The sequence below is a fragment of the Gorilla gorilla genome, chromosome 16, assembly GCF_029281585.2.
Source record: "Gorilla gorilla gorilla isolate KB3781 chromosome 16, NHGRI_mGorGor1-v2.1_pri, whole genome shotgun sequence".
In the NCBI taxonomy this organism is placed as follows: Eukaryota; Metazoa; Chordata; class Mammalia; order Primates; family Hominidae; genus Gorilla; species Gorilla gorilla.
In genome coordinates, this window is record NC_073240.2 from 96,145,516 (window position 1) to 96,217,604 (window position 72,089).

Consider the following 72,089-nt stretch of genomic DNA (forward strand, 5'->3'; position numbering starts at 1 on the left):
TGCATTCATTCAATCCCCACAGCCTGAAAAATACTTCCTATTTATTTTATTCAGAAGCTTGTTGTAACATATCCCAGAGTTGCCTAGTCATTTTTTTCCACTAGTGAAAAGTCTAATTTCTTTTTCCATTTTTTATTCTTCTATGCAATTGAGTCAATTGCAATAAGGGTGTAACATTCTGCTATATTTGCCTCTCTCTTATCTGGTTTCATCACCAATGCTTGTTTTATCCCAGAGAATGGCCAATAAAAGAGTTAATTCCATTGGGGTGCCTACCTGATTCATGTTTGTTCTTGATTGTTCAACCACTACTTAAACAGTAAAATAATAATAATAATAATAATAAATTAATTTACAAATAGTTTGTAATGAATCTGAGGTACCTCAGTTGTCAATTTACCGTATATGTCAAGTACAGGGGGCACATTTTCCAAAGCTGTGCTTTACTACTTGACTTTTCTTTAAGTCAGATTCTGAATGAGAATTAAGGTTAATTAATAAAAATTATTCTCTATTTTAGCAGTTAGCTGAAACCAAATTGATAAACTGTAGTTCAGATATCATTCATTAAAGGCTTTATTTTGTTATATGTGTTCGTTTCATACATTGGTAAAAAACATGTTGAATTTTTAAATGTGTGTATAACCATGTATGTCAGCATATGTGTATGGCACATTCACATGCATTCCTACAGTGTAAGTCCATTCTCACACTGCTATAAAGAACCACCTAAGACTGGGTAATTTATGAAGAAAAGAGGTTTAATTGACTCACAGTTTCAGAGGCTTAACAGGAAGCATTAGTGGGAGACCCCAGGAAACTTACAATCATGACAGAGGATGAAAAGGAAGCAAGGCATTTCTCCTCATTGTGACAGGAGAGAGAGAGAGAAGACAGCAAATGGGGAAGTGTCACACACTTTTAAACTATCAGATCTCATAAGAACTCTATCACAAGAAAAGCAAGGGGGAAGTCTGGCCCCCATGTTTCAATCACCTCCCACCAGGACTCTCCCCCAATATTGGGAATTACAATTCCACATGAAATTTGGGTGGGGACACAGAGCCAAACCATACCATCTATTAAAAGTTAGATATCCTTATCTTTTACATTTGAGGAATAGAATATCCCCAAGCCAGAGTCAAAGCTACCAAAGATTGCTTTCATATCAAGACTGCTTTATGGTTTCTTCTTTTTCCTCCTAAGTTCACATCAAAGGGTATTCAATATTAACTTTATTATCACTCTTTTAAAAATTGCTTTTTAGTTCAGTAGGTTACAGATAGCTTTAAACTTTTTCCCCCAAATTCATTTCTGTGGAATATTAATAAATAGGTGCTTCTACTTATTAATAAGGGTAGGTGCTTCTAGCAAGTCTACCCTTGACCACATGCTAGACAACTTGCTAGAAGAACTCAAAGGACATAGAAAAAAATGTTATATTCGTGGTTATAATTTATTACAGCAAAGAATACAAGTTAAAATCAGCAAAGGGATAAGGCTGGGGTACAGTCCAGGAGAAACCAGAGGCAAGATTTCAGGTATCCCCTCTTCATAGATCCAAGAGGACCTGCTTAATGCCCTCAGCACGGGCAAGTGACCACATGTATGTGGTGCTAACCAAGGAAGCTTACTTGAGCTTTGCTATCCAAGGTTTTTATTGAGGGTCAATCATGTAGGCATGGAATGCCCTCAGGACTGACCTCAGCTACTCAGACTCCAGTCCCACCATAGAGTTCACCATAAGAAATGTTAGAATAAATAAAAATAGGTGTTTTCTGAAGGTCACATTGTTAGGATAAATTTATCTAGTCAAACTGATACAGCACGGTCCAAAGCCTGAGGCATAGGAAAACAGACATTCGATATAAAAACAGCATGGCCAACGACCTCAGGGGTGGAAAATACTCTTATCAGGCAGAATATTCCAAGGGCTCGGAGCTTATCTTCCATAAGCCACTGGCTACGAGCCATTCCTGAAAATAGGCCTTTTTCTGGGATGTCCAGTGTTCGAGCAACCCAGGCCTCCTGAGTTAACCCTTTCCTGTCTAACAGGTGTTACTCAAAATTAAGTTCCCTTGGACAAATACTCAGGACGCACTGAAATAAAAACATTAAACAGCTTTCTCCTTTGCTCTTAACACGCCAATAGCTGTATGACACTTCAAGTGTGTGAGTGTAAATGTTTATCTTCACTTAATGGATTTCAAAATCTTTCCCCCCGGAGATCTAATTTTGGGAAATGTTGCTCTAAATGAAATTTCATCCTTGAGCAAAGTATGTCTGTTCAATCAAAGAAAATGTTAGTTAAAAGGGCAAATGGAAAAACAACCTGAAGCATATGAGTTACTGGTAAAGGAGCCATAGTTCGGTATTTGACATGAAGAATTGTGATCGTCTCTTAGTATCTGGTGTCTTCATTGTGTTTTGATTAATAACTTTCTACCCAGTGTTTCACGAATCTTTATCTTCGGTGTTTTGATCAAAATCTATGTATTTTCTTAACCTTATCACTTTGGTCATGAAAAACCCAGATATTCTGGTTTCTATCATGTTTATTGGAATAACTCTCAGTTGTTAATAAGGAAAAAGTATTCAACTATCAAAAGTATAGCAAAATGTCCTTGAGACATCAGTTGATGTTAACTGACTTATAAATAAAAATGACCTCCTTGTTTCTGAAAAATGTTTCCCATATGATAACTCACAGATTATATTTGAAATTGCCCATATACCTGCTAGAATTGACTGAACTTACTACTGGGCAATTAAAATTCTTTTTATTGTAGTTGTTACTATTACTCTTATTCTGTGAATTTGCAGCAGAGTTACAAATGAGAAAAAAGGGTAATGTAAAAAGCAATTGGAAATTAGCAGGCAGTCATTTGAAAATTTGGTTTAAAAAAATCTTACGGTCTCATTAATGCAACGTGGTAAAAACACTCTCAAGCATTTTGTTTCAAATACAATTGTGAAATGCACACATGGATTTTGCAGAGACAAAAGGAAAGTGAAATCAAGCCAACTTTTTCACAGGAAGATGTCTTAGGGTCCAAGCATTATGAATCATTTATTTAGTTCTGAAATCTAATAAAACATCTTTATTAAAATAAAAGCATGTTTCACTACCAGAGATATTTTTGATCTGATAGCAAACAAGTTTTCTTTTATTTATTTAGCATATGCATCACATATGCTTTTGAAGTAAACATCAATGCATAACAAATAAATACTATACAACCAGACATATTTAATATGTACTGTGTTGTGCATGAGATGACAACATTTTAAACACACGGGAAGCCTATTATAGTATTTTAGTATGAAATATATCTTAAGCTCTGTCTTACAGTATGCGTATCTTGTCCCATAAATGGTATTGATGAAGGTAAGTGCAGAAATATTTTTTAATGGGGAATTCATAGAATCATTGAATTTTCACTTTTCATTTTGCAGAGTAGATTTGATGGTACTTCCTTGTTATAGGTAGCATGATATGTTTAATTAATGGATAAATCTTGATCCTCAGCAATCTCAGAGTCAGATATAAATGTCATCAGCAAAGACAAAAATCTATAGTGCAGACCAGTTATTAGGGTAAAACAAGATGTAATAGAAGTTTATGCATACAAATGAGCAAGGCATCCTATGAAGAAAAGCTGAAAGATGTATATTTCCCATAATAGACAAAATGGTTCAATAATGATCCTCAGAGTGATCAAGACTCTCTGGGACCTTTGGCAGCTTATTCGGTTCCTCAAATATTTGAAGAAGCTCAAAAATTAGATCTTCTTTATCTTCAGAGTCCAGCTTGCCATAAGATTTAACCTCAAATTAAGTGTACTGAAGACCGAAGGGACCCATGAGGTTTTCTGCAAATAGCAACCAATGAGGACCTTGGGATTTCATCAGACAATGGTATGTGTGGAGGGCTCAAGCCAACGCTGGCAAGCAGGCACTCTTTGGGCTGAAGTCAGTCTCTAACCAGCTTTATTTTTCTTTGGCCTGTATGATATCAATTTGAAAAATAAGAATATTTCCTATAAATATAATTTTAGCTTTACTTGAAGAGATCAGTACCTTTGGCAGCAGTGGGCATAACAACATTGGTTCCTATTTGTGGAAGACCTCATGGGTCAATGTATGGAACTATCCTAATTGCATATGCTATCTGTCGAGTAATATACGTAACTATGTGTGTATGTGAAGTACTTGTAGAGCATGCACACATACACAAACAATTTTGGGAAAATCGTAATTTCTGTTTTTTCATCATCCATATGGTATTATATAATTTTTTCAGCCCAAACTTTATTGACTGTAGTGGATAAAGTTTGTGTACTACATAAAGAACTTTTCACTGAAATCATAACCCATGGGTTGTTTGATGTGTGGCAAATTTCTACTATTCTTGCATTTATAAAAGTTCTAATTTCTGACAGTACAGGGCCTTACGGCTACATAATTGGCCTCAAACTTTGACCCTTTCAGGATTTACAAGCTCCCTTTAGATTCTATAAGCTTATTGGATGAAGAGAATGCACCTAGAATATTTCTTGACATATGCTTTCATGATTATTTTTTTCCCTGGGAATTTTTGGTAGCTTGGATACTCTCATTCACTTGACCTAAATGCTGTAGTAATAAGGAGGAAGATTCCAAAAACTTTAGAATTATTTGTTCTTACTCCACTGGGAGGCTTCGTGGAACATTTCAGATATCTTAGTGCCATATTTTAATTTAATTTTTTTTTTTTTTTTGAGACAGAGTCTCATTCTGTCACCCAGGCTAGAGTGCAGCGGCCCAATCTTGGCTCACTGCAAGCCTCCCGGGTTCAAGCAATTCTCCTGCCTCAGATCCCTGAGTAGCTGGGACTACATGCATACACCACTATACTCGGCTAATTTTTTGTGTTTGTAGTAGAGATGGGGTTTCACCACGTTAGCCAGGCTGGTCTCAAACTCCTGACCTCAACTGATCTGCCTGCGTTGGCCTTCCAAAGTGCTGAGATTACAGATGTGAGTCACTATGCCCAGCCCTTAGTGCCATATTTTCTAATTCCTCTAAAATTCCTCAAAGATAAACTTTAATAAGGATTGGCACATTACACACTGGTTGGCACCATCCCAGCACTCCTATTTCTTGGTAAGTTTTTTCTACCCTTTTCTGTGAACTCCCGGAAGACCAGTTGGAGTTTGTCTCCTGTCTGAGTTAGGCTTTAAGCTTTTGCCGGCTTCAAGTTGTACAAACACACAAAAAGGAGATTATTTTCATGCATCCTAAGTTTTTTAGATGCCTTTTTGCTTGCAGAAGCTGGGGGGTTTTATAATGCCCCCAACTCCAGCATTAGGCAGAGAAACTTAGTGGCATGTTGAGTAAAATGCTATGCTGTGTTAACGGTTTTGAAAGAAATCAGGAAAGTTAATCATGTGTGGACACAGGGTTAAGAAGCAATGTAACAGACTATTAAGCTTAATATAGATATGTGATATAAGCATATGCAGACAGCCATTAGCATAAATTCATGTTACAGAAGAGCAGCACAGCATGCCACTTGGTGGATTTATAATGTATGTGAGGGGCAAGATGAGGATCAATAGGAGAAGGAAGTGGGTCAGAGAATCCATATACAGGTCCTGGATCAGGATGATAAAACCACTGCAAATTATTACTACATTATTTTTGAATGGTGTTATTGCCTGAGACTCTATTACATAGACATGTCAAGTGAAGGGACTGAAGACAGGGAAGTCTGCCATAGTTTCCAGCAGGTTCGGCATGAGAAATGTCCACCTCTGTTAGCTGGAGCTGGCTTTCTTTAATGCTGACAATCATTATGTTAATGATGAATCATGTTCAGAGACAGGAATATATAATATTTAGTTATGTTTTGGGGGAAACGTGCATACCTCAATAATTCTAGAGACAATTATATCTCAATAATTCTAATTCATGACAGTCATGACATAAAAATTTGAAATGGCCATCAAGCAAACATTCCAAATGCCGTATTTGTAAGTAAATTATTCTGGGGCTCTGCCTTTCAACTAAAAGAAGCAAATACATATACATTTTTCTCTGTCAGTTTCAATAAAAGCCCACTTATAAGATTTTCTGAGTTATTTGTAGGGACTTCTTTTTTTGGTGGGTGTTTTGATTTTCTAGTTTACATGGCCAAATGAATAATTTTGGCAAGAAAAGAAGGTGGTTTTTATAAATCTGGAAAATAAAAATACTTTCAGAAACAAAAGAAAGCAGTTATCATCCATGATCATGGTAGAAAATTTTACTTCAATTGGGTCTCAATCTATTTTAACCAATGCCCTTTTCTGTTTTCCCTAAGTTTTTAAAATTGAAAGTCTTTTGAGAAAATTTTTAGTTCAAACTTTCTAAGACCCAGACAATAAGAACACAATGCTTGCAAAATTTTAAAAACCATAAATTTGCTCTTTGTTTTTTCCAAGGAGGAAACAAAACTAGCGGTAGGTTCAGTGAGTGTGTCCTCTCTTCCTCTCTTATTTCCCTTTCCTTCCTTCCTTTCTTTCTTCCTTCCTTCTTTCTGTTTCTTTCGCTCTCTCTCTCTTTACTTTCTGAAACCAAACATCTCCAGAGCCTACTGGAGATGATCACTATTCTTTTTTTTTTTTTTTCTTTCAGAGAAGCGCCAAGGACATTAATATGTCCCAACTCTTTTCTCTCTTCTGACCAACTGCTGTTAATATTTCACATTCTACAATCTGAACTCTGTCCCTTTAGCCTAAAGTTAGTATCTCTGTAAAATATCTATTTCCTTGAAAAGACCGTCACTCAAAGTTCTGATCAGGCTGGGTGTGGTGGCTTATGCCTGTAATCCCAGCACTCCGTGAGGCTGATGCAAGAGAATTGCATGAGCCCAGGAATTAGAGACCAGTCTGGGTAACATAGGGAGACCACATCTCTATCAAAATATTTAAAAATTAGCCAGATGTGGTAGTATGTGCCTGTAGTCCCAGTTACTTGGGTGGCTGAAGTGGGAGGATTGCTTGAACCTAGCAGGTCGAGGCTGCAGTGAGCTGTGACTATATCACTGTACTTGAGGCTGGATGACAGAGTGAAACTTTATTTCAAAAAAAATTGTTTTTAATTTAAAAAAAATAGAAGTTCTCTTCAATATTTCATTTCTTAGGTTGAGGTGGGGCTATGAAAGGAAGTGTAACAGGACTGGAAGGCCAGTGCGGCCACAGCAAGCATATGAGAGAAAGAGAAAGTCAATGAGAATCCATAGAGCAAGAAGAGAAAAGTATTACAAAGATTGAACACCTTGATTGCTTCCCCATTTATGCCTAGTGTTCCAATATGCCTATCCTTACTTATCTTCTTCTTCAAGAAGAAATAGTAGCAGTACTGCTAATATTCATGATATTGACCACAGCTAGCATTTAATAAGAGACAGCTATAGGCCAAGCACTTTGCTGTGGGCTATCCATGTGTTATATGACTTAGTCATCACCACAATTCATTATCCCCAATTTATTGATGACAAAATAACCACAAAGTTTAAGAAATATTCCTTGCTGGTGTGGTGGCTCACACCTGTAATCCCAGCACTTTGGGAGGCTGAGGCGGGCAGATCATAAGGTCAGGAGTTCGAGATCAGCTTGGCCAATATGGTGAAACCCCGTCTCTAGTAAAAATACAGAAATTAGCTGGGTGTGGTGGCACGTGCCTGTAGTCCCAGCTACTTGGGAGGCTGAGGCAGAAGAATCACTTGAACCTGAGAGGCAGAGGTTGCAGTGAACCAAGATCATGCCACTGCGCTCCAGCCTGGGCAACAGAGCAAGACTCGGTCTCAAAAAAATAAAAAGAAAAAGAAACATTCCTCCCTAAGACCTTATGTTTTTTCCTCCTTTCCACTTACTTCTAATCATGGATAAGGCAGTCCAAATCACAATCCTAGACCACATTTAAGTCTTCACTTCTCTGGGTGCAAGCAGAGAAGGATAACAGAGCAAGAAGAAAGTTAAGATGTCCATGAAAATAGGCTTCCAATGTAAAAGGGAAGCTGTGCAGAGAGAAGATGGGGTTGGCTTCTAGGTGAAGAGTAAAGTTCATCCGTTTGGGGAGAGTTTTTAAGAAGTTTAAACGTTCAACATGAGTTTTTCATTGAGTTTTGGCAAAAGGAATTATAAAAGCAGCTGTCTTAGCCAAAAGACCTAGAGGGTAAAAACTTTAAGTCACTCTCTGATTTCAACCTAAATGGAAAATAAGCAATAGAGATTTAAACTATGCATAATATGGTTTTTCAACTGGAATGTGTGTTGGGAGGGGAGTTGGGTGTCAGGAAGTTAGCTAATGGCAAAAAATAAGCTAGAACAAATTTAATATGAATGCTTATGCCTATCCTTACTAAAATTTCAAATGGAACCAAATTAGTGTCAAGATTTTTCTATAATCCTGGATGTTTCTGCAGTAGGTTTCACAATTCTGAGAAGGTAGACAGAATTAGAGGAGAAAATGGCTATTTCTTCAATTTTTAAGTTTCTATAAGAAATTAAAATTGCTTCAGATTTGGACTACTGTGCTTCATGGCTCCCTCTCTTCATCACATATTTTTAATGTAAAGCTTTCAAATGGGTCTTTTTCTAACTCATGATAGGCAGGGCTTCAGCCATTGGCTTCATGGAGCTGCACCCAGTTCAAGGGAAGGTAGTAAGTAAGGAAAAGTGTTAATTGAAAGTAGGTTTTTCAGTGTTTTGCTGCTGGGCAATGAGTGAGAAACTTACTTTGGGTGCCTCCTTCAGAGTTATTGTTGAAATTCACCCTTTCACTTTCCTAGCATTCTGCTGGGCATCCTGGATTTCTTAAAGCTTTTTCCTGCTTTCTAATGGTTTTTCTTTTCTAAATAGTACTCATACTACACACCTCTGGCAACCTACATGCAACAAGACTAGGAGAGGCAATGAACATTGTTTTTAGCTGGTAAAAGGAATGCATCTCTCATCTTAAATGTGACCTCCTTTGAGGCAAATAAAAAAATACTATGTAAATCTTGGGCATCACTGAGAACTCCACACCTGTTCAGCTAACTCTGATAGTGAAGGATATTGGTGAGAGCCATCGGGCTGCACTGTAGCATGTGAGAGGCCAGTGGCAATCCCTAAGGGGCGCACAAGAACACTGTGACCTCAACTTTTGACATCCTCGTGACAGGCTGTTTGCCATAGCACTTACTGTAAGGGTTTTATGGGGAATATTAGAACATGATTTGAAGTCTAGAAGAGACTTGGTCCAAACAGGATCACTTCACAAGTTTCCCTCACACCCCTGGCCCCTTTTAATTCTCTCTCGAAAGGGAAATTCCTCAAGTCCCTTAAGAGGGGAAGCCAGGGAATAGATCATCCATTCCCTGGTAAGATCACAGTAAAGAATACTGTCTGAAATCCTGAGGAAGAGCTGAAGCATCTGCATTAACCTATAGGCCTAACTAGAGAAAGCAGCAGCAAGTTTTTCTGAAGTTCAGAGCATAATAGTGCTGTAACCAAATATTGCATTTGCCTGCTTCATTATATAAATTGCTCAATTTAAGTAGAGGAAACAAGAGAAATTGGGGGAGGAAGAGGAGAAGGGGAGATGGAAAGAGAGGGAGAGATTCTTTCTTATAGCAAAAATAGTCATCATCTGTGGACAAAATTGGGTTTTTGAAGCTTTTTCTGTGATGTCAAACAGCAACATGTGTGACTTACATTGCTTTTGCATACAGGATCAACATCCAAGAGGCTTTGGGGCCAGCCCCATGATGCCAAAGGTAATGTAATATGCTGTAGGCAGTCAGATCTCAACCTGGGGATGCTTCTTTGCAAAGAATAAGGTGAAATTTCTTGAGGGAGTCAGGAGAATATGAGAAGGTTAAGGTGTTGCTCAAATAAAAATGATGCCTTCAGTGACTATCCAATTACAGTCTACGGCAGCTCTTAACAATGACTATAGCCGTAGCTGGATGAAAACAAAACAGGTGGATTCATAGGATAAACAGACATATAGAAATGTCCTAATAATACAGACCCTAATCTACAGCTGTCTTATTGCCATGATGTTCCCATTATTTTTTAGAGAAATTGCAAATATTTTTTAAAGGACCAAAAAAAAAAAAAAAAGAATTTGCTTTGGTGCTGTTTTGAAATTATTTGCCTGTTACAATTTAATCAAGTTCTGCTCTGGTCCTTTGTGGCCAGGCAATCAATGGGTTAAGTTAGATCACTAACGTGTGTTCCCTGACCCTGGAATGCTTCATCAAATGTACTCATTACTGATTGAGCAAGAGAATGAATAGTTGTGAGTCCCAGCTTAAGCACTGATGGGATTGTGTGTAAGCCCGAATGTGGTTGAGGTATTTAAATTTTGATTTTTGTAATGGGCTCTGACATGTTTCATTTCCTCCGAGGGAACACTCGAGACCTCTGAAAGTAAATGTTGCTAAAAAGTCATCAAGGCAGAATATTAAAATGCCATCAAAGGAAAATTTCACTAATGCAATCCGGCTAGAGCTCCAGGTACTGGAGTGAAAAGGGGGAGTGTCAAAGGTCCCGGTTCTTTTAGCTAAACATGATTTGTTCCTCTTCACTGACTGTTTCTCCAAATAAATTATTTAAAGTCTTATTTATTCTTTCTCCTGGGCCTCTTAAAGTTTAACTATACTGAGAGGTGGTAGGAAGCAGTAAAGAGAGAAGGAGGTGGCACAGCTAGAAATTCAGGAAATGGTGTATGGTGAGGAGCTTCCCGTTGGCATCCTGTTTCCTTCATTCTGCAAGAGCTGTCCAGGCGCGTTGTCAGAAGAAAGGGTAAGAATACTCAGTTACCACCTTAGGGCTGAAACTGCCCTAATAAGACATCGTCAAAATTCTAATAACATAGCAGAGTGTTAGGAATGCATGAGATCATCAAAGAATGTTCATTCAGCCATGTGTGGAGAATAGTAGGGTTTGGGAGATGGCACCACTATTTTTATGAATGATTCTATCCAAACACCTTTGGCATTTCCAAAATAATTTGAGTTTTAGGTAACTTTTATATTTATGGATTCGTGGGAGAGGAAAATAAAAATTAAACTCTCTGAATCTCTTTGTACAAAGGGTATTTAGTAAGAGATGATTGGCCTTATGAAATTGGTAATTCTCCATTGGACTTAATTAACAATGTTTTCCTGATCAGCATTGTGTTAAACAGTATACATTTTTTGTAATTTATTTTCTGATATATATTTGTATTCTGAGGAAACTATTTATGTTGGATATTTCCTGAAATGGAGAAATGTGGATCTCCCTAAACTTTGTTGATGACAGAAGTTTCCCCAGGTGTAAGGGACTCTCGTCATTTGTCTTTGGGCTAATATTCCTATTGAACTCATAATTTCCTCATTTCTCCTGCTGGCTGGCAGAGTTTGTGCCAACCAACATCTGGTCTTCTATTAACTCAGTTTGACACCTACAGTTGTGTCTGTCTAACCCATAAGGACAAATAAATTACTTTAGTGAACCTGTTTGTTAAATAGCAGGTCTACCTTTGGGAATCAAATTTCTACTCTACTGATGAAACAGCATAATCTTTCAGTGTGTAGAATCAGAACTGTTGGCATTCCCCAGGGAGAGAATCTTGAGTTGCTTTTCCAGTCCTCCTGGAAAATGGGACATAAATAATCCGTGTTTTGCATCAAAAGATGGTGTATTCTTATGGTTAAGAGTGTAATTTTTTGGCCCCACTTTGTCTTGGTTAAATTCCCATCTCTTCGATTTTTAGCTGTGGGACCCTGAGCTAGCTGGTGAACCTCGCGTCCTGTAAAATGGAAAGTAATATCATTGATTCCATTGGTTTGCTCTGAGAATGAGAATTGTGTACAATGCTTAGCCTAGTTGCAGATATGTAGTAAACCACTTAATAAATGTCAGCTGTTAACAGAGTTCCTTTCATAGTGTCTGAAGAAAAATGGCACAGGTAAAACTTCACATCTTTAGGAAGTTCTATTTAACATTCTGGGTAAAGACCAAAACTAAATTTTTACAATCCCTTTGCAGTGGGTTTTACAGAGAAGGAAGTGATTTCTGGGAGAGTACCAGATGTAAGTCTATTCATTATGAAGTCAGATGCAGTATGCAAAAAGAGCAAGAATTAACAAGGCATTGGTGGCCAGTATTATTGAGATGGCACATTGCCAAGCTTGATGTTTCGTACCTAAGACAGAGATAATAGATGTCCTGATATGTGCTTCTTATTTGTCTCCAGATAAGAGGACTTTATCTTTGAGATAATTGTTCTGGCAACTAAGGCATAAAAATTATCAATCTTACAATAGCCAGGCAGCAGCATCTTTTCAACTAAATTTTGAGAAAATTTTCTCAAAACTTCAGTTTGATAGTAAGTTACCAAATCTCATATCATTTTCAGATGCTTTGAGAAATTCTAAGAATATTATCATAGTACTGAATCTACACATACACTACTATAAAAATGGAAGCTCAAATAAAGCTATGTACACATTTATTTTCAAAAAAGTTGTTTAATTATATATGGCTAAATAATCATGTTAATTAGAAATCATTTCAGTGGATGCTTATTGAACACCTATCACATTCAAGGAATTCTGCATTGTCAAGGCTCAGTAGGATTTCTACTTTGTGTTCATTATATGTGCTTCAGAGTAACTGCTGCACCTCATGTCTACTCCTCAGTAACTCTGACTGCCCATTGCCTGCTAATAAGGATTCATTATATGTATAGATCAGTTTAGCACACATTAGGAAAATATATCACTAACTTAACATCTTCAGTATCAGAGAGAATGAAGGTTTAAAAATATTTATTTGAATTTCATGGCAATCTATCTAGCTGTGCCTTCTCATAAGATTTCAAGATAGCATTTCTATTTCTCTAGTTACATTCAAAATGGAAGAGAAACAAGAGAGAACTGAAGCAGTGGCTGTAGCTTTTCTAGAGCCTTCTGGCCCCCACTCAGATAATATAAAAAATATTAAGTGCCATCTCATCAGTCAGTTAATGGAAGTTCTTGAGGGCTAAATGAGATGTCTTGTAAGAATAGGTAATGAGCAGTAGTATGTTCTAACTTAGTTGTATTTTATTTTACTTAATTTATGTTTTTGAGGCAGATTCTCACTCTGTCACCCATGCTGGAATGCAGAGGTGCAATCATAGCTCACTTCAGCCTCAAACTCCTGGGCTCAAGCAATCCTCCCACCTCAGCTTCTGGAGTATCTGGGACTACAGGCACAGGACACCATGCTCAGCTAATTTAAATAATTTTTTGTAGAGATGGGATCTTGCTATGTTGCCTGTATATTAGTCTGTTCTCACACTGCTGTAAAGATACTACCTGAGACTGGGTAATTTATAAAGGAAAGGTTTAATTGACTCACAGTTCTGCATGGCTGAGGAGGCCTCAGGAAACTTACCATCATGGTAGAAATGGAAGCAGGCACCTTCTTCACAAGGTGACAGGAGAGAGAGAGGGAAGCACAGGGGAAACTGACACTTATAAAACCATCAGGTCATGAGAGAACTCACTCACTATCAGAACAGCATGGGGAAACCGCCCCCGTGGTCCAATCACCTCCCACCAGGTTCCTCCCGCAACACCAGGGATTACAATTCAAGATGAGATTTGAGTGGGGACACAAAGCCAAACCATATCACAATTCAAGATGAGATTTGAGTGGGGACACAAAGCCAAACCATATCATCCTGCAGCTGGCCCCTCCCAGATCTCATGCCCCTTTCACATTTCAAAACCAATCATGCCTTCCCAATGAGTCCCCTAAGGTATTAACTCATTTCAGCATTAACTCAAAAGTCCGAACACAAAGTCTCATCTGAGACAAGGCAAGTCCCTTTCACCCAGAAGCCTGTAAACTCAAAAGCAAGTTAGTTACTTCCAAGATACAATGGGGGGTATAGGCATTGAGTAAATGTTCCCATTTCAAAAGGGAGAAGTTGGCCAAAATGAAGGGGTTACAGGCCCCATGCAAGTCTGAAATCCAGCGGGGCAGTCAACTCTTAAAGCTCCAAAATAATCTCCTTTGACTCCATGTCTCTCATCCAGGGCAGGCTGATGTAAGGGGTGAGCTCCCACAGCCTTAGGCAGCTCCCTCATGGCTACCATTGAGTGCCTGTGGCTTTTCCATGCCAGTGGTGCAAGCTGTCAGTGGATCTACCCATCTGGGGTCTGGAGGACGGTGGTCCTTTCCTCAGCTCCACTAGGCAGTGGCCCAGTGGGGACTCTGTGTGGGGGCTCCAATCCCACATTTTCCCCTCTGCATTGCCCTAATAGAGGTTCTCCATGAACGTGTAGAGGTTTTTCCTGCAGCAGACTTCTGCCTGGACATCCAGGTATTTCCATACATCCTCTGAAATCTAGGTGGAGGTTCCTAATCCTCAATTCTTGACATCTGTGTACCCGCAGGCCCAACACCACATAGAAGTCACCAAGGCTTAGGGCTTGTACCCTCTGAAGCAATGGCCTAAGCTGTACCTTGTCCCCTTTTAGTCACAGCTAGACCTGGAGCATCTAGGACACAGAGCACCAAGTCTGGAAGCTGCACAGAGCAGCAGCAGGGTTTTGGGCCTAGCCCAGGAAACCATTTTTCCCTCTTAGGCATCTGGGCCTGTGATGAGAGGGCCTGCCTAAAGACCTCTGACATGCCCTGGAGATATTTTCCCCATTGTCTTGGCTATTAACATTCAGCTTCTCATTACTTATGCAAATTTCTGGAACAGGATTAAATTCTCCCCCAGAAAATGAGTTGTTCTTTTCTACTAAGTGGCTAGACTGCAAATTTTACAAACTTTTATGCTCTGCTTCCCTTTTAAACATAATTTCTATTTTCAGATCATGTCCCCCAAGTTTAAAGTTCCACAGGTCTCTAGGGCAGGAGTGCAATGCCGCCAGTCTCTTTGCATAGCAAAAGTGACCTTTGCTCCAGTTCCCAGAAAGTTCCTCATCTCCACCTCAGCCTGGACTTCATTGTCCATATCACTATCAGCATTTTGGTCAAAACCATTTAACAAGTCTCTAGGAAGTTCCAAACATTCACACATCTTCCTGTCTTCTTCTGAGTCCTGAAAACTGTTCCAATCTCTGCCTGTTACCCAGTTCCAAAGTTGCTTCCACATTTTCAGGTTATCTTATGGCAGTACCCCACTGTCTGCTCTACCAATTTCCTATATTAGTCTGTTATCACACTGCTATAAAGATACTACCTGAGACTGGGTAATTTATAAAGGAAAGAAGTTTAATTGGCTCACAGTTCCACATGGCTGGGGAGGCCTCAGGAAACTTGCAATTATGGCAGAAGGGGAAGCAGGCACCTTTTTCACGTGGTGGCAGGAGAGAGAGAGAGGGAAGCTCTGGGAAACTGACATTATAAAACCATCAGATCTTAAGAGAACTCACTCACTATCACAAGAATGGCGTGGGGGAAACTGCCTCCATGATCCAATCACCTCCCACCAGGTAGGTTCCTCCCTCAACACCTGGGGATTACAATTCAAAATGAGATTTGAGTGGGGACACAAAGCCAAACCATATCACCCAGGCTGGTCTCAAACTCTTAGACTCAAGTTATCCTCCCACCCCAATTTCCCAAAGTGCTGGGATTGTATGTGTAAGCACTGCACCCAGCCTTAGTTACTTTTAAAGAGTCAGAATGTTGCCCAGGTTAAGATGTCATGGAAACTTGATTCTTAGTATTGACCTATCTGAAGAAAATCTGTCATTGAGGGTGTTGGTAGCCCTAAAAGCCAAGGGAAGAAGCAAGTTAGGGAAGCAATTGTTGGCTAGTTCTGTAGGCAATACTGAAGTAAGGGTACCTGGCTCTTGAAAACATGTGTCAGTACAGCGATACCAGGATATAAAATCACATGACACTAGCCATTTTGCTCAAACGGCTATCTCCTCTTATTCTAATCACATGATCTCTAAGCAGTAATTCTCTGATTAAAAGCTTATCATGTAAATCTCTCCACTGAGAGAGTATTCTCATTGTATTTTAGTTATGTCTCCCTAGAAATTAAAAAATTGACATTACGGTTTATCTATCAGTCTTTTATGTATTTCTTTGCCATAGCTTAGTATCCTGAAGCTTAGATAAGGCTGATTGTAGTAAGAAAATTGAATTGTCATAACTACAAAACTGGCAACTAGACTTTGAACTAGGTAGCCATATTGAAACACTGTAACTGATTGCAACCCAATCACTGTCTCTCTGAAGGAAGGCATGAAGTGAATTATCTAGTGAACTTCATTTGTAGCACATGGTATCAATATCAGCATTGGCATGTAGACAGCATCTAACAACCATGTGCACTTAAATTAGTATATATAGAGTAACATTTGGCCTTAATAATTATATAATTATTACTACTTTTATTGGGCATGGGGGTTAGGGAGAGTTAAATTTTCTGTCTATATCTGTACTCGTGTGTAGTCATGGGCCATAAAACCGTTTCAGTCAATGACAGATCACATACGTGACAGTGGTCCTGTAAGATTTTAATACTGTATTTTCACTGTACCTTTTTGATATTTAGATATGTAAATCCATACCATTGTGCCACAATTTCCTACAGTTTTCAGTACAATAACATGCTGAAAGCTTTGTAGCCTAGGAGCAACAGGCTATATCATAAAGCCTAGGTGTATATAGTAGGCTATACCACTAGGTTTGTGTAAGTACACTCTGTGATGTTTGCACAGTGATGAAGTTGCCTAACAACACATTTCTCAGAACATATCCTGAAAAGGAGTAGCTCAGATGGATATAGGACAAGTTAAATTTCTTAATGAGGGTAGTTTTTGTTGTTGGGTTTAACAGATTATTTTTCTTCCAATTTTATGATAACTGACTCCTCACTTCCAATATTAAACTTACAGAAAAAGCAGAAATAAATGCAACAAAAGCTTTAGGTTGTGAGAAATCATGTATTCTCTGACTTGGAAATTTTGCTATGCTGATTGTTGATAGCTATTGAGGATCTCATGAAATTTCTTTGGGGCAAAAGAAAGTAAACTGAGATAAGATTCATTTGTCTGATTAAATATCAAAATGTATAGACATCTAATATACTTTACTTGGCAGAAAGTAGTATAGTCCTGAGTCAGCAATAGTTGAGTAAGTGGAATTGCTGAAGAGAAAAATGTTTCTGAGTAGCAGGTAATAGAAACAGTATAGTAGGAGGTGTACTTCAGTAGTTCTCAGGTTTCGTTTAGATAATCCCTCCAAAGTTCACATTTGTATCTGAATTGCTTCAATTAGGAGTCTGGTGAAAGAGATTTTATAAGACTTTCTGTATTTCCTTATTCTAAGAAAAAATATTAAAGCCATATTTTCTGTTATATTCTAATATTTCCAATCTATGTGAATCCAGGCAAATGTAATTCAGTATATCAACTATTAATACGTTTTGGAAAACATCTCTTTAAGATTCCTGTTCTTATTAAACTTAAATTGAGTGCTTACATTATGTCAGATTAAATCTGTTTTCTAAACAAACCAATTTTCTCATGAATGCACATTTTAATTTTTTCCTAATAGGTAACCAATTTTTTGTCAGATATTTAAAATTTCTTAATTGTATCAAATATTTTAATAGACTTGATTAAATTTTATAGCATACATATTTATTCTTTAAAAACATGTTACTGATATTTTATACATATTTACTTATTTCAATATACTTTTGCTTAATGTATATGTCAAAATTCAGAGAAGTCATTTATCAATTTCATGAGTGTCACATTTACTTTAATTATGTACAGTATAGAAACAGTAATGCTTAGGGACATTAACATTTTTCTATAACACGTGAGTTTATTAATCTACCGCTTTTTTTTCTGTCTTCTTAGAGGAAATCTGTGACTAGGTGAATCCTCAAAATGCCAATAATGCCAGAGATGACATTCTCTAGGTAATTTAATCCACTGCTGCTTCTTTCCACCTTATTCATCCCTCTTGTCATTTGTGTCCTCTCCCAAACATGCATATATGGTCCAAAAGTACAATTTACTTCTCAGGCCCTGGATTAGTCAGAGTTCTCCAGAGAGGGACAGGACTAATACGATATATATATGTAAACTCCCTTTCATATATATATGTATGGATATAATATATAATAATATATATTTCATATATATGAAAGGGAGTTTATTAAGAAGTATTGACTCACATGATCACAAGGTGAAGTCCCACGGTAGGCCATCTGCAAGCTGAGGAGCTAGGAAGCCAGAGTCCAAAAACCTCAAAAGTAGCCTACAGTGCAGCTTTCAGTTTGTGGCCAAAGGCCTGAGAGCCCCTGGAGAACCACTGGTGTAATAAGTCCAAGGGTCCAAAAGCTGATGAACTTGGAGTCCAATGTTTGAGGGCAGGAAGCATCCAGCACAGGAGAAAGATGCAGACCAAAGACTTAGCCAGTCTAGCCCTTCCACCTTCCTCTGCCTGCTTTTATCCTAGCCTCACTGGCAGCTGATTAGATGGTGTCCACCCAGATTGAGAAGTTGGTCTGCATCTCCCGGTTCACTGACTCAAATGTTCATTTCCTTTATCGACATCCTCACAGACACACCCAGGAACAATACTTTGCATCTTTCAATCCAGCCAAGTTGACACTCAATATTAACCATCACACACTCTCAATTTGTCTTCTCATATAATCTAATACTCTTTTGTTAAGTGTGTAAAAATTTATAAATGCAATGCCTTTTTTATGAGTTGACCACTTCATCATTTTGTAAAGTCTCTATCTTTCTTTGTATTCCTTCTTCCACAGTCCACATCACCTGGTTGGTATTAATATTACTACTTCAACTTGTTTCTGATAAGTGTTTGCATGGTATGTCTTTTTTCATCATGTTCCTCTTACCCTATCTATGTTTTTGTAATTAAAATGGGTACTTACAGACTATACATATTTTGATCTTGTATTTGTACATAATAGAAAATCTTTCTGTTTTTTTAATTTAGATGTTTAGACCACTCATATTTAATACAATTATTCATATGGTTGATTTTAAATTTACCGTTTGTTAGCTGTATTGTAGTTGTCTCATGTGTTCTTTGTTTCTTCTTTGTTCTTTTTTTTTTTTTTTTTTTTGAGATAGAGTCTTGCCCTGTTGGCCAGGCTGGAGGGCAGCGGCATGATCTCTGCTCACTGCAACCTCTGTCTCCCAGGCTCAAGCAATTCTCCTGCCTCGGCCTGCTGAGTAGCTGGGATTACAGGCTTTGTTTTTTTGTTGTTGTTTTCTTTTTTAGCTTGCATTGATTTTTTTTTATTCCATTTTGTTTTTATATTGTCCTATTTGTTATACTTGTTTAATGATTATTTTAGTGGTTGCCCTGTTATATTCAATACACCAAACAATGTATTTTTACTATTTTTGCATTAAAGAGTGAATTATCTTTTACGGTGTTTTAGCATAAGAAAAAATATATTTTCTTTCTTTGTGTTTGTTTGCAGTGTTTTTATTTTTTGAAGATTATTTTTATTTTACATAAATCAGTAACATAGTCATTTCTTATCATTATCAAGTATTATGTACTATAAATAATTGTATATGTTATACTTTTCTACAACTGACAGCACAGTAGGTTTGTTTATACCAGCATCACCGCAAACATATGAGTGATGCATTGTGTCAAACATTATGATGGCTATGACATCACTATGTGATAGAAATTCATCAGCTCTGTTATAATCTTATGGAATCATCATCGTATATGCATTTCAATGTTGAAAGAAACATTTTGAAGCACAGGATTGTACATTGTTTTCTACTATAGTTGAAAATACTTTAATATAATTTTTTTGCCCCTTTATATCTTTATGTGGGTTCAAACTTTTCCTCTGGCATCTTATTTCTTCTGCCTTAGGAACCTCCTTTAATATTTCTTGTAGCATAATAAATTGGCAACTAATTATCTAAGCTTTTTTTTAATGAAAACCATCTTTATTTAACCTTAATATTAAAAGACATTATTACTGAGTATAGAACTATGAGTTGACAGAATTATTTATCAGTACTTTAAAGATTCTATTTCATTGACCTCTAGCTTATGTCTATCAAAATAACTTTCAATTTCAGCTTTAATATGCAAAGAGGTTGTAAGTCATTATTCCTATCCTTATGCCAAAAAAAGCTAGGCAAACCAAAAATCAGTAACTTTACTTGGACCCATTGGAGAACTAGGACAAACTGTCATGCTGAAATCTGGAAAGACAGGCACACACAGAAAGACACAAAACCTCCTTACCACCTATAGAAGCCCCTGGAGTCATAAACAGGTAGGGACACTTAAATAGTTATTTCGATAAATTGCGTAATGCTTATTGTGAATTAAGAGGGAAAAATTCACTGGGGTGCAGCCTTAGGAGAATGACAGGGATATAGCACTTTCATGAGCTTTACCTCCAAGAAGATCCAATGAAGATCTCCTTACAACCCTGGCATTGAAAGAGGAAGAGGCATTATTATGAAATACACTAAGAACCTTCAGGTGAAAATACTTTTCAGCTTATCCCAGCTGTGGAAAGGCAATTCCTCCCATGCCAACCCTCACCTTATTATTTATATTAAGAAATAGGATCAGATAACTGAACCCAGTTTTGATACTAATAGTGATAATTTAAGGAAATATATATAAATAGCTATTATTAGGATTATTGTTATTACTGTATTTTCAAAAATTATGAAGTTTTGTGGTAGCTAAGATTTGTGTATTCCTCTGGTTATCAGTAGGTCATCCTGTTGTTCACATGACCACTGAGAATATATAATTTAGTTAATTTGGTGAAGTCTTACATGGAGCGTGTATTAGGGTTCTTCAGAGCAACAGAACCAATTATATATAAGATAATAATATATTACATATTATAATGCTATAATATTTATATATTCTAATTCTATATAATGAGGAATTATGAAGGCTGAAACATCCCAAAGTCTGCAGTCAGCAAGCTGGAGACTTAGAAGAACAGATGATGCAGTTTTAGTTCCAGTCAAAGACATGGGAACCAGGAGAGGTGATGGTGTACGTTTCAGTTCAACAGTCAAAAGACTTGAGATCCAGAACAGCCACTTCTTCAAGGCAGGGAAAGACCAATGCCTCCGCTCAAGTAGTCAAGCAGGAGAAGTTCCTTCTTACTCAGCCTTTTATTCTAATTGGCCTTTAATTGATAGGATGAGTTCCATCTACATTAGTCAGGGCTATCTTCATTACTCAGTCTACTGATTCAAATATTAATCTTATCCAGCAACACCCTCAAAGACCCACCCAAAATAATGCTTGATCAAATGTCTGGGCACCTTGTGGTCCAATCAAGCTGACACATAAAATTAACCATCACAGAGAGAAACAATTACTAATTAATTACACAAAATATAATCATTTCAGATTCAGTTCAATAGGGGTGAAAATTAATGCCTCTTTTTGGACACTTTTATTTCTGGATTTGACAAAATCAATAGCAAATCCTTCCCTATCTGATTAAAAGTAACATGATCTATATTTAGCTTTCCATAATTTTTTTTATTGGTCACACCAATTACTGTGTATCTACACAAGATACATTGTTTTTACATATTTCAAGAATTTGGCTTTTCACAAAAATAAGAGAAAGTTCGATATCTACTGCAATAAAAAAAGTAAAGTTTTAGATGATAGTTGTTATGTTTCAATAATCAAGTAGATAGAATTGAAATTGTCTTGGATTGTGTACCTCAATTAGGACTCATTTCTTCTGACTTGGAAATACAGAGATTCTCTGGGAAATGTTTATTCAGTTTATTTATTTATTTTATCATCTGCAAAATAGGGATAATGATAACTATATTGCAGGCTATTTTCTCTAAGTAGTTTTAACTGACCAATAAAAGTTGTATATGTTTATCACGTACAACATTGTGGAATGGCTAAAGCAGGTACCATATGCATTGCCTCCCATACTTATCATTTGTGTGGTGAGAACACTTACAATCTTCTCTCTTAATAATTTTTAAAAACACAGTGCATTGGAATTAGCCATAGTTACCATATTGTACAATAGATCTCTTGTGCTTATTCCTCCTGTCTAACTGAAATTTTATATGTTGAACAACATCTCCCCAACTCCCTTCCTTCCCTGCACTTTCCACTTCTATGAGTTTAACTTTTTTGAATTCCACATACAAGTGAGGTAATGGGGCATTTGTCTGTGTGTCTGGCTTATTTCACTTAACATAATGCCCTTCAGTTTCATCCATTTTCTCAAAAATGACAATCTTCTCCTCCTCCTCCTCCTCCTCCTCCCCCCCCCCCCCCCCCCCCCCCCCCCCCCCGCCGCCCTCCGCTCTCACTCTGTTGTGCCCAGCCTGGAGTGCAGTGGTATGATCATGATTCACTGCAGTCTTGACCTCTCAGCCTCCTGAGTAGCTGTGACCACAGGCATATGCCACTACACCTGGCAAATTTTTAAACTCCTTTTTTGTATTGACATGGTTTCCCTATGTTGCCCAGTCTCGGGGCCTGAGATGGGAAGATCACTTGAGCCTGGGAGGTGGAGAATGTATTGAGTCATGATCATAACCCTGCAGTCCAGCCTGGGCAACAGAGTAAGAGGAGGAGGAGGAGGAGGAAGAAAGGGAGGAGGGGGTGGGGGGAGGGAAGGGGGGGAGGAAGGAGGAGAAGAAGGAGGAGAAGAAGGAGGAGGAGGAGAAGGAGGAGGAGAAGGAGAAGGAGGAGAAGAATGAGGAGAATGGAGGAGAAGGAGGAGGAGGAGAAGAATGAGGAGAATGGAGGAGAAGGAGGAGAATTATTTTTGACAACGTGGATTAACAACATTCTCTGAAATGAATAGACCCAATAGATTTCTTGAACTCCTGGGCTCAAGACATCTCCCCACCTCAGCTTCCAAAAATTCTGGGATCACAGGCATGAGACACAATGCCTGGTCTTTTTTAAAGGATGAATTATATTATATTGTATATGTAGATCATAGTTAAAACTTGTATTCATTCACTAATGGAAACCTAAGTTGATTCCATATCATGGCTATTGTGAATAATGCTGCAATGAACATAAGAGAACATATATATCTGTTTGACATACTGATATCATTTCAGTTGGATATATAACCAGTATTGGGATTTCTGAATCAGATGGTAGTTCTATTTTTAATTTTTTGAGGAACCTCCATACTGCTATTTTTAGTGTCTCTACTAATTTACATTTCAATCAACAGTGCTAAAGGACTCCCTTTTCTCTACAGTTGAAGGCTTTTTTGTTAATGTTCCAATAAAATAATTTAACACATCTATTATAGTTCTAGCCACATGGAGAGTCACTGAATAGCAGTGTTAGGCATTATTACTAAATTTTTAACTCCAAATGTTTTCATCAAAAAACTTGATTTTTTTTATTCATGAGATTTCAGATAAGGTGGCCAAAAGGAGAGGCTTAACCCACACAGGAATATTCTACTTGGCACATTAGGAGACTTTTAGAGTCAAGGAATATCTAACCTAGGCTTTTCCCAAAAAAATCCAAATATCAAGGAACTTAACCTTGATTTGTCCAAAATTATCTATTGAAGACTCTTACTGTTTCTAAAATTTTTGTCATAAATAGGATATTAATAGGGTGTATTTCCAGCCAGTGTACTATCTGGACTCCCATTCTGAGGCTCATGCCCTTGAAATGATGCTCTGAAACCAAGAGAATTCACCCTCTCTTCCAGGGTTTATGATGTCATAGAAAGTTGGAAAAAAAAAGAGAATGGAAAAAATTTGTAATATTTTATTACAGTGTTTAGAAATTTAATATTTTTCACTAGTACTGACAGCTTCAAAACTTTAAAAGACAATTAGATTTATAAATTGAAGAGAGTTTGGCCATTTAATGACGTATGCTTATTATTTGCTCTTTTTTATTGTGAGTATTACATTGAAATGCAAGAGCTTTTATAAACAAATAAAATGCCTAATTAATAATATAACAAACACCCATGTATTTCCCAACCAGCTCAAGAAATAGACCATTTCTTGCCTTTAATAGCACTTTATTCTTTTTATGCCTCTCCCTAAGGAATCTCCTTTCTCTTGTCCTCTCTCTCTTCCAGTTGTCTTAAGCTCCCACTTCCTGCCAAGAGTGCTTTTATAACTATTGTATTTATCATTCATTTGATTATTTATTTATTTATTTTGAGACGGACTCTTACTTTGTCCCCCAGGCTGGAGTGCAGTGGCACAATCTTGGCTCACTGCATTTTGTGCCTCCTGGATTCAAAGTGGTCCTCCCACCTCAGCCTCCCAAGTAGCTGGGATTACAAGCATGCACCACCACACCTGGCTAATTTTTGTATTTTTAGTAGAGACGGGGTTTTACCATGTTGGCCCAGCTGGTCTTGAACTCCTGACCTCAAGTGATCTGCCCGCCTCGGCCTCTCAAAGTGCTGGGATTACAGGCATGAACCACCACGGCCAGCCTCCTTTGCTTTCTTAGAAAAACAGAATTTTGTTTTTGTAACAGCTATATTGATGTGTAAATAATATACAATACACTGTAGATATTTACTGTGTACACGTTGATGTTTTGACATCTCTGTACATGTATAGGCATACATGCAAATATGCATGCACACACACACACAAAATTATCACAACAATAAAAATAACCATATCCATCACACCCACATTTTCTCTTCTGCTTTCGTGATACTTCATCCTTCTGCAACCCTCATCACCAGACAAGAAGTACCCTGCTTTCTGTCACTTTAGACTGGATTTCCTTTATAAATTTTTTTTTTTTTTTTTTTTTTTGAGACGGAGTCTCGCTGTTGCCCAGGCTGGAGTGCAGTGGCGCGATCTCGGCTCACTGCAGGCTCCGCCCCCGGGTTCACGCCATTCTCCTGCCTCAGCCTCCCGAGTAGCTGGGACTACAGGCGCCCGCCACCTCGCCCGGCTAATTTTTTGTATTTTTTTTTAGTAGAGACAGGGTTTCACCGTGTTAGCCAGGATGGTCTCGATCTCCTGACCTCGTGATCCGCCTGCCTCGGCCTCCCAAAGTGCTGGGATTACAGGCGTGAGCCACCGCGCCCAGCCTCCTTTCTAAAATTTTATATAAATGGAATTATTTAGTATGTAGTCTTGTTGTCCTGCTTCTTTCATTTGATATAATTATTCTGAGATCCTTTCATGTTGGTATATTTATCTCTTTTTATTGCAGAGTAACATTTCATCGTATATACCACAATATTACTTATCCTTGATGGGTTATGGATTATTTCCTACTTTGGCTATTATAAATAAAGGTGCTATGAATATTTGAATACAAGTCTTTGAATTATTTTATACTATGTTGTGGATATCTTTGGGGCAAATACATAGAAATAGAATTGGTGAGTAATTTGGAAAGTGTGTGATTAATTTTTAGAAAACCGCTAATCTTTTGAAAAGTGGTTGCAATTTTTTACATTCCCACGGGAAGTTTACAAGAGTTCTAGTTGTGGCATAGATTTGACAAAACTTCTACGGTAAGCCTTTTTAATTTTAGGCACTCTGATAGGTGTATGGAGGTATCCCATTCTGGCTTTAATTTGTACTTTGCTAATGGCTAATGGTGTTGAGAATCTATTAATGTGCTCGTTTGCCCATTAGGTATTGGATAGTTTGTTTTTCTTTATTAAATTGAGAGGGATTTTATAGAATCTATTCTGGATATAAGTACTTTTTCAGATATAGGAAATATTTTTCTCCCAGTCTGTGCCTTGTCCTTTGATTCCTTTAACCATGCTTTTCAAAGATCAGAGGCTCTTAACTTTTATGAACTTCACATTATCAACTTTGGTTTTTTCTGGATTATGCTTTGTAAATTGTATAGAAGAAATATTTCGGTGACTTAAAGCTGCCACAATTCTCTCTATGTTTTGTTCTAGAAGTTTCGTAGTTTTAGATTTTGTATTTAGATCAATAATCCTTTTTTAGTTAAATTTTTATCAGTGTTGTCTGCATATTAATATCCAATATTTTCTAACAAAAATTTTTGAAACAATTATTCTTTCATTAATGAATTGTCTTTACACTTTTATGAGAAATCAATTGAGCATACGTGTGTAGAGGTGTTTCTGGAGTCTCTATTTTGTTCCATTTATTTAGTTGTTGATATTTGTGCCAACACACACTGTCTTGATTACTAAAACATGATAAACCTTGATCTCAAGAAGCGTAGGTCCTCCAACTTTGTTCTTTTCCAAAGCTTTGTTTATTTGTATTTTCACATGAACTTTCAAATTTATTTATTTATTTATTTATTTATTTATTTATTTATTTATTTGAGCCAAAGTCTCACTCTGTTGCCTAGTCTGGAGTGCGGTGGCCTGATCTCAGCTCACTGTAATCTCGCCTCCCGGTTTCAAACGATTCTCCTGCCTCAGCCTCCTGAGTAGCTAGGATTAGAGGCACGCCACCATGCCCAGCTAATTTTTTGTATTTTTAGTAGAGATGGAATTTCACCATGTTGTCCAGGCTGGTCTCGAACCCCTGACCTCAAGTGATCCACCCACCTCGGACTCCCAAAGTGCTGGGATTACAGGCATGAGCCACTGCGCCTGGCCTCAACTTTAGAATTAACTTATTGATTTCTACAATGACTTCTGGAATCTTAATTGAAATTGGGTTGAATCTGTAGATCAATTTGTGGATAATTTATATCTCAACAATATAGAGTCTCCTCAAACACAAATATGGTTATCTCACCTTTTATTTAACATTAAAAAAAATTTCTTTCAACAATGTCATATGGTTTGGATTATATGAATTTATCCATCTTTTGTCAAATTTATCCCTGATAATTTTATATTTTTATGTTACTGCAAATAACATTTTTGTTTAAATTTTAATTTCAGATTGTGGCTAACATAAAATGCGGTATAGTTTGTATATTAGTCCTGCATCTTGCAAACTTGATAATGTAACTTATTAGTCTAGTTGTTTTTTTTGATAGGCTCATTAAATTTTCTAAGTAGGCAATCATGCCTTCTATGAATGAAGAGAATTGTACTTTTCCTGTATAGTCTGTATGCCTTTTATTTCTTTTTCTGCCTGAAATTCTGGCTAGATTCTCCAATATAATGTAAAATAGAAATGCTGAGAACAAGCATTCTTAATATTATGGGGGAAGTCATTCATTGATTAACATTAAACACGATGTGATCAATACATTTTTCATGAATGCCTTTTACCAGCTTAGGGAAGATCCCTAATTTTCCAGGTTTAATGGCAGTGTCTTTTTTTTTTTTTTTCAGTTAGGATAGATGTTGAATTTTGTGAAAAGTTTTTTTCTTATTCTCTTCAGATGATTTTTTTTCTTCAGTCTGTTATTATTTTGAGTTACACTGACTGATTCTAATGGTAAACAAACAAACAAACAAAAAATGCTTTCATTTCTGGCATAAAAACCCAACTTGGCCATTACGTATTTTCTATTTATGTATTTTATTTATTTATTTATTTATTATTATTATTTTTTTTTGAGACAGAGCCTTGTTCTTGTTGCCCAGGCTGGAGTGCAGTGGCATGATCTCGGCTCACTGCAACCTCCGCCTCCCAGGTTCAAGTGATTCTCCTGCCTCAGCCTCCCAAGTAGCTGGGTTTACAGGTACCCGTCACCACACCCAGCTAATTTTTATATTTTTAGTAGAGACAGGGTTTTGCCATGTTGGCCAGGCTGGTCTCGAACTCCTGACCTCGTGATCCGCCCATCTCGGCCTCCCAAAGTGCTGGGATTACAGGCATGAGCCACCACGCCCGGGCTTTATTTTACTTATAAAAATTATAAGAATCTTTTCATTCATGTTCATAAGGAATATTTTTCTATAGATTTAATTTCCTTTATAATATCTTTGACTGGTGTTGCAATCAGATTAATGCTGGTCTCATAAAGTGAGTCAGTATGTAGCCCCTTCTTTCTAGTTTCTTGAATAGTTTGTACAGAATTAATGTTATTTCTTCTTTAAATGGCTGGTAGATATCTTTTTTAAAACCTTAAGTAGAAAATTTTGTTAAAATAGACCCAAATGACACTTATTAAAAATAAAATAAATTGTCCTATAATTTTTACAAAACATAGCCTACTATATTTAATAATCTTTAATGTTGCAATCAGAACCAAGAACACTGTATTATTGCCTATATCCTTCCTCATTGAAAATAGACAACTGTGACAATTATATAGCATCCAAACAACACTGTAAGTAACTATAAACATTGTGTCAACTCAAAGCAACTTGTGTAATTTGTATTCTCTTTAAAACATGAACTAAATTCATATCCTTTCACATTTTCACAGCAGAAATATTTAACCTGAACTTTTTTTTTTTTAACTTTTATTTTAAGTTGAGGGGTACATTGCAGATTTGTTATATGGGTAAACTCATGTCATGGGGGTTTGTTGTGCAGATGATTTCATCACCCACATATTAAGCCTAGTACCTGTTAGTTATTTTTCCTTATCCTCTCCCTTCTCCTACCGTTCATCCTCCATTAAAGCTCAGTGTCTTTTGTTTCTTTCTATGTGTCCATGTGTTCTCATCATTTAGCTCCCACTTACAAGTAAAAATGTGTAATATTTGGTTTTCTGTTCCTGCATTAGTTTGTTAAGGATAATGGCCTCCAGCTCTGTGCATGTTCCTGCAAAGGACATGATCTCATTCTTTTTTATGGCTGCATAGTATCCCATGGTATATATGTAATACATTTTCTTTACCTAGTTATTTGTATAACTGTTAATTGAAGCTATCTGAGACTGGAATTTTCCTTGTGGGAAGATTTTTACTATAAATAAATACCTATGTATTCTTGAGTGAACTTTAAGAGTTTAAGGAAATTTGTCCATTTATTTTAAGCTGTCAAATGTATTAGCATAGGATGTCATTCACTTTTTATTCTTTTATTATTGAATCTATAGTAATGTTACTTCTCTTATCCTTGACATAAGTTATTCTGTCTTCTCTTTTTTAACTTTTATTTTATTTTTATTTTTAAATTCTATTTAAAATTAATAAATATATACATTTACAAGGCACAATGTGATGTTTTGATAAATGCATACATTGTGAAATGATAAAATCAGGGTAATCAAAATACCTATTACCTCACATATCATCTCTTTGTGGTGAGAATATTTAAAATCCACTCTATTAGCAATTCAGAAATGTACAATATATTATTATTAATTATAGTCACCAGAAGCTAAGGAATGGGGATGGCGGGTGGGGAAAGGGGAAATGTTCGTCAAAGGGTACAAAGTTTTAGTGAGACAGAAGGATACCTTCTGATTGTCTCTCTTCTCCCTTTTTTTCCGCCTGTGACTGGTCTGGAAAGAGAATTATGTCTTTTGTGGATTTTCCTCCAAGAATCACCTTATGGTTTTCTTGGTTTTCTCTGTTTTTTCTTGCTTTCTCTATTCTTGACTTCCACTCTAAACTCTTATTTCCTTTCTCTTCCTTACATTCATGTAAATGTACTCTTCATTTTCTATTTCCTTAAAGCAGAAAAGAGATCATTGATTTGAGACATTTCTTTTCTAGTATATGTATTTAGTCCTATGAATTATCCTCTAAGTACTGCTTTAGCTATATACTAAAAATTTAGATATGCTGTATTTTTATTTTTATACAGTTCTAAATATTTAATTTCTTTTTGATTCCTTTTTTACCCATATGCTGCTTAATTTTCAAATATTTTCATATTTTCCAAAAATTTTTCCATTTTCAATTCCTAAAGTAATTACATTATGGTTACAAAATATAATATTTGCATTAATTTTAATTATTTTAGATTATTAATGTTTTATGACCCCCAATATGATCTGTTTTGGTAAATACTTTTTATGCACTTGAAGAAAGTACATATTTTGCTTTTTTTTGGTTGTAATGATAAAAGTCAATTAGATCAAATTGTTTGTTTGTTTGAGACAGGGTCTCACTCTGTTGCCCAGGCTGGAGTACAGTGGTGTGATCTGAGCTCACTGCAACTTCCGCCTCCTGGGTTTAAGCAATCCTCCAGCGTCAGCCTCCTGAGTAGCTGGGACTACAGGCATATGCCACCACATCCAGCTAATTTTTGTATTTATTTTGGTAGAGACAGAATTTTGCCATGTTGCCCAGGCTGGTCTTGAACTCCTGGGCTCAAGACATCTGCCAAGGTTTGGCCTCCTAAAGAGCTGGGATTATGGGTAGGAGCCATTGAATTAGCCTGTTTGATATTTTTATTCAAGGTTTCTATATGATCAATAATTTTCTGTTTATCAATAATTTTAGGAGAGGTGACAGAGTCTGTAATTCAGTAATGTAATTTCATTATCTGTGTCTTTTTGGGGGACCATTTCAATTGCTGAGTCTTTTCTCTTATCGTGCTTTGTATTTCTTTGTTTATTTGTGTGCCTGATAACTTATTTATTTATTTATTTTTTGAGACAGAGTCTCACTGTGTTGCCCAGGCTGGAGTACAGTGGCGTGATCTCGGCTCACTGCAACCTCTGCCTCCCAGGCTCAAGCAATTCTCCTACCTCAGCCTTCCGAGTAGCTGGAAATACAGTCATGCACCACCACACCCAGATAATTTTTGTATTTTTAGTAGAGACGGTGTTTCACCATGTTGGCCAGGCTGGTCACAAACGCCTGACCTCAGGTGATTCACCCACCTCAGCCTCCCAAAGTGCTGGGATTACAGGCGTGAGCCTCCTTGCCCGGCCACTTGATAACTTTTAATTTCATGGCTGATGTAAATTTCGTTGAGTCTTGAATAACTTTCTATTCCTATAAGTATTAGTAAGCTTTGTTCTGAAAACAGTTTAACACTTCTGAGTCCTGCTTTTAACCTTTATTAAGAGGTATTAGAGCAGCATTAGTCTATGGCTAAGTTTTCCTGACTGCTAAGGCAAAACCCTACTGAGTACTCTTCCCAGTGCCCTAAGAATTATAAATTTCTCCACTCTGGTTGGTGGGATGGGTACTATCCCTGGACCTCTGTGAGCTCCAATGGGTGCTTTCTTCAATCATTTTAGGTAGTCTTTTTCCCTGACCTTGAGTCGTTTCCTCATATACATGTTCTTAGTGGTACTCAGCTGAGGTTTCAAGGAATAAGATATCTGGGATTTTTTTCTCTGGACTATATCTCCTATCCAGTACTCTGTCCTGTGAATTATACCTGACTCAGTCTCAACAAACTCTCTGCTTTATTTCTTTAACTCAGGTGGTTACCTGATTGACTGTGTTCCTCTTATTTGTGGTATAGCTGAGAAACTGTAGTCTGTACGTGGGAGAATTTGTAGGGCTCACTGTGTTTGTACCATTATTTCAGAGATGTCCTTCATGACCTGTTCAATGTCCTAAGAACTTTTGGTTTATATATATTTTCCAGTTTTCCATCATTTCGGGCAGGAAGGCAAGCAGTCCTTGTTATTCCACCAGAAGTCCTTTGTTGGTATTTTTTTCAACCATATATATGGTATTTTACCATATATATTTATGGTAAAATATATAATGCTAAATACAATGCTATACTTTGTGTTTGTTTAACTTTATATAAAAATAGTATTTCAGTCAGTGTCGACTATGTTACTCTAAAATAGCAGATTAACTCCCGTATCTCAGTGCTTTAACATAACAAAGGTTTATGCTACGTGACCAACTAGGAGGGTGGCATAGTTCCCAGATTGCCAGAGGTTTCATCATCTGGAACATGTCTGCCAATTGTCAGGAAAAGGATCATATGGAGAACTTCTTCCCAGTCTGCTGTGCTCTGGCTCATATGTGATAGCCACCATTTCGTCTCGTGTTCATAACCAGACCAACTTAACATTCTAAATGCAAATATAAGGGAGCAGGTACAATGTTTGAAGAACATTAACCTTCTCCATGTTGAGATTCATTCATTTTGATGTCACAAGTTGTATTTCATTAATTTACATTATTTTACCTATTTTCTTTACTGACTATACCAAATTATGTTTATACAGCCTTTTGTTTATGGGTATTTGGGCTGTTTTCAATCTATTGCCATCAACTAATGCTACTAAAACTATTATCATCTACGTCTCATGATGCACATGTTTAAGACTTCTGGAATATGTTAGGTCATAAGATATATGTATCTTCAGCCTTTTAGGGTAATGTTAACTTGTTTACCAATTTCAATTTTATCAATTTACAATACCCCAGTAATGTGCAAAAGTTTTTGGTTTTCTGCATTCTCATAAACATATGACAATTATAACAATATTTTTTATATGAAGAGTGGTTTTGATTTGCATTTCTCTCACCGGCTATTACCAATATTGAGCAATCTTTTTACATGTTTATTTTCTATTCCCACATTATTTTTATTGCTCATTAAAAAATGAAGTTGTTATTGTTACTGTTGTTGTTGTTGTTATTCTTCTTCTCTTTCTTCTTTCCATTCATAGGAGTTTCATGCTCCTTTATGTACTTTTCGAGCACTAAGGCTTTGCCGTTTGTATATATTTCAAATACCATCCCCCAGTTTGTGGCTTGTTCCTTCTCCCATTTTTTGGTTTACTTTAACAATGTCTTTTTAGAAAGACATTTTACATTTTAAAAGAATACAATTTATCAATTGTTTCCTTTATAATTAGCAGTTTTTTGTGTTGTTTAAATATATTTTCTTATCGTAAGGTAGTAAAGACATTTTCTTATATTCTAGAATTTTTAAACTTTTATTCTTAACAACACATTTTTAATCCATTTGGGATTTATTTTTTTCACATACGAATGAGATTCAGTTTCATTTTTTTTTCTAATTTTTTATGTATTTTCCGTGGATCTTGTAACAAATAGTCCTGTAAGTAGAAGTCTCATTTATTATTTCTGATCTTTATTATTACTCTAACCTTAATAATTGCTTCCCTGAAATATTGCTTTATTCTATCCATTTATGTAAATTATTAGTAATGCTTTCTATTTGATCAAATACTTGTTTAAATTTACTTATGTATTTTCCTATTTGTTAGTTAGTTTAAACCCTATTTCTAGAATAATTTTGTCCTTCCTGAAGTACATCTTTTAGAATATTTTTTTAGGAAGGATCTGCTGATGTTAAATCCTGTTTTATTTTAGCTCACAATGACTTTACGTTACCCTTGCTCTTGGAATACGCTTTTGTTATGGCCACAATTCTAGGGTGATCATTATTGTCGATGAGCATTTTGAAGTACTTTTTCAGCATCTTCTTATTTTCATTATTGCTGTTGAAATGTCAGCTGTCAGTCTAAATATGAAATGATTAGTCTTTTCCCTTGCTGCCTTTAAGATCTTTTTACATTATTTTTCTGCATGTTTATATAATATTCTGTCCAGGACTGGATTTCTTTTTATTTTATTTATTTCTTTTCATTTGTTTAAACATATCATGCTTTCCTTTTATTACTATTATTATTTATTCACTCTGTTGTATCTATTTTGGAAATTTCTTAGTCATTCTACTCTCCAATTTTTTCCTATTCTTGACCTTTTCTTTAGAAACTGCAATTAAACATATGACATGTGTTCTCTTTCTATTCTTATTTTTGGCAAACTTTCATAATTTCCATGTTCTTAATTTTTGAGCTACATTTGAGTTTTTCATCTGTTTCAGTTCACTAGTTTTTTTTCTTTATCTGTGCCTAATTTTCTGGCTTTTTTTTTTTTTTTTTTTGAGACGGAGTCTCACTGTGTCGCCCAGGCTGGAGTACAGTGGCACGATCTCGGCTCACTGCAAGCTCCGCGTCCGGGGTTCACGCCATTCTCCTGCCTCAGCCTCCCAAGTAGCTGGGACTACAGGCACCCACCACCACGCCTGGCTAATTTTCTGTATTTTTAGAAGAGACGGGGTTTCACGTGTTAGCCAGGATGGTCTTGATCGCCTGGCCTCCTGATCCTCCCTCCTCAGCCTCCCAAAGTGCTGGGATTACAGGCGTGAGCCACTGTGCCCAGCCAATTTTCTGTTTATTTCACCTGTAGTTTTGATTTTTAACAACTGCATTTTTATTTTCTAAAATTCTGTTGGACTTCTGTTGCAATCTACATGATCACATTCATAGGTTTTTTAGCTATTTGCTCAATTTTTCAATAAAATTCTGTTATTTAAAAATTATTTTACACATTTTCAAAATCTATATTTGGTAATTTTAAAATCTGAGGTCCTTTTAGAAACCCTAAATCTGTTGTTTTCTCAAATCCGTAATTTTTTTTTTAGTTTGCTAATTATTACATATGGTGCTTTGTTTCCTTACTTATTTGGCACATTTATTATTTTTTTTCATATTTTACTGAGTCTAATCTATGGGTATTTTCAAGGTACTAACCTGACGATTATTTACTTGTTTATCAGTAGAGAATTGATATTTTTTTTCTGCTTTTAGATACTATTCTTGACATTAAATAGGTATCATCTAGGCTTTGGGATCTGTGAAGCTTGGTGATAGTGAACAGTGCTGGTACCTTTCTAGTAAAGGCAGGCTTGTGATTATATATTTTCAAAGGAGACAATTTTTTCTTTCCATCTGAAGCAAAAGCACAGAAACAAATTAAATTTTCCCTGACTCTACTTTTCACTGCTGGTTTAACCCTATCAGATGTCCTTTCCTTATGTATAATCTTTGACTGAAATCTTCCTCTTCATGTGGGCCGAAGGGGCAGTCTTTCATTTTGTGAGCAGCCATTAAACACCAAACTGTGTTTCTCAGGTATTGCCCTTTCAAAAGAATATTCCCTTCTCTGGTGTCAAGTTTGCCAACATGTGTTTGCAGTTCACCATTCAGTTCAGTTTTTCCTGTCAGTCCAGAAATACATTAAAGATTATATCAGTAAAAGTGTATTGAGCATCTTGGTATTTTGCATGTTGGAGGGCTAATCATGGTGACCGCTTTGCCATGCTTCAGAACACATAGGTCCGATGACTACTTTTTTCATTTAAAAATATTTTGGGGGAACTCACACCTACTTTGTGCCCATCCCTGACTGGAGGTTATAAGCACAGTGGGTGATAAGGAAGTCTTTAACCCTGTTCTCATGGAGCTTGAATTCTAGTGAGGCAAAGGAGACAAACTATGCGTGTCTATGTTTGAAATGATTCTGTATGTTATGAGGGAAAATAGATAGTGTTAATAAATAGTGAAGAAGATGAAGATGACGTGATGATAAATGAGTATGTGGTAAGGAGAGGGATATTTGGGTGTAATAGTCAACAAAGGCCTCTGCTAGAAAATTGCATTTAATCAGAGACCTGGATAAAGTGAAGAAGGAGTCATATGAAACCCTGTGAAAAAAGATCTTTTTCTCCCCTTTTAATATGAACTAGCAAGAGTAAATTTTTAAAGATCCTACAGAGGGGAAAATATGTACTGTTCCAGGGAAAGACAAAAAGGCAGTGTGGTTAAACCGAACAGAATAAGAGTGAGGATGATAGCAAACAAGGGTCTTGGTGACTTGGAGGAGAAGTTTGATTTTTGTTTTGATTATGATTGAAATTTTGTGCAAATCAATAACATTATATGAATTTTTCTCATAAAAAAATCAGCCCTGCTGCTAAATTGATATTCATAGGGGACCAATTATGTAACTTTTACATTAATTCAGGCAACAGATAATGATTGGTTTGAACAGGATGGAGTGGTAGAAATGGAGAACAGTGGCAGGATTTGGGATAAGTCTTAAACCAGAGCTTACTTTATTAACTGAATAGGGGCTTGAGGGAAGGAGAAGATCCATGATGACTTTTGGTTGCTTGGCCTGAGTAACTTTGTTTATGCTGAAGGCATGAAGCCATTATAGGGTAGTAGGGAGCATAAAGTTTGTTTTTTACTTGTTAAATGTGACATATCTATTAGGCATTCAACAGGAAGTTGAGAGTGACAGTGGGATACCTGATTTAGAAACTCTAGGGTTCTTGAATTCAGCAGATTTGCAGTGTATCTAGCGGTGCTGCTATATCCATAGGCTATGAATGAAGTAGCAAAAGTGAAAGTATTTCAAACTACGAATAATGCAAATTATGATTTTAAAAATTGTTACAATCACTTGAGTTTTTTTTGCCTACCAAATTTATAAAAGCTAAACAAAATTCAGTGTAGTTGAGGTTAAGAGATTTTAAAAAATACTCTTATATACAACTTGTGGGAATATAGCTTTTTGAAATATGTTTAAATCCTACATATCTAAAACCTTTAACAATATATAAAGACAGGATAATTTTATTTATGCATAGTTACCCTAAGAAAACCATTATAAATATACAGAAAGATTTAATTGCAGTCTATGTAGTTAAAAATGTATTTACAGGAAAATTGAAGAAGTCAAATACTATTAGAAAATAAAATACTATGAAACTATGAAAGGTTCTTCCAGAGATTCAACTATTTTTAGTTTTCAAACTTCAAGCATGGAGAAAGATTGTATTTGCTAAATTGGATGGACCTGGGTGACTAGTTCTGTTCAGTGAGTCTTGAAGGGCAGATGTATTTCATTCTAAAATAAAGCGTGTTATCACAAATACAAGAACAGGTAGAGCAGAGATGTCAGTAAGATGGCCTATGAGTTGCCTGGCAATCATACCCCCCAAAAAGGAACCCAAACAATAAATAAGCAACAATATTTTGACTGGAGTGACTAAAGTCCAATATGCTGGTGAGCAGTGAGGAATTGACAAAATCTCTGTGGAGCACAGAAGCTCAGCATAGCCGCATAGAGAGGAAAGCAGGGCATCCTTTCTGTGCTACGCTGTCTCCCTGCAGGATAACCTTGGAGTCAGGGAATCTTTTCTTTAAGGGAGAAACGTAAGCTAGAGACCTCCTTATTATCCCTACGGATGTCATCATTCCTTGCTACAGGAGAGTCTTTCAGTCCTCTTATGCCTTGAATCCTGTTTGGAGAGTTACTAGGAGTTCACACGGCTACACTGACTCAGAGTAGGAGCCACTCTTACACTCCCCACCCTTGTACCCTAAGCTACTACAACATAGTACCATTTTGAAACTAAGCCCACTACTAGACTGTGTTCTGTCCTTGGGACCAGTGGCCACTGACTGAATTCATGAGGTCCCAATGTAATTCTACCACATTCACATACAAAACCATGACCCTGGTTGCATGGAGCCTAGGCCCAATGGAATGACCAAGACCTCCATGTCTCAACCTCCATAGCACCCAACCTGCCTGGGGAACAGATGGACTTGCCCAGTGGGAAAGCTGCTGAACAGCCAGCCGGTCTACCATGCTCACACACAACTGCACCTCATAGCTAGCTGTCCCACCAAACTCATGTATACCCACGTCCAGTTTACAACCTAGTCTTGTGGCAACTCTGCCTCTCCAGAGAGAATGCCACACAGCTAGCCAGCCACTGAGATTGTGTCTGGATTAACAGAGAGAATCAGAGGTCCTTCTCTTCAGAGAGACCACTGCACAGTTGCCTGGCTGCCACACCTGCACAAACTCACACCAGGCCTGACGGCCAGGTTGGCAAATCTGTGCCTTATCTCCTTAGAGAGACCAGGGCACAGCCCATTACAATGGCATACCCACATGTGCCTAGTTCAACAACCAGTCTGGTGCCCCCCACCCCGCAAGCAAAATTGCTCCAATACCACTGGTGCCCCCACCCCCAGCAAAATTGCTCCAATACCACTATAAACTCCCACAGCCCAGGCCACTGAGCAGATCACAGACATCACTAATGAGGATTACAGCTTAAGAAACTGCACATAGACCACAATTCTTAATCCATCAAAAATCAAAGTATATACACCATACCCAATCCTAAGACCCAGGTACAGAAAAATGTCTCTTCCTACAAAAGCTATTGCATAAATTGGAAAAGGGGACTGTTCCATTAGGTGTGCAGATATCAACACAGAGACATAAGAAATATAAAAAGCAAGGAAACATGACTTCCCCAAAGAAACACAGTAAGTCTTCAATAACAGATCCAAAATAAAAGGATATTTATAAAATGCCTAAGAAGGAATTCAAAATAATGACCTTAGGGAACTAAGTGAGGTATAAAAAATACAGTCAATTCAATGAAATCATGAAAGCAATTCATAACCTGAATGAGAAATTCAACAGTGATAGATGTCATAAAATAGAACCAAACATAAGTTGTGGAGTTTTCTCATTGAATGAATAAATTAAAAATGCAATCAAAAGATTCAACAGTAGACTAAATAAAGAAGAGTAAATAATTTCTGAACTTGAAGACAATTCTTTTGACATAATCTAGCAAAAGGAAAAAATAATAAAAAAGAACGAAGAAAGACTATGGGACTTATGAGACACCATTAGGTGAACAGATTTTTGCATAATAGAATTACCAGAGGGAGAAGCTATAGAGAAAAGTACAGAAACCTATGCAATGAAATGATAACTGAAAATATCCCCAATCATGAGAGATATATAAACATCCAGATCTTGGAAGGGGAAGAATTCCCAATTAGATTCAACACAAAATAATCTCCTCTGAGGCATATTACAAATTCTTAAAAGGCAAAGATAAAGAGAGAATTCTAAGAAGTGCAAAATAAAAATATCAAGTCACATATAAGGGACTCTCCATCAGACTATCAGCAGATTTCTCACTATAAATCTTGCAGGCCAGGAGAAAATGGGATGATATGTTTAAAGTGCTAAAATTAAAAAAAAAGTGCTGTGAGCCAAGAATATGATATTCAGCAACACTGTCAGCAGTGAATGAGAAATACCTTCTTATACAAGGAAAATCTGAAATAATTCATTACCACTACAACAGCCTTACAGTAAATGCATGAAAGTGTTTATCTGGGAATAAAAGGTTGATAATTACTGTTATTATAACACATAAAAATATAAAACTAACCACTAGAAATAAATTCACAATGAAACTCAGAATATCCCAGTGCTGAAATGGCACTGTATAAATCTTTCAGTCCTCTGATATGAAGGTCTAAAGTCAGAATAGCCAAAACTAACAATAGCTACAATTAGTTGCTAAGGAACACATGATAGATAAAGATGTAAATTAAGGCAACAAAAAATAAATTTGGGGGTGAGAAGGAAAAATTCTGGTATATTTTTATGAAAACAAAGTTAGGTGTTACCAGCTTGAAATAGTCTAGTGTAACTACAAGACTTTATTTTAGGTTCATGATAACCACAAAGACAGAAATTACAGCAGATACACGAATAAGAAAGAAACAGGAGATAAAGTTAAGCAGAACTTTATCTGAATACAACAAAAAACAACAAACCATAGAAGTAAACAAGAGAGGAAGAAAGAAACAAAGGATCTACAAAGCAACCAGGAAAGAATTAAAAAAATGGCAGAAGTAAGACATTTCCTATCAATAATGACCTTGAATGTCAATGGATTAAATTTCCCAATTTAAAGACATAGAATGGCTGAATGACTTAAAAAAAAAAAAAAAGGGCTAGGCGCAGTGACTCATGCCTGCAATTCCAGTATTTTGGGAGGCTGAGGCAGGACTGCTTGAAGCCAGGAGTTCAAGAACAGCCTGGGCAACAAAGGGAGACCCCATCTCTACAAAAAAATTTTAAAATTAGCCAGTTGTGGTGAAACCCACCTGGTTCTAGCTACTTTAGAGTCTCTCAGTCCTCTTATGCTTTGAATCCTGTTTGGAGAGTTACTGAAAATTCACACAGTTATGCTGCCTCAGAGTTGGGGCCAATCTTGCACTCCCCACCCCTGTACCCTAAGCTTCTACAACATAGTACCATTTTGAAACTAAATCCACTGCTAGACTATGTTCTCCTCTTGGGATCAGTGACCACTGACTCTCCGTCCATGAGGTCCCAATGTAATTGGCTGTAATAGACTCAGGTGGGAGGATAACTTGATCCCAGGAGTTTAAACTGCAGTGAACTATAATCATGTCACTGCACTCCATCCTGGGCTACAGAGCAAGATTCTGTCTCTAAATTAATTACATAGGGGGAAAAAAGCAAGTCTCAATTATATGCTGTCTACAAGAAACTCAGCTCATCTTTGTAGGCAAACATAGATGAGAAGTGAAAGGATATAAAAAGATATTCCAAGCAAATGAAAACCAAAAGCAAGGAGGAGGAGCTATTCTTAGATCACATAAAATACTTTAAGTCAAATACTGTAAAAAGAGATTAAGAAGGTCATTGTATAATGATAACAGGATCAATTAAACAAGAGGATACAACAGTTATAAATATGTATCTAACCATCACAAGAGCACCCAAATATATAAAGCAAGTATTATATCTAAAGGAAGAAATAGACTGCAAAACAATAATAGTAGAGAGCTTCAACACCTCACTTTGAACAATGGATTAGATTACCTAAACAGAAAATCAACAGATAAACATTAGATTTAGCCTGCACTATAGAGAAATGAATCAAACAGACATTTACAGATTATTCCATCCAACAGCTAGAGAAAACAGATGCTTCTCAGCTACACATGGAGCCTTCTCTCCATGTGAGGTAGATTATATGTTAGGCCAGAAAGCAAGTCTTTAACAAATCTAAGTAGATCATATGAAGTATATTTTCTGAACACAGTATATAAAACTAGCTATGAGCAATAAGAAAAATTTTGGAAACATTACAAATACGCAGACATTAGACAACATAATCCTGAATAATCAATGAGCCAACGAATAAGTTGAAATGGAAATTAAAAATTCTTAGATAAATTAGAATTGAAGCATGTCATTCTAAAGCCTATGGGACACAGCAAAAATAGTTCTAACAGGGTGGTTAAAGCAATAAATGCCAATATCAAAAAAGAAGGAAGATTTTTAATAAAAACCTAATGATGTGCCTCAAGAAAGTAGAAAAATAAGAACAGCCTAAACTCAAAATTGGTAAAAGAAAGGAAATAATAAAGCTTTGAGCAGAAATAAACCAAATAGAGACTATAAAAACAACTCAAAAGATCAGCAAAATGAAGACTTGGGTATTGGAAAGATAAACAAAATCTACAAACCCTTAGCTAGGCTAAGGAGGAAAAAAAGAGAGGACTTAAAAAATAAAATCAGAGATGAAAACAGAGACATTAAGCTGATACCACAGAAATACAAAAGATTTTAAGAAACTATTATTAACCACTATATACCAACAAATTACATAACATAGAATAAATAGATAAATGCCTGGACACTAAAATCTACCAAGATTAAATTGCGAAGAAATGGTAAAATCTGAACATAACAAATGAGAAAATTAAATCAGTAATAAAAATTCTTTCATCAAAAGCAAGCCCAAGACCTGATAGCTTCAGTGCTGAATTCTACCAACATTTAAAGAGAACTAACACCATTTATTCTCAAACTATTCCAGAAAATTGAAGATGGGAGAGTACTTCTGAACTCATTTAATGAGGCCAGCATTACCCCAATATCAAATCAGACAAAAACATCACCACCACAACAACAAAACTACAAGCCCTGATGAGCATAGATGCAAAATTCTCAACAAGATATTAGCAAACCAAATTTCATAGCAGATTAAAAAGATTGTTTACTATGGTCAAGTGGAATTCATCCAAGGAAAGCAAGGATAGTTTGACACATGTAAATAAATAAATATAACATACCATATTAACAGGAAAAAAGACGAAACCCATATGATCATTTCAATAGATGCAGATAAATTATTTGACAAAATTTAACACTCTTTTTATGATAAAAACTCTCAGCAAATTAGCTATAGAATGTATCTAATATCATACTGAACAAGGATAAGCTTATTCCTTATCAGGAATAAGATAAGGTTTCCCAGCTTTACCACTTTTTTTCAACGTGGTACTGGAAGTTCTAGTCAGACCAATTAGACAAGAGAAAGAAATAAAAAGAATTTAAATTGGAAAGGAGGAAGTTAAATATCTGTTTGCAGGTAACATGACCTTATATGGAAAAAAAACATGACCACCAAAATACGAATAGAAGTAATAAATTTTGTAAAGTTGCAGTATACAAAGACAACATACAAAAATCAGTAACATTTATATACACTAATAGTAAAATATCTGAAAGATAAATCAAGAAAAAATTTATTTACAATAGCTACAAAAAATAAGATATCTAGGAATACACTTGACTAAGGAGGAAAAATATTTCTACACTGAAAACCACATAACACTGTGAAAGACATTAAAGAGGGCACAAATAAATGGAAAAATAGTCCACATTCATAGATTGGAAAATTTATTGTTAAAATGACTGTACAACACACAATGATCAATTTAATGCATTCCTATCAAAATGCCAATGACATTGACAGAAAAAAAAATTATAAAATTCATGTTGTGCCACAAAAGACCTTAAATCACCAAAGCAATCCTGAACAAAAAGAACAAAACTGGGGATATAATGCTGTCTGATTTCGAAATATAGTATAAAACTATAATGATCAAAATAGCATGATATTGGCATAAAAATAGACACACTGACCACTACAGCAGAGTAGAGAGCCCAGATATAAATTCACATATCTACAGTCAAATGATTTTTGATAAAGATTTTAATAACACATATGGGGGAAAAGGTGGTCCCTTCAATGAATAGTGCTGGGAAAACTGGATATCCACACACAGAAGGATGAGAATAGATCCCTACTGCTCACTGTATTAAAAAAAAAATGGATGAAAAACTTTAATGTAAAACCTGAAACTCTTGAAACTACTAGAAGAACACATAGGGAAATGCTTCATGACATTGGGCTGGGCAAGAAATTTTAAAATAAGCACAGGCAACAAAAGCGTTAATAGGCAAATGAGATTACATTAACTAAAAATCTTCACGGCAAAAGATATAATTATCGGAGTGAAGGGACAATCTACAGAATGAGAGAAGCTATTTGTATACGTCTGACAAGTAGTTAATTTTCAGAATACATAAACTTAACTCTGTAACAACAACAACAACAACAACAAAAACCCCAAAATAACCTGATTTTAAAATGGGTGAAAGATGCTCATAGACATATCTGAAAAAATATATATAAATGCCCAACAGGCATATGAAAAATACTCAACTAATCAGCAAGGAAATGCAAATCAAAGCCACAATGAGATACTATCTCACTCCAATTAGAATGGGTATGATCAAAAAGATATGAAAACAAGTGTTTGTGAGAATGTGAAGAAAATAGAACATTTACACAGTGTTGGTGGGATTGTAAACTAGTACATCCATGAAATAAAACAATATGGAGTTTCCTCTTTTTTTGCTGGTTTTTGTTTGTTTGTTTGTTTGTTTTTAATCTCAAACTTATGGAAAAGGTACAAGTAGGTTACAAAGAATTTTCCTTCCTGAACCATGTGAGGGTCAGTTGCTGATCGTCTCCTGCCTGCCCACGATACAGACACTGAATAGGAAGTCAGCATGGGTATAGTACTCCCAGCTGGTCCTCAGGATGGTGTCATGTCCTCTAGGAAAAGGATCCAGTTCGGGATCATGAGTTGCATTTGGTTGTCATCTCTTTGGTCTCCTTCTGACTGGAAGCTTTTTGACTTTCAGGATGTGGACACTTTTGAAGTGTTCTGAATTTATAGAATGTTCCTCTGTTTGGGTGGTGTTTTCTCATGACTGAATTCAGGTTAAGCATCTTTGGCAGGAGTGTGACAGGAGTGACACTCTTGGGTGGCACATACTTTCAAGGGGCCCATTATTGATGTGCATTTTTACCACTTGGTGAAGATGGTGTCTGTTGGGCTTCTCCAGTGTGACTTTCCCTTTCTAACTAAACAGTGTTTTGTGGGGGACTCTCAAAATCTGTAAATATCCCATTCCTCAGCAAACTTTCAGACCAATTCATATGTATTGATATGAGCATGTAGTTCCCTATAAAAGGCTGTACCGTATTCCATTAATAGTTAATTGTTTTGATGCTCAGATTGTCCCAGATTTGGCCAGTGGAAGCCCCTTCACATAGGCTCCTGTATCCTTAAAAAATTAAAAATAGAAACATCATATGATCTAGCAATCCCTCTGTTGGGTATATATACACAAAGGAAAGGAAATCAGTATTTTGAAAAGATATCTGCATTCCCATGAGTTTATTGCAACATATTCACAATAGCAAGCTATGGAATCAACCTACTGTCCAAAAACAAATGAATGAGTTTTTAAAATGTGGTATATTTACACAATGGAATACTATACAGCCATAAAAAAGAATAGAATTGTGTCATCATGACAACATGGCAGAACCTGGAGAATATCATGTTAGGTAAAATAAGCCAGACACTGAAAGACAAATACCATATGAGCTCAGTCATATGTAGAATCTAAAAAAAAGTTGATATTATTGAAGCAGAGAGTAGAACAGTGGTTACCAGAGACTGGAGAGGCAAGGGGAGAGGCAAGAATTGGGACAGGTTGGTCAATGCATACAAGGTTACCATTAGGTAAGAGGAATAAGTTCTGGTGGTTTTTTGTTGTTGTTGTTGTTGTTTTTGAGATGGAGTCTCGCCTTGTCGCCCAGGCTGGAGTGCAGTGGCGCAATCTCAGCTCACAGCAAGCTCCGCCTCTCGGGTTCAAGCAATTCTCCTGCCTCAGCCTCCTGAGTAGCTAGGACTACAGGTGCCTGCCACCACGCCCGGCTAATTTTTTGTATTTTTAGTAGAGACTGGGTTTCACAGTGTTAGCCAGGATGGTCTCGATCTCCTGACCTCGTGATCTGCCTGCCTCGGCCTCCCAAAGTGCTGGGATGACAGGCGTGAGCCACCGCACCCGGCCAAGTTCTGGTGTTTTATTGCAAAGTAGAGTGATGAAGGTTAACAGTAAGATATTGTAATGTTACAAAATAGCTAGAAGTGATGCTTTTGAATGTTCTCACAACACAGAAATCATAAATAATGAATGAGGTGGTGAATATACTAACCACCTTGTTTTGATCATTACGAAACATATATATGTATCAAAATGTACAACTGTACTGTGTAAAGATGAAGAACTATGATGTGTACATTAAAAAAGAACCTGTAGAGCTCTGTTTTCCATCTGATACAACCTTGAGTATATGAAGAGCTATGATGAGCTTTCTCTTTCATTGTGACCATGAAGTGTGAACCAGAAATCAAGTTTTACTGGTTTTTGTTCTAATATTTTGATTTTGGTTGCTGCCACAAAATGATATAGTTTATTTTTCATGATACATATATTGACTGATTTGAAAATGTATTCTTGGCACATTGTCCCACTGAAAGGCAGGTTAGAAAATATGTACCATATGATTTCATTTATCTGTGTGTGGCAGAGGCAGGGTTAAGAGAGTTTGAAAGGGTTAAAAGTAGCTGTCAGTGAGTAGGCGAAATTAAGTTTTCTTTCTTTCTTTCTATTTTTGTTGATGTTTTATATTTTTTTCTATAGTAAACATGCTTTTATAATAATGAAGATAAATTACTGAACTAATGTACCGAGTATCCTCCTCACCGTAGTTTCGCCCAGCAGATCACAACAAACACAGTCTGTACTGGTCAGTCATTGGCACGTCTGATTCGTGCCATTTTCTTACATCACAAGTTCTTGGAAAAGTTTTGGCAAAAGGGGCAGTACAAATAACCCTCAATCCTGGAAACCTATGCAATATGTTATTTTTCCTTTCTGGTTAGTAATTACTGGAATCCAAATACTATTTTTTAAATCATTAAAGCTAAGGGGGTTTTTTTTGTTTGTTTTTTGTTTTTTTGTCAACCAGCTTCAGCTGAATTGCCTGCTACTTCCATTTACTGACAGCATATAAATAAATGCGTGTATGGTGGCCATAAGGACAAGTTGTGGCAGAACATCTTGTACCCAGGCAGAGAGGCTAATCTTGGTGGAGTTGTTGACATCCTGTGTGACCTTGAGTGAATCATTTGACCTCTGTTTCTGCCTGTCTTTCCTCTTCAAAAAATGGGACACATAACAAAAGCTCGATTTGGAGACTAAACTCGAGCAAGAAAAGAAGTTTATATTATAGTAACAAATACAAATGAATAAGCTCAAGAAACAGGAAACAATTAAGTTTGACATTAGGAAAATAATTATTCACAAATGGAATGATAGTGGTTTTGGATATGGGACTTACCTAGAAATTCTAGAGGTTTTTAGTAAACGCAGATTTGACCTACAATGAGTATTTTAAGTAGATTCAATTTTTGAAGCAATTTTTTCTTTTCTTTCTTTCTCTGTCTCTCTCTCTCTCTCTCTTTTTTTTTTTTTTTTTTTTTTGAGACGGAGTCTTGCTCTGTGGTGCGACCTTGGCTCAATGCAACCTCTGCCACCTGGGTTCAAGGGATTCTCCTGCCTCAGCCTCCTGAGTAGCTGGGATTACAGGCATGCACCACCACACCCCGCTGATTTTTGTATTTTTTAGCAGAGACAGGGTTTCAGCATCTTGGCCAGGCTAATCTTGAACTCCTGACCTCATGATCCACCTGTCTCAGCCTCCCAAAGTGCTAGGATTAGAGGCTTGAACCACCACGCCCGGCCTGAAGCAATTTTTTTCTACTCACACAGAATTAAAACAAAGAAGCTTTTTTATTGTTTCATTTAAATTATTTTCAAAAGATGCTTGGAGTTGAACACTGTCATTTTTTCCAGTATTTTTTCATTTATTTCTAATATTAAGATGCCAATGATAGAAAAATTTATTACTTAAGATTTATCGGGTGATCACAATGTTTCCAGAAACTGTGCTAGATTCATTCACTTGGTAACCTAGCAAATATCTGTTGAGTGCCAACTAAGTTAGACTCTCTGCATTAACTACGCACTTCCCCCTGCTGTGAGAACCAACCTATGCTGTGATATAAAGACAGTATTTACATTGAAGAAATTTCCCTCTAAGTGAGAGAACAAATGGAGAAAATAAGCCATTTAACTGCGGGGCAAGAACAGAAGTTCACACTTGCACTAATGCAGGTGAGAAGAGATGTGATGAGAGCGTGGACCACAATAACCTTTACAAAGGATGCAGAAGAGGGAACAAATTCGTATCTGCTTTAGATACTTGATCTCTCTCGAGTTGGTAGTCAAGGGAGTGGGACAGGGAAGGAATGGAGAGTTTTGTCCTGGGTAATCTTCATTAATACAGATTGTGAATGAGAATGTTGGGAAATTGAAGGGGTGTTCAACTAATTTGGGTTATTTTAAATTTGGGACGTATATTAAATACAGAAGGTCACTGAAACACTTGAATATAGGATTCTGGAAGCACAAAGTTTGGTCTGTCCTAGATACAAAAGGTACTTGAGTATAAATACATGCTGGAAATTTCTATTTTTGTTTCTTGTATTTGGCTATGGATAAATTCTTCTTTGGGAATACAGAGACAGAGTAGAGACTCACGAAGAACTATTCTGCTGGTAATTCTTTAAGTTTTAATAGTCTGTTTTGGTGGGATAAGCAGAAGGTTTACAGTAACAAGGTCAAATTCAAATAAACTTTTACTTATAGGATAAATGACCATGAGGAAATAAATTTCTCCAGGATTCCGATTTCTCATTGGTGAAATGAACCAAAGACTGTCCGTTTTCATTTCTAGACCTCATGTTTCTTATTCAGAAAAAAAAAAAAAGAAATTAAAGCAACAATTTGCTTAAGCCATTAACTTTCCAGCTGCACTTGGATTTAGGGCTGGCAGATTGTTTGCGTCTTGAGAATCTGCACTTCTAGTATGAAGTCAAAGAGGAAATCCATATTATTACTTATAAAGTCAAATCCAATTTATATATTTGACTATTGACTCCAATTGTCTGGCAATTTCAGGTAGATGCAGTTTGGTTATTCTGTCTGAATTTGACTTAATTTTTCTTGAGGGTCACAAAGGTACCATAAGTGTGTTTTATTCTGTAAGATATAAAGGGCAGTTATTCAAACAAAAAAGATCTATAACCAGATCCTGGAGCATGCGTATTTCCACAGGGTTTTCTTCAATTTAGAGATAAAGTGAAGGTCTCAATTTACCAGTTAAAGTAATTTACATCTGATATTAGAGCGGTAGTCTCCAGGGGCCCTTGGTTATTTATTTAAAACTCTTATATCCTCTTTTCCCCAACATTTTTCTCCTTACATTTTTCTTTTTGATCTCATTCACTTGTAAAGTAATGGGGGAAAGTGTCACTTCCTCTCCATTCTAATACTTTTTAACAAGCTTGTACTATCAATACAGTTTCTGTTTATTTATGCAGTCTTATCAACTCATTTATTCAACCAATATTTATTGAATACCTACTAAGTGCTAACAGGCTGCTGTGCTGGTGCTGAGAATGTAATGATAATAGAGAATGATGTGGCCCCCTGCCTCTGCCCCCCCCATGAAATTTCCAGTCCAGCCCTCCCAGCGAGTCTGAAAGTGCTGTTCATTTTGTAATTGACATAGCTGAATGATCAGTAGTCAGGAAAGGGGAGGAAAGCTGCATGTACCATCTGTCCTGAAAACTGCAGGGGAATTTTAGGGAAATCAGACGTAATCACAGATTATATTTAGAATAGGATTGAACAGAGAACATTAACTTAAGGTCATAACATCCCTTGTAGGCATTTATTCACTGTTGTGACATGACTTTATTAAAGCACTTAGAATAACAGACAAAATTAAGTCTTAGTTTTTGTAAGATTAAAAGTTGAGTAGAAAAAGCAAATATAGGTTGGCATGGTATTTCTACGTATAGTATTGCTGAAAGTGTTCATTTTATAAGGATGCTCTCAAGTAAAGGGTTTCTTAAGAGTAGGGTTATAATCCAAAACTGGGATGATATTCTAGATCAATTTAAGCAAAAATGAAATTGAATAAATATTAATGAAATGTCAAAAACAACTTTATTCTGTATACTCTTTGCTTGCTCTTATGAACATGACTGTATTCAAGTACCTTATGAAATATTTTGTTTTCACCCAATTTCTCATGTCAAATACACCGTAAGTTTTGAAAATGGAGATGGTAAAAGCTACTTTTTAATGATCAAAATGTATCTTATCAGGAAATTATTGACCTGCACTTCATTGTGTTGAGCTGAATAAGAATGATTCCAAATCTTGATTTTTCCCTCTAAAAACATTTATCATTCATTTTCTTAATATGATTTCTTAAAAGAAAGACACTCAACTTTCTTGAAAATAAACTAAAATGATTGTTTGTTAACAATAAACAATTAGATAACTTAAGTGAAGTAGGGTCTTCTAGGTGGGCAAATGACAATGTGTAAATAATCAGTTCTGGGACAGGATAAGGAGAGGGAGCTGGGCCTTAGGGACTGCGTGGTTCATATTTATAGTTGAAGGTTCTGAGGAAGCTCACAGATGTGATCTTTATTAATCCTAATATTTTATTTTGTACCTGAATTTATAATTGGGTCTTAAAATCAAATGAGATGTCATTGCATGACCATCTGTTGTTTCAAAAATAAGAGGCACACTCAGATGTTGTCAATGGCCACTTTAAAAAGATGAATTCTCATGTTCCAAAACTGTTTTTGAAATATTTTCAGAAAATTTTTCATTTTAATAGAAAGAAAAATTATGAATGTAAGTGGAAACATTCCAACAGCCTTGTGTCTACTGCTTAGAATAAATAAATGGCAAGATATGTTTTATTTCCTAGTGCCCTTCCTCACTCACTCACCACCCCATCGTGGTGCTCACGACGATTTGAGTTTTTAGATGATAGAAAGACTGCAGTCTTCCATGCTCAGGCCCAGCCTAGAAGTCAACAGCGTGGCAGAGAGTGGATACCATTTTGTTCCCAGAGGCAGCCCCTTTATAGGCATTAGTGGTGACATATCTGGCAGGGGGCTGGGTTGAGAGATTCTACATCATATATGCATGGTGTGGTTGGCAGGATGTCTGGAAGGATTATAGTGTCTCATTTTCTAGATCTGCCAATCTGACATCGGGCCAAAACATGGGAAAATAGAGGCAAGGATGTTTTCTACCTTGTTTTGATTTTCTTTAACATACACCAAATAATTTTATAGCAATCATTTTATTTTGTCCTCTGAATTGTGCTGTAATTATTTCTGAGCTGTTTATCAAGTTATGCAAACGTGTGCATATAGATTTTTTATTTATGGCTACCTAAAATTTATGGATGTATATACATACCGTATATAATCTTGGTATTACATATGTGTATGTGTATGTATACATACACACATGCATACAAGCAATTCAATACCATGAAAGCAATAATCCCAAATAAAAACACATTCCCAAAGCATGACTTGTCATTCTTTATTCATTTGTCATTGTAACTCAAATATGAATTCAGGTTTCTAAAACCAAAAGACTCAGTACAGAAACCCAGGGTATCATGTGCAGGGGTGGGGGTGAAATGTTCTGTTCATTCTGACCTGAGGGCTGGTCGCACCTGTCAGAAGACCTCAATTTTAACAGAGCTAACATCCATAACTAGTATGTAGCTTTCAAATCCCAAAGCCTGCATGTTCCTGAATCACACCATTAAATTCCACAGGAGAGATCCCCTTGAATGGTCTTCTGCTTTAATGGAGGAAATTTCTGCCGACCACAAGAAGTTTAAGGAATAACCATTTTCTCCTGGTTCCACCTTCCCTACCTTCTTTTACCTATCTGTCATGCCTGGATAAGCCATTCTTTGTTTGAATGTCTAAACAAAGCATAGAGGAAAAACATTTAAAGAAATAAAAAGGAGGGTAACCATTCCAGCAATTTTTCATCGGAACTTTAATGGTATATCTTTGAAAAAGTAATAAATGGGCTATAGTTCATTAGGCAAGAATAAATTTCCCTCCATAATTTTATCTTTGTTTAATTGAATATTTAATTAGTATAAATATAAAACTAATTTTTGAATGTGTTCAGTACATTTAGCAAGAAGACTTGGTGCTGAGCTCTGTAGAGAAGCACTTCTGCAGATGCAGACAGCCACCGTGCCCTCTGTGTCCTCCTCGGTGTGCTGATAGAAGTGAGTGGGTCATTTGGCATTAGCAAAGGAGTAAGTTTGCATTTGCACTGAGCTGGATCTTGCCAGACTGTGCATATTGGAACCCGCAGACAGAGGCTGCTTTCACGTTGATGAATGGGTTTTTTCAAGCGTTCTGCTCCCTAGTTATGAGAAGGGTGACCCGGTCAGGAGACGACTTTATGAAGCTATAAAAAATGTATGTCACTTTGGACTCTCTAATGTCACAGGGAAGGGGAAAAAAAAATCTGTGCAAAAATGGCAGGGTAATAAGGCTGTTTTCAATGCTCGAAATAGCTTTCTGTCTACAGTCATATGCAGCCCGAAACCTGGGCCATAGAGGGTGTCCTGGATGCATTGTTGTTGAGTAGATTAGGAAAAACAAAATACATGTATATATATATGTGTGTATATATATATGTATATATATGTGTGTATATATATATGTATATATATGTATATATATGTGTGTGTATATATATATGTATATATATGTATATATATGTGTATATATATATATATATAGAGAGAGAGAGAGAGAGAGAGAGAGCTTTGTTTGGCTTTTCTTGCCTTCACAGAAATGCTTATGGTGATGACAATAAGACATTTCAAAATGCAGGTCTGGTGGTTCTGTGTCAGCACTAGGAAAGGTGCAATGTCTTTTTAAAAGCAAGCAATCTACTCAAGGTGGTGATGACTTTTAAGTATGCAGAGAAGCCAGAAAGGGAGGCACTACAAAGCAAACACATTTTGAAAGGGGTCTTTTCATCTAATATTTTATAAAGTCTTTCCTCTGTATCACAAAGATGTTTCTTTTTTTTTTTTTAAAGGGAAGTTTTCCAGGTACACTTACCCCTTATGCTTTCCGTTGAATACTCTGGGGTTTACAGATAGGGACATGTCAATTTCAACAAAAGCAGCACTCTGTAGACCCATAATTTAGCATTCATTGAACTATTTCATTCCTCTCATCAATATGCATATTTCCCAGTATCAGGTGCTTTCCTTTTTGATATGTCACGCATTTCATAACTCATGTTCAGATGTTAATTTACACAAGATAGGGAACACAGGGGAGCAAGGTCAGAGGTTTTGCCTTTATTAGGGCTTCAGTTAGTCACAGGTGAACTTTGGAAAGTCTCAACTGGATTCAAACAACTGGTTGAATCTTACAACAGTGGAGCATCCCCTTCCAAATCCAGATATACTATGCCATTCCTTTTCTGGAACTTGTAAACTTTCCCCATTAATATACCTGGAAAGAGGAAAAATATGTAAAAGGCTATGAGCTCAATATTTCAGTTATAGCAAATGTGAGGCTCATAGATAGTTCTGAAGAGAGAGGGAGAGAACTGAATTTTTCACCCGTGGACACTAATGTGATATTTCTTTATGTTTTCCTCATGAAGATGTATGACTATCAGGTAGCTTTCTAGCCCCGGCCATGGACGTTGATTTTGCTTGCACTGGTCACTATGCTTTGCAGTATGCAATCTCTCCATTCTGCCCAAACTGACCCAAAGCCCATGAAATGCCATGCTCTAAGAATATTCCCCCAAATGGGAAACTACTTTGTGCAACAACAAAACCACTCAACGAAGTCCACTTTCCTGAAGAAACAGGAGTATTAGACTCATACAAGGAGCTGGCAGTTAAGCAGGCAGAGAGAAAAGAGAGACAGGAAAATGCTGAATCACAGGGAGGCAGAGACTACTGAGATTGCTGCCTGCACCAAAAAAGTTATGGCATCAGAGCACATTCCAGGCCTCCCCAGGACCTCACTAATTAACAACTCATTCTGACCTCCCTGGGAGTTATAAAACTCCATCACCTGGAAAGTCCTGAGCTGTTTTCTCTTTACTGCCTGAGCGAGCTGACCTAATACAAGAGCATATGTTCATATTTTAAAAAGAGGCCTCATCCTACTAAACAGTATTTTTGAACTTTACATTAAAAGCAATCCAGAAATAAAAGGGGAACAGACCTATACTTGTCTTTAAAGTATTTTAAAGAAGAGAGTAAATATGTACTCAATGGAGGCTTAAGATGCAAGTTCAGATGGGAGACCCTGCCGGGCACAGTGGCTCATGCCTGTAATCCCAGCACTTTGGGAGGCTGAGGCTGGCGGATCACAAGGTCAGGAGATTGAGACCACCCTGCCTAACAAGTTGAAACCCAGTCTCTACTAAAAATACAAAAAATTAGCCTGGTGTGGTGGCACATGCCCGTAGTCCCAGCTACTTAGGAGGCTGAGGCAGAGAATCACTTGAACCCAGGAGGCAGAGCTTGCAGTGAGCTGAGATCGCACCACTGCACTCCATACTGGGCGACAGAGTGAGACCCCGTCTCAAAAAAAAAGAAGACCCATGAGGTAAAAGAAAATAAAAGCAGATTCATTAAAATTGCAGTGGACACTGATATAAGAGGGAGATCCCGTGGCATTTTCAGTCCCGGATCTCGTCGGCCCAACGTTTTCTCATGGTTTAATATCATATGAAGGGTGGGCGAGCAAGGAGCACCCTCTGCCCAAGAAACAGGCAAAAAGGGGGTGCGTTGTCTGTAAAGAATCTTAAAAGAATCATAAAACTGACTAAAGTAGATCTTTTCGTTAACACAACCATTCCCTCCCTATCCTCAACCCTCAGAACTCTATTGCTATTTTGCACGGTGAAGAATGTGAGTCTTCACAGTATAAAATGGAGAAGTTCTTGAGTAGAAAATTTGTGACTTTTCAGCCTCAAGAAATCAGAAGGTCTAACTTTGTCACAACAAATGCTCCCAAGAGAACTCTGAAGACAGATATTTAGTGTGAGGTTTCATTTTTTCTAAGTACCCACGCTCTCCAAGTCTTTTAGTCGATAGCATAAAACAGATATTTTCTCAAGAAAAATTCCGCATCACTTAAGAATTTAACAATTTACATAATTGCTTAAGTAATCTGCATAATTGACAGAAAGTTTAATATGACCCTAGTTCAACTGTAACACTTACGGTTTTAAACTGAAATTGGTATAATTCATTTATGAGAGTAATTAAGCCATGGTGTCTAACAAACACATCGCATGCTGCCTGAGGCCCCCAAGACCAGAACATGCTATTAGAATGTTTTATTTAAATATGTCAAATCTGTTCATCTCCACAGTCACCCATGTTAAACTAGAGCAAATGGTTTATTTGACCTTGAGCTTCGTGTTTTTGAGAAAAGGGTGTTTGAGGCACATAATTCAACTATTTTTCTAGGCAAATCCACAAGCCAAAGTATCTAAGAAAAGGCTAAGATTTACTTATATTTTACTTCTGGAAAGTGTTCACATTCTACGATAATCACAAAAGTTCTTAGACATATATTTTTGTAGTAGCAAGACCAAGTAAAAAACCCCAAGATAATGAGTTGCTAGGTTATAACAAGATGACTAATATTCACAAGTGTGAGAGAAGTGGCAGATCTATCTACCTTCCCTGAAATGCATGCTTTTTATATTTAAATGCATAATTCATTCAATGAATTGAAGGGCACTCATCTCAAACAGAAAATAGTACTGCAAAGAGCCGCTGCATGTGCCTAGGGAAGGGCAAAGATTAATTTGACCAAGAGGTGGTGGCAGGTAACATCTCTTCACTTGGAAAACATCAGATCTCGACTTCACTTTGTTGCTGCCACCGGTGCAGCATTAGGGACCTAAAGAATACGGATGAGGGCCAGCCTTCAGTGGCATGGTTACATAGACAGAGTCGCTCTTGGGCACACTCAAGGTGTATCGTTTTGCAACATTCCCATGAATATTCCAAAGAAAATCCTATAATGCAGCCTCGTGCTTGAATGCTTGACACCAGACTCCAACACTGCAGGCATCTTCATTCCCTCCCTTGTTCTGTCCCTAGCACTTTTTTTTTTTTTTTTTTGAGACAGAGTCTCGCACTGTCGCCTCAGCTGGAGTGCAGTGGCGCGATCTCAGTTCACTGCAGCCTCCACTTCACAGATTCAAGCGATTCTCCTGCCTCAGCCTCCCGAGTAGCTGGGACTACAGGGGCCCACCACCATGCCAGGCTAATTTTTTGTACTTTCAGTAGAGATGGGGTTTCACTGTGTTGGCCAGGCTGGTCTCAAACCCCTGATCTCGTGATCCGCTGGCCTTGGCCTCCCAAAGTGCTGGAATTACAGGCGTGAGCCACCACGTCTGGCCAGGACCTTTTTTTTTTTTTTTTTTTTTTTTTGAGATGGAGTCTCGCTCTGTCCCCCAGGCTGGAGTGCAGTGGATCGATCTCGGCTCACTGCAAGCTCCACCTCCCGGGTTCACACCATTCTCCTGCCTCAGCCTCCTGAGTAGCTGGGATTACAGGTGCCCGCCACCACATCTGGCTAATTTTTTGTATTTTTAGTAGAGACGGGGTTTCACCGTGTTAGCCAGGATGGTCTCGATCTCCTGACCTCGTGATCCGCCCGTCTCGGCCTCCCAAAGTGCTGGGATGACAGGCGTGAGCCACCGCGCCCGGCCCGGGACCTTTTTATTAATGTTCCTTTTTTCTCAGTGATCCTTCACTTTCTTGCTCAATTTTTTGATTGCCCTCAGTTCTCATATTCTCTCATATTATTCACTTCCTTCTGAATCTAGATTCTCTACCCAGCCCTTAAGTTCCACCATTTAGTTGACAATTATAGTTATCATTCAATAAGAATTTCTCCAATGCCAAACACCGTGTGAGGTATTTGGCATAATTTATCTTATTTAATCATCATTGCAGCCCTGCAAAGTATGTTTATTGTGAAGATGAGAAAACAGAGACTTAGAGGAGTTAAATGACATGCCCAAAGTGTCACAACAGCCTGAGTGGCTCCATGATCTTGTGATCATATACACACTTGGAGAATTCTATTCTGTTACATAACATCTGTGATTATGACATCATTTCCATTTTATTGTAAAATAAAATAATAATAGTAATAATTACCATTATAGTAATTTAAACAAATAGAAATAGGGAAAATCACATAAAATAAACTTATAGCTTAATAAATTGTTGTAAGTTGAACAGGCTTCTATTTAACATCCTTGTTGAGAAATAGAATATTGGTCAGCCACACAAGAAATCCCTTCTGTGTATCCGGTCCCAGTCACATTCTCTCTCCCACACCACCACATCATTACACCACCTTCTGAATGATAAGGATCACTTCTTTGCATTTCTTTATAGTTTTATCATCCAAGTGGGTATCCTTACATACTATAGTTTAATTTCTTTTAAAATTCGATGTCTTTTAAACTTCTTTTAGCCTATTGATGTTCTTTCTATCTCTTATTCTTATGGTAAACTATTGAAGACTTAACAGTTTCTCACAGTCTACATGTTGCGGATTGCATATTCACAATATGGTATTTCAGGCTCCCATGTCTCTGAATTTTTTGAAAAGTGTCAAGTGAAGCCACAGACTTGACGAGAGTCAGGATTGGTTCCCTTGGCAAGAGTGAAAGTGGTACTCTGCTCTTTTGACAAAAGGCTTCTAGTCTCTTCTTGTCTTTTTGTGATGTTACCAATCATTGATGCGCAATGTCTAGATCCATTCATTCACTGGAGATTTACAATTTGAGAGCTATCCTAATTTATTTATTATTTATTTATTTATTTATTTATTTATTTATTTATTTGAGACAGAGTTTCGCTCTTGTTGCCCAGGCTGGAGGGTAATGGCGCGATCTCAGCTCACCACAACCTCTGCCTTCTGTTTAAAGCAATTCTCCTGCCTCAGCCTCCCGACTAGCTGGGATCACAGGCATGTGCCGTCACTTCTGGCTGATTTTGTATTTTTAGTAGAGATGGGGTTTCTCCATGTTGTCAGGCTGGTCTCAAACTTCCGACCTCAGGTGAACTGCCCACCTCGGCCTCCCAAAGAGCTGGGATTATAGGCATGAGCCACAACACCCAGCTCTTTCATTTATTTTTTATGTGTTATCTAAAATATTCTTTATAAAGAGATATTTTTCCTTTGGTCATGTAATGGAATCATTCATGTAGTAAGGCAGGATGAATGCTTGAGTCTTTATCACTTTATATAAAATGAATATGTTCTTATCATTCTTTTGAAACAGCGAATTAGTTTGTTTTTAATATCCGTATGAACTAATGCATTTAAAACCATTTGATGGCTTTCAATCCATTGCAATTATTATCTTTGCTGATGCTCACATTTTCACATCTTTTGCAGTGTGAGTTTTTAAAAATTGGCTCTTTAGTCCCTTTGACACAATGTTGGTAATATTTAGTGAACTTTGATAACTTTTATGCTATTTGGTAAGGCAAAATGTTTAAGGCTTATATTATATATTTCTTGCCCTAATCTGGAATCAGCCATTTCTCCTTTAGTGGGTGTTATGAATTTAATTGTTTCCACCCCAAATTCATGTGAAGTCCTAATCCCAATGTGGCTGTATTTAGTGATAGGGCCTACAGGGAGGTAATTCAGGTTAAATGAGGTCATAAAAGTGGGATCCTGATACAACAGATTAGAGTCCTTGCAAGCAGAGGAAGAGACACCAGAGATCTTTCCCTTTCTGTAAGGCCACCTAAGGATGCAGTGAAAAGGTGGCCATCCACAAGCCAGGAAGAGAGCCCTCACCAGAAACCAAGTCTGCTGAAACCTTGATCTGAGACTTCCAGACTCCAGAACCACGATAAAAATATATTTCTGTTGTTTAAGACCCTCAGTTTGTGGGACTTTATTATGGCAGCCCTCACAGACAACCACAGTGGGAAAAGGTATTTCAATACAGGATCTGTGTATTCAAGATAATTACTGCTCCTGGGATGGTCACTGTTTCAAACCCTATTCAGAGGACAGAGCTAGGCAAGCTGGACAGATATGTAGATAGATAGCTAGCTAGCTAGCTAGATAGATAGAAAATATATCAATTCATATTGATAATTCTAATTCAAATTCAGCACTACAAGATTTTACTTAACTGATCTTTGCTATTACATCATGCCACCTTTTTTACAGAACAAAAATTCTGGCTTCTAAGGGTATAAGAAATGATAGAAGTGGGCTGGGTGTGGTAGCTCATGCCTGTAATCTCAGCAATTTTGGAGGTCAGGTGGGTAGATTGCTTGAGCCCAGAAGTTCAAGACCAGCGTGGGCAACATGGCAAAACATCGTCTCTACAAAAAAAAAAAAAAAAAAAAAGAGGAAGGTGAAATTCCCTAGATTTACTACATTATGCGCATATTTCTCTCAAAATCATAATACAAATATTACCAACACTCATATGATTACTGAAAACAGTAAATATTTTTGCATATGTTCTCACTTTCCCCAGATTTTATTTTTATGGTGGTACTGCTTTTATAATATTTGAGCATATTTTCATTACATACTACACTTTCTGCTTTTTAACTCTCATGTAGTCATGGTTATCAAATGACTGCATATTTAATGCTCACAGCCAGTCTTACATCAGCACCTCTCTAGTCATTTTAGATATTTCAAAACTAGTTTCTAGTATATTCATCAGGAAGATTTTATAAAAAATTTTCTGAGTTCTTGCATGTTGATAAAAGGTAATTTATCCCTCTTATTATATGTATTTAAAAGGTAATTTCTCTGGAAATTTTTCATCTTTTGAATATTTCACCCCATTTTCCTCTGAAATAAGCATTGATTTAAAAATAATAATAATCTTATTTTATTTCTTATGTAAGTGACTTTCAGTATTTTCGTTTTTAATTTGATTTCTCTATTTATTCTATATTTCATGTATTTTTAAAATATGTTAACCTTCTTTTGAAATAGTAGAATATAAATGGAATCTCTTTGGTGAGCAGATCTTTCTGATATACTTTGTCTATAGGAATGCTGTTATCTTTCTTGTTAACTTTTTTCCTCTCTGCATTGCATGATCTTTGAACTAGATAATTTTGTATTATTTACTTTTATGTGACATTGATTTTATGAACATTCAGAAGGAGGTGCAGTATATATCTGCTAAGAGTCCAGTATCCAAAATATATAAAGAATACTTAAAACTCAATAACAAAAGAGACAAGCAACCTTATTTAAAAATGGGCAAATGGGCTGGGCCTGGTGGCTCACCCCTGTAATCCTGGCACTTTGGGAGGCCGAGGCGGGTGGATCACGAGGTCAGAAGATCGAGACCATCCTGGCTAACACGGTGAAACCCCGTCTTTACTAAAAATACAAAAAATTAGCTGGGCGTGGTGGCGGGCGACTATTGTCGCAGCTACTCGGGAAGCTGAGACAGGAGAATTACGTGAACCCGGGAGGCGGAGCTTGCAGTGAGCCGAGATGGATCCACTGCACTCCAGCTTGGGCGACAGAGCAAGACTCCATCTCAAAGAAAAAATAAAAAAATAAAAAAGAGCAAATGTGACTTCAAACTACACTACAATCCTAAAGTAATCAAAGCAGCATGACAGCATGATGCTGGCACAAAAACTGACACATAGACCAATGGAACAGGTTAGAGAATCCAGAAATAAAGCTGCAAACTGACAACCATCTGATCTTCTACAAAGAAAACAAAAACAAACCACGGGGAAAAAACTCCTAGTCAATAAATGTTACTGAGATAACTGGATAGCCCTATGCAGAAGATTCAAACTGGGCCCCTACCTTATACCATATAAAAAAATCAATCCAAGATGGATTAAAGATTTAAATATAAAACCTGAAACTACAAAAGGAAATAAAGAAACAGAAGAAAACCTAGGAAATACCATTTTGGATATCATCCCTGGCAAAGATTTCATGACAAAGACTCCAAAACAGTTGCAATGAAAACAAAAATTGACTAGTTGGGCCTAATTAAATGAAGAGCTACTGCACAGCAGAAGAAACTATCAATAGAGTAAACAGAAAACCTACACAATGGGAGAAAAAAATTCACAAAGTATGCATCTAACACAGGTCCAATATCCATAATTGATAAGAAAGTTAAACAAACAACAAGCAATAAACAAATAATCTCATTTAAAAAAACAGGCAGAAGATATGAACAGACACTTCTCAAAAGGTATACAAACGCCAGCAAACATATATGCTTATCATCGCTAATCATCAGAGAAATGCAAATCAAAACCACAATGAGATACTATCTCACACCAGTCAGAATAGCTATTACTGAAAAGTCAAAAAATAACAGATGCTGGAAAGGCTGCAGAGAAAAGGGAACACTTATACGCTGCTGGTGAGACTGTAAACTAATTCAGCCACTGTGTAGAGGGGCTTGGAGACTTTGCAGAGAACTTAAAACAGAATTACCATTTGACCCAGCAATCCCATTATTAGATATATACCCAAAGGAATATAAATCATTCTTCCATAAAGGCACATGCACACATATGTTCATTGCAGCCCTATTTATAATAGAAAAGATATGGCATCAACCTAAATGCCCATCAATGGTGAACTGGATAAAGAAAATGTGGTACATATGCCCCATGGAATCCTACACAGCCATAAAAAAGGAGATCATGTCCTTTGCAGGAGCATGGATGCAGCTGGAGGCCATTATCCTAAGTGAATTAAGACAGAAATAGAAAATCAAATACCACATGTTCTCACTTACAAGTGGGAACTAAATATTGAGTGCATGTGAACACAAACAAAGGAACAATAGGCACTGGGGCCTACTTGAGGGAGGAGGCTTGGAGGAGAGTGAGGATCAAAAAACTATCTATTTGGTACTATGCTTACTACCTAGGTCATGAAATAATCTGTACAACAAACCCCCATGACATGCAATTTACGTATATAACACACATGCACATGTACTCCTTGAATTTAAAAGTTGGAAATTTTTTTTAAAAAACTAAAACTAAAATAAAAATGAGCAAATTAATTGGGTAGACATTTTTCCAAAGAAGATACACAAATGGCCAATAAGCACATGAAAAAATGTTCAAGATCATTACTCATTAGGGAAAAGCAAATCAAAACTGCAATGGGATACCTCTTTTAGACCCACTAGATTTGTTACAACAACAAAAAATAGAAAGTACCGCATATAGGCCAGAATATGAGAAACTGGAACCCTCTTACATTGCTGGTGGGAATGCAAAAGATGTCACCACTATGGAATACAGTTTGGCGGTTTCTCAAAAGCTTTCTCATAAAGGTTCTTGTAAGTTTTTGCTTTTGCCCTCTAGTTGCTCTGTTTGTAATGAAGGAATTTTGGGGGAGTTGAAAGAAGTATGCCTCCTAAAAAGAAGATAATCCCTCTTTGCTCTTAGAATTTAGTGGAATCGTTTCTTTCCAAGTTTTTTCTTGCCTCTGCCATTCCTTACACAATTCCTCTCTAGTGTTGATGCTCATCAAAGCACAGTAATCATTTATATATGTTTAATATATGCGTTTTTTCTTTTTTTCTATACATTTTCACATCTATTTTCCACTTGTTTCCTTGCATACACATCCCATTTTTATCATACTTGCAGTTTTCTGACTATATCATGCTCTTTAATTATACACGAATGTGTTTAGCTATGACCTTAAACTTAATACTTTATCCCTCAAAGCTTTTTAAAGGAGACGGAAAATTTGACAGCTAAGAGGACAATTGAATTCCACCTCAAATCCCAGTTCCAACACTTTTTTCTGGCAACCAAGGTTGCCAGAATTAGTTGCTTAGATTGTATTAGTCTCTATTTAATCTGTAAGATGAGAACAATCATTTTCTATTAACAAAATCTATATGAATATTTCCTGGGTAAAAAAGAATTTACTCTTATTTTCAACTAGCTGTTCATAAGCGCATCACATTAACACCAGGTATGCCAGGCTATGTATTGGCAAGTTTAGACTATTGTATACCTTCTCTCTTCTCTCCTGTATTGTGGGGCTGAAAACATGGGAATCACACTTCCCAGAATCATTGAAAGCAAATCGGGTTTTAGAGTCTGTCAGAAAAATTAATTAAAATGCCACATAGAATATTTGAAAGGAGGAAGTAAAGCAGAAACAGAGCTCTTCAACAGCAGCTGGAAGGTAAGGGGCTTTGTTAGAAACAATCAGGGGTTAGGAACTGCTGATGGCTTACAGGAATTCTGCTAATCAACCACTTTAGTGCAGAAGGGTGCTGAGATTATTGGTGACTGTCTCCTATAGTTCCCACTACCTCTCAAACCTAAAATCAAATGGTGCTTCCCCTGAGATTTGTTTCCTTAAATCTTCTAAAGGTTTTGTAAGTAACTACAGTCATGCATAGCATAACGATGTTTTGGTCAACAACAGTATAGATGACTCAGGTCCCATAAGATTTAACACCATATTTTTATTGTACCTTTTGTACATTTAGATATGTTTAGGTACACAAATATTTTCCACTGTGTTATAATTGCCTACAATATTCAGTGCAGTTACCTGTTGTACAGGTTTGGAGCCTATGTGCAATAGTGTGTAGTAGACTATACCATCTACATTTATCTAAGTAAGCACACTCTATAATGTGTGCACAATAATGAAACTGCCTAATGATGCATTTCCAGAAACATATCCCCATCCTTAAGTGATGCACAACTGTGTTTTCATCTAATATCTTCCTGCCTGGGCCATCTAGGGAACTTTCTGTTTCTGAAAGAACTTCAAGTGGTAGACAGAGCATGCTTTTCTTCTGCTGCTGGTACATTTCCATCAGCCTACATTTTACCAAACAGACCAGTTTTATTAACACTGGAAATCAACTGAAGCATGTGTTCCTCTTCTTTTGTGAATTCCACAAACTTTATCAGGAATGCCTTAACAGCTACAGCTTCCCAGTTGGTGCTTTCATCAAAGCAGTTTCACACTTAAAAGGGCTTTGAACCTGTAAAACTTTCACTGTTAATCTTTAAGTTCTCAAATAAATTCCCAGATTTCTTCAGAATTATCGTCAGAAAACCAGACATCCAGTGTTGAAACTGACCTTCTAGTCACACCCTTGGAGAGTTTTCTTTTTCCTTTTTGACAATCCCTTCTTTATGTATTTTTTAAATTATCATCTGTTGCACAGATTAACACATTTTATATGTTTTATGATTTGTTTTGTGTCCTTCAAAATATTTCTCATCACTTTTCAGCTTCAAATTATGTCCTGGAGGATTTCCACTTAAGAAAATATAGAGTAGACTTTTTAAGAAAATTGTCTCACTAAATACAACTGAAAGCCCTGGACATTATGTAGAGAACAAATAAAAGAAGACCCTGAAATGTCAGAGTGGAAGGTAGACAGGCTAAGAACCTCAGGACTTAAGGAATAGCACACTGGGGAGCTCCCTGAGTTTCCTTTTTGCTTCATTATCATAAACCAGGAGCTAAAAGAAATGAGCAACCCAGAAATGCCAAAGGTCCAGAAAGTAAATCCTGCAACGAAGGCCTTATCTCTGTAACTATAGGACCAAAAAACGGGCAGCTTAGCAAGACATGAAAATAGTAGACAATAACCACACCACTTCAGCCCAACGCCACAGTAAAATTGTGGCTTCCTTTCCTCCTAAGCCAGCAAAGCCCAGCTGGGCACCCTACACTTCCTCCTTCATGAGGCTCTGATAAGTGTCCAACACTTGCTGAAGTGATGTCAGAGAAGTTGAGCAAAAATCTGGGACTTTCATCTCCATGAGGTAGTAATGATGCTTCCTCATATGGTGTCAGTGAGAACACATAGGGCCTGAAATTCCTCCCCCACTTGGCAATAATGAGGCACTTGTTCCTCTCCTTTATCAAGTGATATCAGAGGAGGCCTACTGTAGAGTCAGGATTTTCAGAATCACCCACAATAATGAGGCCTCCATCACTCTGTGTCAGCGAAGATCATGTGGGATAGCCGGGCCTCCTGCTCCTACCAAAGAGTAAAAAGAACGACTCCTGTAGTACGACAATAGAAGATGAGAGGTAAACCTGGACTTCAGTTTCCACCTGGCAGTAATAAGACCGTGCCTCCCAGGCAAAGGTTTTATGACAAAGATGCCAAAAGCAGTCGCAACAAAAGCAAAAATTGACAAATGGCGTCTGATTCAACTAAAGAGCCTCTGCACAGCAAAAGAAACTATCAACAGAGTAAATGACAACCTACAGAATGGGAGAAAATTTTTGCAATCGATCCATCTGACAAAGGTTTAATATCAAGCATCTACAAGAAACTTAAACAAATTTACACCAAAAAAAAAAAAAAAAAACTAAGAAGCGGGCAAAGGACATGAACAAACACTTTTCAAAAGAAGACATACATGCAGCCAAAGAACCTATGAAGAAAAGCTTAACATCACTCATCATGAAAGAAATGCAAATCAAAACCACAATGAGATACTGTCTCACATCAGTCAGAATGAGTATTATTAAAAAGTCAAAAAACATAGATGCTGGCAAGGTTGTGGAGTAAAAGAAAGACTTTGACATTGTTGGTAGGAGCGTAAATTAGTTCAACCATTGTGGAAGAGAGCGTACCTATTCCTTAAAGACTTAGAAATACCATATGACCCAGCAAACCCATTTCTGGTTATATACCCAAAGGAATATAAATCATTCTATTATGAAGACACATGCATGAGTATGTTCACTGCAGCACTGCTCATAACAGCAAAGACTTGGAATCAACCTAAATGCCCATCAATGATAGACTAGATACAGAAAATGTGGTACATATACACCATGGAATAATATGCAGCCTTAAAAAGGAATGATATCATGTCATTTGCAGGGACGTGGATGGAGCTGAAGGCCGTTATCCTTAGCAAACTTATGTAGGAACAGAATACCAAATGCCACATATTCTCACTTATAAGTGGGAGCTAAATGACACAGGAAGGGAAATAACACACACTGGGGCCTGTCAGAGGAGAGGGTAAAGAGAAGGAAGAAGATCAGGAAGAATAGCTAATGGAGGCTTGGCTTAATATCTGGGAAACGGATGATCTGTGCAGCAAACCACCATGGCACACATTTACCTTTGTAACAAACCTGCACATCCTGCACATGTACCCCTGAACTTAAATAAAAATTGGAAATTAAAAATAAAAAACACAGTGCCTCTCTTTCTGTTGCTGGAGCAGTGGCAGAGAAAGCCACCTAAAGCAGAATTTTAAATAAGATCCAGACTCTCATAACATGATACCATATGTCCATGTTTCATACTGTGAAGCAAAGGATTAACCTTGCCTGAAGAAAGGTTTGGCCTTTCCCCCTGGATCCTGGGTGCTAACCTATAAGTTCTCAGAATGTCCTGCTTGATAAGGGTATCTTCGATTACACTGGAGCCTTGTGCCATGCAGCATAGTCTGTGATAACAGTGTGATTTACGGTGGGCCTTTGGGCCATGTGACTTCATCTCTAAAGGGGCTAAAAACTAAGGTCAACCACAAGAGCAGTCAACCACATCTATGTAACCAACACCCAAAGAAAACTATAGACACCAAGGCTTGGTGGAGTTTCCCTGATTGGTGAAACTGCATGTATTGTCACACACCACTGCTAAGACAAATAAGCACTGCCTTCCCACCTCCAATGGGAGAAGACAATTGAAAACTCCAGTGTAATCCCATCACTTTGGGAGGCCAAGGTGGGCAGATCACCTGAGACAAGCAGTTCAAGGTCAGCCTGGTCAACATGGTGAAACCCCACCTCTACTAAAAATACAAAAATTAGCCAGGCATAGTGGTGGGCACCTGTAATCCCAGCTACTTGGGAGGCTGAGGCGGAGAATCTCGTGAACCTGGGAGGCGGAGGTTGCAGTGAGCCAAGATCATGCCACTGCACTCAAAAAAAAAAAAGGAAAAGAAAAAGAAAACTTCAGTTGAAAACTCCATCTCCAGTGAGAGAAGACATCAAAAACATATCCCTTGCACCCTGCTCTATACACCTTTTCCTGTTGCTGATTTTAATCTGTAACTTTTCTCTGCAATAAATAACAACTGTAAGTTGCTTGAAGACATAAAATGATCTTTTTTGAGTTCTAAATTCTGTGAATCCTTGTAGTGAGTTATTGACTTGAGGGTGATTTGGGAGACCTCCTAAACTTCTCATCCTGCTGAAAACCAAGATGTCTCAAACTGTATTAAAAAAGACAATAAATAGATGCCACCATTGAGATCACAGAAATATTAGAACTATCTAACAAAATTCCAAACCAGCTATAATTAAAATGCTTCAACAATCAGGTATACAAACATTGTTGAAACGAATGAAAAAAAAAAAATAGATGGCCTCAGCAGAGAAATAGGAAATCTCAACAAAGAAGTAGAAAATATAAAGAACACGTTTTATAAATTTTAGACTTTTGAAATTTTAAAACCAAAAAATACAATGACCAAATTAAAACAAAACAAACGTAAAAATCTGTGAATGAGCTAAACTGCAGAACGGAAAGGTCAGAGCAAGAAATTAGTGAATTGGAAAACAGAATAATAAAAGTTGCCACATTTTAACAAAAGATAAAAAATAGACTGAAAAAAATGAACAAAGCCTCAGGGACCTGAGGGACCACAGCAAAAGATCTAGCATTTATGTCACTGGGATCTGAGAGAATGGAGGAGAGAGAGCAAAGATGAAAAAATACTCAGAGAAATAATGACTAAAAATATAGTTTGTTTTTTGTGAATTAAAAAAATAAGAATAGCATTAAATGTTGAAAAAGAAGCCCAAATTTTTCAAATTTGGCATAAGATACAAATCTACAGTTTCAAGAAATTGACAAAACCTCAAACAGAAGAAGCCCAAAGAAATACATGCCAAGACGGGTCATAATTACAATTCCAAAAGTACATAAAAACAAAAAAAAAATCAAAGTGGTGAGAAAGAAAAACAAAACCTAACCTATAGGAGAAAGAATTCAAATGATAGTGAATTTATCCTCAGAAACCATGGAAACCAGAAAAATGTAGCACCATATTTTTCAAGTGCTGAAAGCAAATAACAGCCATCCCATAATTATATATCCAACAAAATTTCCTTCAGTAGTGAAAAGAAAATCAAGATATTTTCAGATAAAGAGAAACTAAGAAAATTTGTTGCCAGTAGATCTATTCTAAAATAATAGCCAAAATAACTCATTTAAACAGAAAAAGCAATAAAGAAGGAACATTAAAATATAAGGAAAGAAGAAAGTATATGGTAACCCAAAATATGAGTAAGTTCTACAGAATGCCCTTTTCTCAGTTTCCTATATTATTTCCCCATCCTCCTTGTGTGATTCTAAATGTGTGTAAAGAAAATATTTAGGATAATTATATTCTAATTAGGGGAAAGTAAAGAAATATAAAGGTAGGCAAGGTTTCTATAATCAAAGTTGTAAGATCACTACACTAGTAGACTATTAGTCATGTATATTTAATGTAATTAATGTATATTTAATGTAATACCTAGAGAAAACACTAAAATAGCTGTAAAGGAGACACATTCAAAACATTATATCAAAAGGGAATTCTAAAATGTGTTCATGTAACCCATAGGAAGATAGGAAAGATACAACAGAAACAAAAAACAGAGTGAATAAAAAGAATGCAAAACAATAACACGTCAGACTTCATCCTAACATACAAATATTACATTAAATATAAATGGTCTAAATGCACCAGTTAAAGTACTGGTAGAGTGATAGTAAAAGGAAGAAAAAAGAGATCATGCAAACATTAATTAAAGTAAAACAGTAGTGGTTATATTAATATCAGATAATGTCAATTTTAGAGCAAGGAAAATTACCAGATATAGAAAGGGACTTAATAAGAAAAGAGTCTATACAAGAAGATATAACAATACTAAATGCGTGTATAGCAAATAACAAAGCTGCAAGATATGTGAAGCAAAAACTGATAGAACTGAAAAGACAAAGACAAATTCACAACTGTAGTTAAAAAACTCAACTTTCCTCTTTCAGCAACTGATAGAATACCTCGACAGGAAATCAGCAATGATATAGAATAACTCAACACCATGAACCAACAGAATTCAGTTGACATTTATAGAACCCTTCATGGAACAGCATGATATACATTCTTTTCAAGTACTCACAGAACATATACCAAGATAAAGCATATCCTTAACCATAAAACAAACCTCAACAAATTAAAAAATAATAAAATCATACATAATGTGACATAAGATTACAATAAAACCTAAATAGAAATCAACATAAGAAAGATGGCAGTAAAATCTTCAAACACTCAAAAACTAATTAATGCATTTCTAGATAGAAGGTCAAAGAGAAAGTCTCAAAAGAAATTTAAAAAAAACTAAATTGAACCAAATTAAAATGAAAAACAAGAAATCAAACTAGTGGGATTCAGCTAAAGCAGTCTTGATAGGAAAATGTGTAAGTCTAGATGCATACATTAAGAAAGAAGAAAAGTCTCAAAATAATTTAATCTCTCACCTCAAGGACTTGAAAATAAAAACAGCAAAATAAACACAAAGAAAACAGAAGGAAGAAAATAATAAACATAAAAACAGAAAATGAAACTGGAAAAAAGAAAGGCAATAGAGAAAATCAATGAAACATAGCTGGTTCTTCATAAAAAGTCAATACAATTGACCAAACTTTAGCATGATTGACAATGATAGAAGAGAGAAAACACAAATTACCAATATTAAGAGTGGAACAGGAAATATTATGGCAGATCCTGCAAATATTCAAAGGATAAGGAAATATTTTCCATAATTTTACACACATAACTTTGACAATTTAGTGAAATGGACCAGTTACTAGAAAAACACAAACTTCCAGAACGTACTCAATATATCATAGATAATTTGAATAGTTCTATAAATATTAAGAAAATTAACTGCATAATTAATTAACTCTCAGAAAAGAAATAGTTAGGCGTGGATCAATGACCAAGTGAGGTTTATTCTAAGGATGCAGAATGGTTCAATATTCTGACATCAATCCATGTAAGCCATCATATTAACAATCTAAAGAAAAACATATTGCACCACTATATCAGTCTGTGCAGGAAAAAGCATTTTACGAAATGCAACACCCTCTCATGATTAAAGGAAACAAATAGACAACTCTCAGATTAGTAGGAATAGAGGGAAAATTTCTCAATTTGAGCTATGAAGAAAAATCTACAGCTAACATTGTACTTGATGATCAATAGGACAGGGCAGAGAACTCATACCCACACAAATAAGCCAAATTAATTTTTGACAAAGGTGCAAAGGAAATTCAATGGAAGAAAGCCTTTTCAAGAAATGGTGCTAAGGAAATTAGCATACAGAGGCAAAACAGAAAAATGAACTTTTAAATAACCTACATCTTGTACAAAAATTAACTCAAATGACTCAAGGATTTAAATGTAAAATGTAAAACTATAAAACTTTTAGAAAAAAAAAAACAGACGACCTTTGGAATCTAGGGCTAGGCAAAGAGTTCTTAAACTAGTCACTAAAAACAAGTTTTATAAAAGAAAAAATTGATAAATTGGACTTCCCCAAAATTAAAACCTTTTTTTTCTGTGGAACAGCTTGTTAAGAGGATGAAAAAAACAAGCTTCCGACTGGGAGAAAATATTTGCAAACTGAAAAAAGACTGGTATCTAAAAATATATTAAGTACTCTCAAAACTCAACAGTAAATAATGATAATCCATTTACAAAATGTGGGGAAAAAAACATGAAGAGATATTTTACCCAAGGGAATATACAGATGGCACATATACATATGAAAAAATGTTCAATTTGATTAGTCTTTGGGGGAATATAAATTAAAATCACAAGATAGCCACTGCACACCTAACAGTATGGCTAAAATTTAAAAACTGTATACATATATGTGTGTACATATATATGTAGAAACACACATATACATACGTACACACAATATACGTGTATACACAATGAATTATGTATATGTATATGTATATATGCAAAACCAAAAAATAGTGAAAGGGAAATATATATATATAGTCAAAAGCAAATATATGTATATATTTTGACTATATAGATAGATAGAGAGAGAGTCAAAAGCAAATACTGGCAATGCTGCAAAGAATCTGGATCACTCATACATTGCCAATGAGAATGTTAGATGTTACAGCCATTCTGGAAAACAGTTTGGCAGTTTCTTAAAAAACTAAACATGCTATTAACATGTGGACATGTGCTATTAACAAGTGCTGGATTTATACCAGAGACAGGAAGGCTTATGTTCACACAAAAACCTATACATGAATGTTTGTGGCTATTTTATTTACAATAGACCAAAACTGAAAATAACCCAGAATGTTCTTTAATGAGTGAATGGTTAAGCTAACTGTGGTTCATCGATACAAAGAAGTATTCCTAAGCAATGAAAAGGAATGAATTATTGACACACTCAACCTGGATGAATCTCCAGAGAATTGTGTTGAGTAATTAAAGAAATCTTCAATCTCAAAAAGTTACATAGTTTATAATTTCCTTTACGTAAGATCCTTGAAATGACAATATTATAGAAATGTAGAACAGATAAGGGGAATCAGGGGTTAAGGAAGGGGTTGAGAGAAGGTAGCTAAGTGTGACTATAAAAGGGTGCCATTATAAACCCTTGTGATAATGACAATGTTCTCTATTTTGACTGTATCAATGCCATTATCCTGGTTATAATATTATATTATAGTTTCCAATATGTTACCATTGGGGGAAACTGGATAAAGGATGCAAGAGAGCTCTTTGTATCTCAAAATTTTAAAAAGTTTGGTAAAAAAGATAAAATTGTTGATGTTTTCGTTATAAGAGTATGTATTTTTTTTACCAGTAGTTCCATTACTTTCAGTGCTTTTGCATGTCTCCCACATGATAAGCTTAATAATGCTGATAAAATGCTTCACATCTCAGCACAAGTACAATGCACATGCTGTAAACTAGAAAGCACAATGGATGCAAATGAAATTGCTCTTCTGCCAACCCTGCTTTAAGTGACTATCCTTTACTCATACCTCAGGGCTCGGGTTATATGACTTCACAAGATCCACCTCTTTATCAGGTCAGGTGTTCCTGATACTATTTTAATTATGGGTTTTTATTTTGTTTATATTTATTTATTTTTGATATGGAGTTTTTCTCTTGTTGCCCAGGCTGGAGTGCGATGGCACTACCTTGGCTCACTGCAACCTCTGCCTCCCGGGTTCAAGTGATTCTCCTGCCTCAGCCTCCCAAGTAGCTGGGATTACAGGCATGTGTTAACACGCCCAGCTAATTTTTGTATTTTTAGTAGAGACGGGGTTTCACCGTGTTAGCCAGGATGGTCTCGATCTCCTGACCTCGTGATCTGCCCGCCTCGGCCTCCCAAAGTGCTGGGATTACAGGCGTGAGCCACCGCGCCCGGCCGAGACAGGGTTCATCATGTTGGTCAGGCTGGTCTCGAACTCCTGACCTCAGGTGATCCGCCCTCATCGCCTCCCAAAGTGCTGGGATTAAAGGAGTGAGCCACTGCGCCTGGCCTAATTATGGATTTTTATATGACTTCTTTGCTAGAGTGTAAGCTTTTGGAGGGTAGGTTCCATGATTGTGTTCCTCATCACTATGTTCCAAATGCCTAGGTCGATGTCTGCCTTAGAAAAGGCAGTCAACAAGAAGACATCCAGTGATGTGTCACGCTGTTCTGCAGAGCATGAGGATGACATGGTGCTGTGGTACCAGCACTTGCGAGTGATCTGTGACAAGTTTGAAAGTTTCAAAGGAAAAAAATTAAATAATGTAGTTCACATACGTTTTAAGTTTAAAATGTAAGCTTTATTGTTATTTTAATAGAAATTTTCTTGCCTCATTATTATCAGTTTCTTAAAGATAGTTCTTATCAAACAAAGAGTGAATTAGTCAGATAATGTTTATTTATATCAATTTACCAAGGTACAACTCATCCCTGCTAACATTTTACAAATCATTAGAAATTTTATTTTCTATGTTTCATTAACTACGTAGTTTTTAATTTTTGCTATCATGACTATATTAGGTTGTTCTTGCATTGCTGTAAACACCCGGGGCCGTATAATTTATAAAGAAAAGAGGCTTAATTAGCTGATAGTTCTGCAGGCTGTACAAGCATGGCGTCAGCTTTGCTAAGCCTTTGGGGGCCTCAGGGAGCTTTTACTCATGGCAGAAGGCCAAGTAGGAGCAGGAATAGAGCAGGAATGTCACATGGCAAAAGCAGGAGCAAAGGGGCGCCATATACTTAAAC